General features: G+C 37.8%; 3 protein-coding genes, 1 long non-coding RNA gene and 1 other non-coding gene across 8 annotated transcripts; 3 read left to right on the forward strand and 2 right to left on the reverse strand.

The window, feature by feature from the left end:
- Nucleotides 1-26,907: 26,907 nt before the first annotated feature.
- Nucleotides 26,908-29,117, reverse strand: LOC122282123 (zinc transporter 1-like). Its single transcript, XM_043094082.1, has 4 exons — nucleotides 28,527-29,117; nucleotides 27,800-27,961; nucleotides 27,544-27,693; nucleotides 26,908-27,252 (listed from the first exon to the last, which is right to left on the reverse strand). Exons 1-4 carry the CDS (start codon nucleotides 28,995-28,997, stop codon nucleotides 26,947-26,949), a joined length of 1,089 nt encoding a protein of 362 aa, XP_042950016.1. The 5' UTR covers nucleotides 28,998-29,117; the 3' UTR covers nucleotides 26,908-26,946.
- A 2,096-nt stretch (nucleotides 29,118-31,213) lies between these two features.
- LOC122280394 lies at nucleotides 31,214-32,499 on the forward strand. Its single transcript, XR_006229895.1, has 2 exons — nucleotides 31,214-31,268; nucleotides 32,182-32,499. It is a non-coding gene; the product is annotated as an uncharacterized LOC122280394 (long non-coding RNA).
- A 22,135-nt stretch (nucleotides 32,500-54,634) lies between these two features.
- TRNAI-AAU lies at nucleotides 54,635-54,708 on the forward strand. The gene has a single exon. It is a non-coding gene; the product is annotated as a tRNA-Ile (tRNA).
- Nucleotides 54,709-54,779: 71 nt separating this feature from the next.
- LOC122281627 (putative cyclin-B3-1) lies at nucleotides 54,780-66,705 on the forward strand. Of its 4 annotated transcripts, none has more exons than XR_006230270.1 (25): nucleotides 54,780-54,960; nucleotides 55,378-55,579; nucleotides 55,666-55,723; nucleotides 55,843-55,906; nucleotides 56,824-56,875; nucleotides 57,076-57,124; nucleotides 57,211-57,304; nucleotides 57,583-57,618; nucleotides 58,661-58,718; nucleotides 59,641-59,698; nucleotides 59,813-59,870; nucleotides 60,040-60,069; nucleotides 60,177-60,231; nucleotides 60,420-60,468; nucleotides 60,753-60,843; nucleotides 61,480-61,528; nucleotides 62,577-62,870; nucleotides 62,948-63,070; nucleotides 64,373-64,462; nucleotides 64,691-64,852; nucleotides 64,959-65,018; nucleotides 65,642-65,740; nucleotides 65,874-66,052; nucleotides 66,132-66,321; nucleotides 66,426-66,705. XR_006230270.1 is itself a non-coding variant. In XM_043093311.1 (24 exons), exons 2-24 carry the CDS (start codon nucleotides 55,568-55,570, stop codon nucleotides 66,265-66,267), a joined length of 1,956 nt encoding a protein of 651 aa, XP_042949245.1. In that variant the 5' UTR covers nucleotides 54,780-54,960; nucleotides 55,520-55,567; the 3' UTR covers nucleotides 66,268-66,322. The 4 variants fall into 4 exon arrangements, 1 of the variants encoding a protein (XP_042949245.1); XR_006230271.1 differs by having other exon boundaries at nucleotides 55,384-55,579; XR_006230269.1 differs by having other exon boundaries at nucleotides 55,520-55,579.
- Nucleotides 66,706-67,707: 1,002 nt separating this feature from the next.
- On the reverse strand, nucleotides 67,708-69,050 carry LOC122281628. Its single transcript, XM_043093312.1, has 2 exons — nucleotides 68,598-69,050; nucleotides 67,708-68,470 (listed from the first exon to the last, which is right to left on the reverse strand). Exons 1-2 carry the CDS (start codon nucleotides 68,927-68,929, stop codon nucleotides 67,984-67,986), a joined length of 819 nt encoding a protein of 272 aa, XP_042949246.1. The 5' UTR covers nucleotides 68,930-69,050; the 3' UTR covers nucleotides 67,708-67,983.
- Nucleotides 69,051-72,089: the final 3,039 nt, after the last annotated feature.

Here is a 72,089-nt window from a genome sequence, read left to right on the forward strand (position 1 = left end):
TAAAAGGAAGAAAAAAGAATAATAATAAATACAGTAATATTAAATATAATTATAAATTGTCTTTAAAACAGAATAGAATTTATTGTTAAAAATTCATTTTTATATAAATATTTTATTTAATCATTTTAAAAAAAAAAGGTGCGACTTTGTTCTAAATATTATTTCTTTCTTTAATTTAATAAATAAAGAGGGTCAGAGTAGGTTTCACCGCCACCCTCGAGAAAAGGACATGAAAAAGCAATCGAAGAGAAGGTGTAGACATAATGTTGTCATGCAAATGCCTTTTCCAAAGTAATTTGGCTTAGATTGTATCGGTACAGTGTTTAGTTAAGCAGATGTCAATCCGAGAATGTCGTTATGATGTCTGTCTCTCCTTTTATAATTAATTAAATAAATAGACACTTTTCTTTAATTCTCGACGAGAGTCGTGGCAGGAGGGTTCACATCTTTTCAGCATTTTCGTCGAAGAAACACGTCACTCTATGGAACAGTACTCTGACCTAAAATGTATCAAAGTAGTATATATTTTCCCATCCTAACTGGAATGAATTGAGTTATTAAAATGGTATGCATTTTCCCTCCGATAATGGTAAATATTATTTTTTTGGTTTCGATTGCAAAGTGTTGAAATACTGTTAATTAGAGAGTAAAATGTATTTTTTTATATATTATTTTTAATAAAATAGCTTAGATGTTCTCACTTTATAACTATTAATCATGTTGTGAACATGTTTCGCACTCTTGTGAGTTCCCGTAGAAAAACCGTATCAGAAGAACCAAAAAATGCTTGAAGGGTATTTAAACGTCTCTGAAAGCTAAGTCAATTAGTTGGTATAGTCTCTCTAATAACTCAAGAATTAGATCAAATTACCTCTATTGTGAATTTCTTCTAATATATGTAGATTAGGGTAGAGCTCGATGGGATTCGTATGACAACCCAATCTCTTTATTCAAATTAGGTCCAAGTTAGTTGTTATTTGAATTTCCCATCATTTGGTTCGAGGTGGTTTATTGGGGGAGAATTTGAGTTCCCATGTTATTCAAGAATGGCTTTGTGATTATCCTATATGTTGGTTATGCCAAGTGGTTTGATCGGCCCGGGGTAATTCCTTAACCCCAACAGTTGTGGGTTGGCTCCATTGGGCCTTGTGACGCCCTCAACCTTTGCTTAGGATGGAACAAACACTTGAAGTGTCAGGATATACAACACAATGTTACATATCTCTGTTCATGACAGTTAATATGCAATATATCCTAGTATGCAACTAGTAGTATGCAATAATCGCAGCAGAATAAGGATGATTAGTTATAACCCATGATAGAATGAACTAAAACATCCCAATAGCATTAATAATCCATATAAGTTCAAACTTAAGGATAGCATTTCCTTAACACAAAATATTTAATCCAAGTTCAACGATTAGATCAATCATTTCATACACTTTGAAATATGAAGAGTCAATGCTTATGAGCATCCAAATTATATCTAGTCTTCATTCAAGGTCCGACTCCTCTTCAACCATCTTAATCCAGTAGTCCTTCCTGTTCTTCCTCTACTGGTCCTAAAGAACTTCTATTATTTAGGAAAAAAATTGATAGTGGGTCCACAAGGGTGAGATTTACTTGAAATCTCAATAAGTAAAATAACCAAATTGCACAAAGATAAAATATGCATAATTATTTATAAATATGAGAGGCATGAAATGATATGCAAATAAATAAATAAATAAAATCTGTATTTGTCTCCCATCCAGGTTTCTTAACATTTTCAGAAAAAACTTTGATGCACTTTCTCTTTCAGAGAACATTTTTATTTTCTCATTTAAAAAACATGGCATTTCGAAAGAGAAAATTCCATACCTTATTGCTTTCAAAACTATAATATTAAAGCCATCATTAACATAACATAACATATGGTATCATCACATCTCCCCATTATGCACTGTAAGTACCTACCGGTGACCATAGTACAACTCATGCTGACACTATGTCTTTGTCTACCGACATCGTAACCCAATGAATTGATCATAACTTTTTATCATAACATATGCACCCACTAGCATTAAGTGCCATAAATGACTGTGCTCCAACATTTCTTAAAAAGAATCCATTCAAAACCCGTTGATGGTTCTTTGTCAGCCTAGGGGTTACCACTCCATTTTTACTCACTCTAGAGTAGACAAAGAAGTTCCATTAGAATAATTCTTCATCCTAACCTTTGAGATCGTGACAAAATTTGTTCTCATACTATACTTGAAAAATGTATTTCATGACATGTGCATATGTAGTCATGTGAAATTGACATTTAGATGCAATATGCTAAAAATGGTGAAAATTTTACATGTCATGTAAACAAGTAATTAAATGCTCAATGGTGTATCATATGATATTTCATACTCAAAATGACATTTAATATGCATATGGCATATACACAATAAATAAATTATCTATAACCCTCATCTTAATTAAAAAGTCTCCTATCTAGTACTCTCCATGTTACTAGAGAACACGATGGTCGAGCTCATAGTCAGCTTTACCAAGTGGGATGGATGACCTTGAAGACCTCTGGGTCACCTTACATTAACAAAGGAAAAGGAAGTGGGTGTAGTCAACCCGAAGAGGTGCGATGAGGAAGTAACTAGAAAAGGGGGACTGAGTCTCATTGGAAGAATCTGTTGTGACTGTGTTGTTGGAAGGGAAGTGGTGCCAAAAACCATGGAGAAGATATGGCGAATCAGTAAACGAGCCTCGTTCCAGGCAGTTAAACGTAATGTCTTCATAATCACTTTCGCTACTCATGGGGATAAGGACCGAATTCTAGAGGGGAAGCCAAAGCTCTTTGATAACATGTTGTTTGTGCTTTTGCCCTATGAGGGCTCTTTGCAACCTGGTCACATTTCTTTCCAATCTGAAGTCTTCTAGCTTCGCCTGCATAATATGCCCTTTGGCACTATGACTAAGGATTGAGAGGTCCAGATAGGGGCATCAGTAGGGAGAGTGTTGGAAGTAGATGTTGCGGCGAATGGGATAGGTTGGGGAAATTTTCTGAGGGTCCAAATGGAAGTCATGCTAAAAAAAGGCTTTGGCTCGAGGGAGATTCATTAATGTTGACGGGAAAAAAATATAGATTCCATTCACATACCAGAAGCTTCCTCGCTTCTACGTTTCGTGTGGATGGCTGCTGCATGGGCCTCAGGGGTGTACCATGGAACCAAACAATCTGAACGCAAAAAACACGACCAATGCACAGTTTGGTCTTAGTTGAGGGCCGATGACGTGTTATGCTGGAAATCCCCATTCCAGGCAACCCATGGGAGCTCTGGAGATAGCGACAAGTCTGAAGGCAACACCGAGCATTGGGATTCCCAGAAGGGCTCTAAACTGGGACACCTTGTCAGTAGCAGAAGTAGCAACATCCTTGGGCAGTGTGATCTTAGGATGCCGCTAGTTGCAAGTTTTCAGGGGGTCACCACTACAGATGGAACTGAAAAGGAGCCCCACATAGTAGGTGGCATAAAACAGGGGAGAAGGCAGCTTCCCGCCAACTCCAAACTAAAAGCTTTTGAGCCCTCCTTGGTGGGTGGGTCTAGCATAGGATTGAACCTTCATGGGCCTAATGTTCCTGAGATACATGGGCTTCCTGAGGACGTGCCGTCTAGGTCGTCTGCTTCTAAGTCACATACAAATCGAGATGGTGTTTAGACTCGTCACGAAGCATAAGTAACTTATGTAAGTTTAGTTTTTTTATTTGTATTGTCTAATAATATTTTTTTTATTTATACTATCTATAATTATTTTTTTTATTGGACAAGATGATATCACTTTGGGAAAATGCTATGGCTCCATCTGATGATTCATCAATGAATAATGTTCAGATCTTTTCTCAGGTTCTTGGACCATGTTCTGGATATTTAAGGGGCATAGGACGTTGCGTGAAGCCTTTGTCAACATCATTCTCTTCTCAAGTCAAATCGAATGACAATTTTCGGTAATTAGGGGAAGCAGGGCTCGAGATTGAACATTTAAAATCCAAGCAACAAAAGTTGCAGACTCAATTAGATCAGGAGCGGATATAGAGGCGAGATTAGAACAAAACATACAGAAGAAGCTAGAAATTTAATCCCAGAAAATGTTCAAATAATGGCAATTAATGATGTCCCAAAACTCTAGGGTTACAACTCTAGAGTTCCATTCTGATTAAAATTTCTTAAACTCATTTTTGATATATATATTCAGTCCCATGCATTGTGGGTGGATCTTATTCTTCTTCAAACCCAAGTTTAGTCTCTGGTTACCATCGACATGCCATAACCACATCCAATTGTCCACCCTACATGCACGTATGTTCACAGCATGCATACACCTCCCTCCCATGGACGTGAAAAGTAAAAACAAGAAGACCTACACGTTAAACCTCTCTCTCCACCTTAGGAAACTCTTCTTCACCAGAAGTCATCGCAAGTTCCTCATTGTTTTTACACCACTAAGCTCTCTTCTATTGGCATCTCACCCTCCCCATGACCACCTCAAATAGGCCCTCAATTTTCTATTATAATGGTTGCTTGGCGCACCCACGAGCCACCATATTCCAGCGTGTATACCCCACAACAACCTTAGCCCTTGTGGAATCTCCTTCTGAACCATAACAACCACTACCCCACGTTCAACCATGATTGCAACACACAAAACCTAAATGCCCCTATTTTAGCCCCATAAAAACAAAGCACAGCTCCTTCCTCCACATGACAACTACTCACTTGTACCACCACTACCAACCCTCTGTAAAATTATTGTAAACCTTTATTTTCCCTACAATGAACAAAGCAGTTTTCACTCCTCCAACTCACCTCCCCTTAAGCCACCACCCATGCCGAAAACTCCATAAAAACTAATGACAACCCCACAATAGTCACAGTTCAAACACTTAGGTGAGTTGTAAGCCTCTGTACTCTGTCCTTGAGACGCCACCCACTAGTACCTACACTCCCATGCAAATATGATTGAATAAAGGCCAACACAACCCTTCTACCTCACAGACAATCCCTCCTCAACCTAGCTCCACCAAAGGTGCCACTTGAAGAGATCAAACCACCGAGAACACCACATGGGAAGCTACCGTCTATTCAATTCAGCCTCGCCACGCAAGACTAAGCCACTACACCATGTCTCTCTCTCTCTCTCTCTCTCTCTCTCTCTCTCTCTCTCTCTCTCTCTCTCTCTCACACACACACACAGAGCTGTGAGTAACAGTTTTCTCTCTCTCTCCCTTTCCTAGTGCTCGACCATCACTCCCAGCCACTTTTTCGCTGCTCATTGCTGCTACTCTGGTGAGTTTTCTATTTCTTCACAAAGATGGGGTGCCTTTTTCACCTTTCCATAGTATAACCATAGGTGTAGTGTTATTTACAAAACCAATGCCATCAAGACCTTTTGTCATGTGATTGTCATGTGATTACCTATTAGTGCCCTCAATAGGTAAGCCTTGGCAGAATACTTATTGACTTAGGATGAGCTTGACTTTTTAAAAATTGGAACATATATTTTAAGTTGGGCTTGCTTTAAAATAGATGTGTGATTGAGTTGGAATTATGTTGCGTGAATATTAGGTGGACATTGATGAAATTGGGAAGTGATATTTTTTAAGATTATGACAATTTTAAACTTTTAGGAAAATATGTTATTTTAGTATTTCAGGCTTAAATATCAAAATACATGTTTAATTATAGATTTAAGTAAGTTACATGTCTATTTATAGGGGACAAGTGATATCATTCAGCATGTTGTAGAAAAAATCAGAAAAGTTAAAAAGTCCAGATAAGCATGGTTCATATGTTAGACTTTGCATAGAAAGAAATGGACTGAGGTTTATTTGTGAAAAATATGCATGTTTTGTTTTGAAAAGAAACTTAAAATAACCTCAGTTATTTGTTTTTTGTTACTCATGAAATATGTATAAAAGTTAAAAGTGTTTTTGTCATGATTAGTGTAAACATGAGCTACTTTTTACATTTTGTTTCTAAATTGTGCAAAAAGAGTGAGTATGAAATCTAAAAATTTGCGCATGATTATGTGAAGATGATATGATTCTATTCAGTACTCTGTTTTGATATGATGCTGCATCTAGAAACCTTTGGCATGACCATTCTGATTGTATATCTAGTTTTATTTCTGCTATGCTCTACTACAACCTTACCATAGGTATAAAATAGTTGCCTCTGTTATATGATTTGTACCAATATTTCTAATTTGCACCGATTATGGCCCTACCAAGGGACATAATATTGGCCTCTAGCCCCACCGCGGGGCATAATAGTGGCCTATAGCCCTACAACTGGACATAATAATGGCCTCCAACCCTACCACGGGATATAATAATCGCCTCTAGCCCCACTACAAGATATAATAGTGGTCTTTATTCTAAGTGCATCACCTAGGTGACGAACAGTGATAGGGTCTACTTGGTTAACTGCAGACATTCCCAACCCTACCACAAAGGTTAAACATGGCGTCCGTTCTAATATGATGTGACATGTTGATGATGCTCAATTATGCTATGCCAAAAGATTTTTGAATATGAGTGTTTCAAATATTGCTTTGACATTTTGATAACACATTTTGGTTATGCATTCTGAAACTAAAAATATTTTTGTTCTGCATTCTAAACTCTGTAAATGCTCATGTTTACATACTAGTATATGTTCTCTGCTAACTGAGTTGTTCATAACTCACCCCCTATCTCCAGAATATTTTCAAATGTTTTGGAAGTTTTAGTTGATGATCAAGAATAGGAAGCATGGGTAAATCTATGTGAGCATAGTGGATTTAGTACAATGAGGGTACTTGGATTATTGGAGAATTGTATTTAGTAGATTTGTTTTGTTCTATTGACTTGGTTTATTGGGATGTTTTGAGTCTTTGTGGTATCTTAGATTTATTATATTGGAGTAGTTGATTTGAAATGTTAAGTTTTATATTTTTTAGAGAATTTGGAGTATATATATAATGTTGTTAGGAGATGATTTCAGGCTACAAGAGCTAACTCCTTATACCTCTAGGACCGGGTCATTACATTTACAACTTGCCAAGACTAGCAAAGGGCAAGTCTTGTCGTGGTCTCACGCTTAATGACCCTTATAATTATCCTTACTCACAAAAGGCAAACTTTTTAAGGTCTTATCCTCAAAGAACGTTATGAATATCCAAATGACCCTAACCCTTTTGGTAATAGGAATGAGCCCCTTAGGTTGGGCTGTAAAACTTTCGGTTCGGATCGGTAAAATCGATCAGACCTAATGGTTCGGTCTGGACTAGGGTTTTTGTTTGTTTGGTCGGTTTTGGTCCTCCATTTGTGGGATTGAAGGGGTTTTCTTCTGGTCTTGAGGTCTGTGATTTTTTGACTGAACCGAACTGAAACCGATTGAACAATATATATTTTTTTAAAATATTCTATATATATAATATACTATTTTATACAGTAATTGTATAAGTTAATTATGTAATTTTCATATAATCTATTATCATTTACCATATAAAATGTTAAATAATATATGTTATTAATTAATAATAACATAAATCAAATGATAATTTATGTCATTATATGCGGATACATCATACCTTAAGACATATTCCACTATTTACACTTAATTAAAGTAATTAGATAATTTTTTTAAATTACCTAAGTTTCAAGCAAACATTAATAATATATACTATCAATTAATAATATATCATAAATCATATGGATAATTTTTATTTATATCATAAATTAATTATTGATAACCATTTTTTTATGGATATGAATAATTTTTATTTATATTTTTTCCTTTTTTTGATATTTTTCTTTTATTTTAAGTTTGGATGTTATTGGCATATTGCGTCTTTTTCAAGTTTTTTTTTTCTATTTTTTGTATAAAAATAATTTTATGTTGAAAATGAGATAAAATATCAGGAGTAGGTCGAAATCTTATCAGACATGTGAGTTGGGCCAAAAAATATAAAATTGGCCTTGGGTGTTGGGTCAGACCAAACGGACCAGTCTGTTCCATAAGGAAACTCAATTCGGTCCAGGCTGGGATAAGGGTGCATGGACCGAAGTAGGCCGGTCCAATCCCAAAAACACCCTATGAACCAACCGAATCAGACTAACTTAAACCCTACCCTTAAGTCTTGTCCTTAGGTACACTTTGCAACTCAAAATAATTACCGCAAATGCTACATCCCAATGACTCACTAGAATCTCCAAAGCCGAAGAGGTATGCTCCCCTGTACTGTATTTCAAGTGCAAATGACGCATCAAGCAGGTATCGAGTACCGATAATGAAACAAAGCTACAAATCTTGGCAATAAGATTGACGACATCTTTACATGGCAAACAACATCAAAGATTCAAAATGCAAAAACAACAATTGTGAGCAATATTTTAGATTCTTAATAATCTCCTAGCAAGATAAGTCAACCATAAAAATCAATTACCATGTGAAACATAATCTGATATGAACCCCACACAAATAAAAGTTTTGATGGGACAAGACATTTGATATTTGATAGAGAGAAGCAGAGTCTTCCTCCCTAGACATTATCTAATTCTTCTTATCCTCTTCCCATTCTTCTTGCACCAGAGACAAAAAATGGTGGTTGAGTGATTACAATCGACACACACTTCATAGTGGATTTTCTCTACCTAACTCTATAGATATGGGCCTTGGTGCTAAACTACATAAAATCCTCATATTCTTTACTTTCGGCTCATTTTCTGTATTTTCCCATGTGTATGGAAATTCATCTCCACCATTTGCATTACATGTGATTCATCCAACCAATTATTTACTGTAGTAGCCAAGAAGCCTATAGGTACCTTGCCTCCAATGGGCAAACACTATAGCTCACTTGAGGTCACAAGCTTGGAGGGCATTTCACTCTTAATGCTCGAAACACCATGGTGAGCATTGGAGCAAGCCACTGAACACAAAGCACTCACTCAATTAGCAAGCATCACGAGTTCTCAACCTACCAAATTCATGATTGAGCAATGGACCTCGCCCTGAGCACCATATATGTCGAGCATATAGCTCGCTCGCACCTGGAACATCATGTGGCCAGCAATGATGCTCACCCTCAAGAAGTTGATAGACAATCAACCAACAACAATTACGGCGTCCTAGGCTCAATAATGAGTCCCAATACATGCAAGCGATAAAAAAGACAAACAATCTCCATCAAACAAAAAAACTCAAAGATGAACAATCTCCATCAGGCAAACAATCACTCAAGGAGGGACAACCTCCATCAACCAAAAATCACTCAACAACGAACAATCTCTATCAAGTAAAAATTGAAAGCATCAACTAAATGGCCTAAGTTTGCCTCCCTCGAATTCACAATTTGGATTTTCTTCTCACTAACAAATTTAGTTTCTGGAGGGTTTTCCCTCAAAATTCCTCAGGATTCCATAAGAGTCCCAAGGGATAAATAAGTAGGAACATACTTTGCTCACTGGTCTTAACCAAAAACAAGTTTAGGCAAACCATATCCCAAACCTTGTCAGGGCACCTCTAGACCCCATTGCACTCTAGCAAAAAAAAAAAAAAAAGAAAAAGAGAAGGGAAAATCTAAAAAATTGATCATCTCCAAGCCAAACTTGAACACCCAAGAAATCAGACTCTCACCAAACGTCAAGCCATTTGGCTTAGGTTTGCAAGTCGCAAACTCGTGATTTGCATTATTTACACTAACCAGTTTGGTTTTTTATATAACTTCTCAAAATAGCCAAGCCTAGCACCATGAAGGTGTTCAGCTTCAGCAATCAAGAGACCCCTTCACACGGGCATGGTGATATGGAAGATGAGGCACTGTGTAGAAAGCCTAGCAGACACGATTCAGCAATGGGCAACCACGGATGGTTCGTTCGATAGCAAGCAATGAAGAGGCAATTGGACAAACCATGTACGGCCAAACAAATAGTAAGGTGAGCAACATGTTGTGGAAATCTTGGCGGACACATTTCAACACTAGGTGATAAATGACTTTTCACCCTATAACCAATGAGCAAGAATTGTGTTGATCATGCTAAGGCAAGAACGAATAGCTGAAGAGGTTGATAAATCTGGAAAAGGATGATCCGTAGCAAAAGACAAGCTACGAGCAAGGGCAAGTAAAGGTCAAAGGATGAGTACTTGTCAAGGATAAAACTGATATGAACGTAAGGCCGTGACATGATAATGAGAAGCAGCCCAAGAGGCAATAGGTGTCATACATAGAGGCCTATACTCTATCTGAGACTTCATGTCTAGAGTAAGCCTACAGAGGAAAGATTATGGACCTGCAGGCCATATCGTCTGACCTCAGATGTATAATTCAGTGCCCTATAGGAGACCCTTACTAGGAGAAAAATAGTGGGGTTGTAGCCAAAGCAAGCTGTAGGAATGTATGTGTTTGTCCCATCAGTCACTCAGTTTCTACAATTCTTCAAGTCCAGAGAGCAAATGGATGGTCAAGATCAAATGGCTCATATTCAAGCATATCAATAGTTAGAAGAACGTCAAAAGAACAATGACGGTCCTGCCCTATAAAAAAAAGTTGGACAAGGGAGAAAATCTCACAACCATAAAATATGTGATCTTCTTTGGAGTTAGAGTCTTCAAAGAGAGCAAGAGACTTCAAAGGGAGCGATGAGAGGAGCAATGCCAGTGCCATCGAAGTATTTTAAATTTTATTCAGGTAGGTTAGCTCCTAAGATAGTACTAGAAATATGGGGTAAATATTTTTGAGTATGTTATAAGGTTAGGCTTTTCATATTCTGTAACTCTCCCCCTCTTCTACATGAAAAATAATATATATTTTCTTCATTATGTTTATTGATTATCTTTACACTGTGATTTTGAGATGATGAGTCTGAATGATGTGGTTTGGTGGTGATTGTGATTTTTGAGTACATAAGTCTTACCATGTGTCGATCATCATGGACGAGTTGAGGAGTCCCCACGTTATTCCTACGGCACATTGCCATGAGTTTCATATATGTAAAGAGAGTTTCCGTGATGATCGGGGTGAAACGTTTTCGTATTGGCCTCACTTGATCAAAGGGTAGAGGAATTCCCTGGGTGTATAATGTGCGGTGTCTTTGAGTCGATCGATCAGGTAGAATGATTCCCTAGCTTGATCATATGTGTTGTCTTCGGGTTGAGTGATTCCTCTTGTCGAATGATTTGAAACTGGTAATCAACTTGCATGTTGACCTAGTAGAGTGATTCCCAACGTCGAATAGTAGAGTGATTCCTTGCTTGGTATTTATATAATGAGATATGATGATTTTTATATGTTTTGATAAGAGGGTATCTCCTTGCCTTGATGATAATTACATATACTTGAGATTTGCTTAGAGGGTAATTTCTCGTCATGCATATATACTTATATTTTATTTAGAGTGTAGTTCATCACCATAAATATGAATACATGTATTTATGTTCAGAGGGTGATTCCTCGCCACGTATAAATATGCGTGTTCACATATCATTTACATGAAACAATACATGTGTCTTCACTTGCATTATCTCTCATTAACAGTGTTATCATAGATGTTTAACCTACCTATCGAAACCATAGACCTTGATGCAGACTTGGCCTAAGAGGAGTTCTTGAGTAAGAGAAACAGAAGTCTTTCTCCGCTATTAGTTATTCGTATTTTATGAAGACGTACCTTTTAGTCAGGCGATAAATCATTTTCAGTTTGTCATAAGTAGATATAAGTGATGAATAGGTGGTACTGTATAACATTATTTAGGGAGTAACAATGACATATGGATATTATTATTCTCAATGGATGAACATTTTATCGGCATAAACCTCTGATACAAGTAACTTAGCCCTTGACCAAATCTTTAGTTATTCCACTGTGATTTATTCACTTATCACGTATTCAATTCATGATTACTCGCCTAGATCAAATAGTAAAATCAGGATGTTGCCAACCAGCTGGCATCCCTAGCACTATAGATCCTTGCCATGCTCTTTACTAAGGAACGAGGCACCACAACGTTGGTGAACAAATCTATCATTACTTTGGTGACCATCTTTCAGCGACCAAGGCTATCAAAACCTTGACGACCAAGTTTTGGCGATCAATGGTATTGAGAGACAATGCAAGTGTTTTGGAGATCAATAGTATTAAGACTGTTTATGAATGTCACGACCTTGGCGACCATGTTTCAGAAACCGAGGCTATCATGACCTTGGTGAACATGTTTCAACCGTATCCAATGGGTCACCTCCAGGAACAAGCCTCTAAGCTCCGTAACCATCTCATGCAAGTTGCGTTTGGGAACGAGTCAACAAGTTCAGAAACTACCAAAGATGGACCAAGGGGTCAACAGGCTCCCTAACCACTGGTTACAACCAATTAGCACTGGTTACAACCAAAAAACTCAAACTTTAATTCCAAAACGACAATACCAACATGAAATTGCCTCAAGGGGGCAAGAAATCCACTTGCACCAACAAAAACAAAAATGATCACGAAGAAAGAAATATGTGCTCTTCACTAATGATAAACAGTTATACACGAGCATCAACACGCTCGATTATCACACAAACAAATTTCCTAGAGACCCATCCTCAGATACCCTTAACAGGATTTACATGTCTCCTCAAGGTTTGCCCTTAGAGATCTACATTACATTACACAACAACAGAAAACTAGTGACAATTTCCTAGAGTTTATTTTTATACTGTTTTCACAGACTATCTCTATCATAGTTGAATTGAAAATTCTAAAAGCCTTCTTGTTGCACAAATTGACCTTAAGAATCACGAGCGTCTGTTAAATATAAAATGAACTGGGTTCAACCTATTAGAAGCCAATTACCAAGAATAAAGGAAAAGATAAAGCCAAAAGAGATTGACTCAGATACAAAAATGTGAAAATGACATATGGCAAGTAGGACTTAAATACTCCAAAGAAGGAAATAGACATCTACAGAAGGAGGGAATCTCTATAAATCAGGGGAGATTATTAGCTTTCTTGACAAATTTCTATAGCGAAAGCGTCTTCTTCAACCTCATGGGAATCCTATTCTTCCTCCATTGTATTGAGAGTCACGAGAACCCATGAGAGATTATAAAATCACCGCATATAGTGGATTTCTTCTTCCTTCCCCCCCCCCCCCCCCCCCAAAAAAAAAATCCGTAGACATAGGTTTTTATACCAAACTAGTAAATATATTTATTTAAAATTTATATGCTTTATTTATCATTTACTGCATGTATGAGCATTTGACAATCGTACAAACCATGAGTGTAGGCTATTCAACCGTATTGTGGCTCTGGCCATGCCAAAATATGCATCAACAGGGTCCAATATGAATTCCTACATATAGGAAATTTAACTACTTAGAGGTTACAATGTGATTTTTTAAACAACTATTTTCATTTGGCTGGAAAGAGGGAGGGTAAGTTAAATTGAAGAAGAATGGGATAGAGACATATTCAAGTGAATTAATGCCATAGAATTTATCTTTATACTTTTACCGTAATAAATGAGAGAATAAATAAATAAGACTTTAAGGGTACATTTGGTATGCGAGATAGACTCATGTGAATTTTTCTAAACATCCTCATTTTTCAAAACTAGTTAGGCCATGTTTGGTTACGAGGAATTTGGAGATTTTTTTGAGATTAGATTTTAAAAAATGAGAAAGAAAGAATTTAAATAGTTTTTTTAATAAGTGAGTTTTATATTGAAGTTTGTAGAAGTGGATAAATAGAGTTGAAAATTTATTTGAATATAATTTCTTAAGAGTATTTTTGTTTTTTGTTTTTTTTTTATTTTGAATTTGTAAAAGTTGTATTAATTTTTATTTTTAGGAAATGAATAAATAATTATTGGTGGAAATTTAAAATAGAAAAAAAAACTATTTAAAAATGTTGGGTTTGATTTAAGAAAATGAGAAATTAAAAAAAAAAAATTGTATAACCAAGCATGGTCATAATTTCTGGAATTACATATCTACTTCATGAGCTGGCTGGGCAACCCCATCACGATGGCTGCCAATGTGGAAAGACCGTACCACTCCCATAAAATCCCATTTGCCACCCTTGAGGCCGCTGAAGTGATTGCACCACTCACAAAATCTTGCCCCAGGCCCCAAGGTGTTCAGACCATCCCCTTGGCTTTTTGTGGTGCTTAGCCACCATCTCTTCTTTGACTTTTTTTTTTTTTTTTTTGGTGAACGCGCAAGATGCCCATTATTCAGATTCCTTATTATTATTCCTCCACATGCAAAAAGCATATGAAATGTTTATGAACAAAAATAAATTAATAGCTAGTGAGCGAGAGATTAAAGAAGAAAATAGCAGTACTATTCAATAACTAAAATCAAATAATGAAACTGAAGTTACAAAAGCTGTATTTTTAGGAGTAAATTTTAAAAATAGAAATATAAAAGAAATGGGTTTGCAGTCTCGACAAAATGCACCATTATAACAAATCTAGTGCATAAAAATAAAAATAAAGAATGATTGTAAAGCAAATAATGTTTGGTTTTGGCTCATTTTTAGGTAATCACCTAAAAATTGTATCATTTGATGTTTATCAATCAGGCCGGTCATGTACAACTTGTCATGCACTCATCTTTTACATCTTCGGAAAAGGAAGAGAGAGAGAATCCTTTTTTCCACAATAGAGATATATGGCATTGGCATTTCGTTCAAGAAGATGGGAAAAAATCCTATGAACGGTAGGACATAGTGGGGCCATGTTGGTTGTGTGGAATGGTAGGACATAGTCGATGATTGGTAAAATCCTATGAACGATTTTTGGTATACGGATACCCTAGTTTTATGGGTATTGAAGGACCCGTAGGGGCCAATAAGTGGTTACTTGATTTCAAAAGTACATTCGAGATCAGCGGCTACACTAAGGAACAAAAGATGCAATTTGCTGGGTACTTGCTATAAGGAGAAGCTAGTATCTGGTGTAAAGGTCCTCTCTCTGGGAGTTGAGGTTTTTCTCTCTATGCTCTTTAGAACATAGAGTTTGTCTCTTGGATCTCGTTGATCCATAGAGTGTCAGTTTAGTGCTCGTTCGTTGGTAGTATTCTCCTTTTAAAGGTTTAGTTCTACAATGGAGGAAGAACTTTCTTATCTCTGCAAGGGTTTAAGACTCACGGAGGAGGAACAACAAGAAATATTCCTTCCAAAGGAAGAACTTTTAATTGCACAGGATTTCAGTAACGTGTGTCTTGCTGCACTGGTGATATCGGAAAGGGAAGTAAATAAAGGTGCTTTCAAAGCAACTATGACCAGGATATGGAATGCCGAAGGGGGTCTATCTTTCAAAGAATTTGGCAGAAACAAATTCATCATTGAATTTCACAACCTCTCTGTGAAAAAAAAGGTGCTGGCTGGCCGACCATGGTCTTTTGATAGAAGCTTAATCTGTCTTCAAGAATGCAAAGGAAAGCAAACCTTGAAAGACATCCAGTTCGAGTTAGAACCTTTCTGGATCCAACTACATGACCTCCCCTTTGCAGGTCTAAACAGAACTATGGGTGAAAAATTGGGAGGAAGTGCTGGCAAGGTCCTTACTGTAGAGGTGGACGAAAAAGGAAGAGCATGGGGGGGAGTCCTGCGGGTAAAGGTTCTTATCAACATTTCCAAACCTCTGGCAAGGGGAAGACTAGTAACAGTTGAGAATAACAGGATCTGGATACCCTTCAAATACGAAAGACTCCCATCTTTATGCTACCTTTGTGGAACAATTTTGCATTCCCATTCCGGCTGTTCAAGGCAGGCTTTAGATGAAAGTCAACCCTCCACAACACAAGCACAATATGGATCCTGGCTCAGAGCCACTGCACCTTTTAAAACTTCAAGCCACAAACCTCAGGCAGGTAGTCTAGTGGGGAGGGCCTCAGGCAAGGGGCGGTATGATAGCTCAGAAGAACAAAGTGCAGATTTTGGCGGGAACAATTGCTCTAGAAAGTCAAATGATGTCAGGGAAACAGTACCTATTGACCCTGCGCTATCAGAGGGTGATGTGGAGGAGGTAAGGGGAGCTGGTACCTCTCAGACTCAAAAGTACAATGAAAGCCTTCAAAGGTCAGAAAAGGAAGCTTCTCACAGTCTCGAGGTGTCTAATGCAGCAGCTGTCACAACCATCCCTCCCAAGGACCAAACAGTCTACCTGGCAGCAGATACCAACATGACTAATGCAGTGGAAAATCTACAAGTAAGTTCCTCTCTCCTTAATACCCAGATAGGCCCAAAACCTCAGCTTCCTAACCCTCCTTTGACAAACTGGAAAAGGAGAGCCCGTGGCAAACTAAACCCAAGTGATAGCCCACCCATGTCTCTTTCCACCTCCCACCATGTCATTAGTAAAAACAAAAAGAGAAGCTCATCCCTGTTTTCAAAGCCCACGAGATCCTCAAAAAGACTCAAACATAGTAACAAGGCAGAGGCTGTTAGACAGCCCTGCCCATCCCCATGAATGCCCTGTGCTGGAACTGCCGAGGGCTTGGGAACCCTCGGACAGTTAGGGAACTCCACAGTTTAGTGAGAGATAAGTCCCCATCTTTGGTGTTCCTTATGGAAACCAAATGCAGGAGAGAGAAAGTAGAAACCATCAGAAATAAGCTAGGCTTTGACTGTAGTTTTGTTGTGGACTGCATTGGTCGAAGTGGAGGATTAGCATTCTTTTGGAAACATCAAACACAAGCTAATCTGGTCTCCTACTCCCTCAGGCATATATCCCTTCAAGTTCAATTCTCTAATTTCCCAAATCTCTTCATGGTTACTGGTTTTTATGGTCACCCTATAGCAGCAAAAAGAAAGGAAAGTTGGGCCCTTCTTAGACATCTTAAACCTGACCAATTCACCCCCTGGATGTGTATGGGAGACTTTAATGAGATTACTTCCCATGGTGATAAGTGGGGTGGCCTGCCCAGATCCTTTAGACAGATGGAAGAATTCAGACAGTCCCTTGCTTTTTGCAATCTTGATGACATTGGTTATGTGGGCTCTCATTATACTTGGTGCAACAACCGTGAGGGGACCAGTTTTACTAAGGAAAGATTGGACAGGGGACTAGTAAACTGTGCATGGCATGATTATTTTGATTTAAACTTAGTCACCATTCTACCTTCAATATGCTCTGATCACAACCCTCTCCATATCTCAAGCAGGGTCACAGACCCTACCCCTCGCACCCATAGGAAAGTATTCAGGTATGAGGCCTCTTGGGCTAAGCAAGATGAGTGCCTGGCAGTGATTAAGAGGGCCTAGCAGGGATCCCTACAAATAGGTTCAAGGGTAGATGTCACTAGAAGAAGTCTTGAGAGATGCAGATTCCAATTAAGAGAGTGGAGTAACATCACCAAGAAAGCTCACTAGCAGGAACTGACCCATAAGAATGAACTTTTGAGAACCCTGCAAGCTGCCAATACTGGCCTGGATAATGATCAAATCAAATCCTTACAAAAGGAGTTGAACTCCTCACTAGAGCAGACTGACCTGAAGTGGAGGCAAAGAGCCAAACAAAGGTGGCTCCAAGATGGTGACAGGAATACCAAATACTTTCACAAGTGTGCCTCGGTTAGAAAACAGAAGAATATAATTCATAAACTTCACACAGAGGAGGGCCAGGTTTTGACATCCCCTGAGGACATAGGGTCTGAATTCCAAGCTGTGTTTATGGACCTTTTCACATCCTCCAACCCCAATGTTTCCAACTCCATTTTGGATGTCCTCAATCCCACGGTCACCTCTGAAATGAACCTGTCTCTCACTAAGGCATACACCAGGGAGGAGATCGAGCTGGCTATACATAATATGAATCCACTGGGCTCACCTGGTCCAGATGGATTTCCAGCAATTTTCTTTCAAAGCCACTGGATCACGGTAGGCAAAGATGTAACAGATGCAGTATTAGAGCACCTTAACACAAAGGCTGGCTTTCAAGCTATCAATCACACCTTTATAACCCTCATTCCAAAGAAGAATTCCCCTATGAAGGTCAGTGACTACAGGCCAATTAGCCTCTGTAATGTGTATTACAAGATCATAGCAAAGGTTCTTGCAAACAGGTTGAAGACCATCTTGCCAAAGATAATATCTGACACACAAAGTGCATTTGTTCCAGGAAGAATGATCTCAGACAATACTATAGTTGCTTATGAACTCCTACACTCAATGCAAAACAGAAGGAAGAATGGTAGGGAAACTTACATGGCCCTCAAGCTTGATATGAGCAAGGCCTATGATAGGCTAGAGTGGCCTTTCATTCACAAAGTGCTCCAGCATATGGGTTTTGACAGAGAGTGGACTGATCTGATCATGCAATGTATAGGAACAGTGTCTTACTCAATCCTGGTTAATGGCATCCCTCAACCCTCTTTCAAACCATCAAGAGGAATACGACAAGGAGACCCCCTTTCCCCATATTTGTTTATACTGTGCTCAGAAGTTCTCTCATTGGCTCTGAATTTGGCTGAACAGTAAGGCTCTATCTCGGGTTTCCCTCTTTCAAGAGGCTCTATAACAGTCAACCACTTATTTTTTGCAGACGATAGTATGGTCTTCTACAAGGCACATCAGCAGGAATGGACCCAACTTCAGCTCATACTCAATTCTTATGAAGCAAGCTCTGGTCAGAGGCTCAACCTGGAGAAGTCTTCAATCTACTTCAGCAAGAACAGAAGCCAAGAGGCCCAATCTTCCATTCTAAACATGGCTGGTATGAGGGCATCGGGTCCCTTTGAGAAGTACTTAGGCCTACCCTCTTCTATTGGAAAAAACAAGAGCAGAGCTTTTAATCCTATATTGGACAGAATCAGAACTCAGATGAGCAATTGGAAAACAAATCTCTTGTCCTCAGCAGGGAAAGAAGTCTTGCTAAAGTCAGTCATTCAATCCATTCCCACATATTGCATGGGAATCTTCCTAATTCCCAAACGAATCCTGAGAAACATAAATAAGCTGATGCAATCCTTCTGGTGGGGGATTAACAACCAAAAGTCCAAAATGCACTGGCTTAGTTGGAAAGGAATTGGTAAGGGCAAGCAAGTTGGGGGCTTGGGTTTTAGAGATTTTGAAGACTTCAATAAAGCCATGCTAGCCAAGCAAGGGTGGAGGCTTCTCACCAACACCCAATCCCTTGCCTCAAAGGTTCTCAAAGCCAAATACTTTCACTCTGGTGACTTTCTATCGGCTAAAGTTAGAGGGAGTGATTCCTTTGTATGGAAAAGCATAGTAGCAGCCAGGCCTTTGTTGGATGAAGGTCTCATCTGGAAGGTTGGAAATGGCAATTCAGTGAGGATTTGGTCAGACCGATGGCTGCCTACCCCTACCTCTTTCAAGGTCCAATCTCCTCTCAAGATCCTCAATTCAGGAGCTACTGTAAACTCTCTAATAGATCAAGATACTCACTCCTGGAATCTGGCTCTCATACAAGAGGTCTTCACTCCTGAGGAAGCAGCAGTCATATCCAAGCTACATGTCAGCCCTTGCAGTAGCAGTGATAAACTAACCTGGAGATGCACCACAAATGGCTTGTTCTCAGTAAAATCAGCATACCACCTCCAGGTTTCCATGAATGAAAGTAGGCATGGGCAGGGCTCACAACCACCTAATCAGGGGGCCCTATGGAAGCAATTGTGGAAGCTTAAAGTGCCAAATAAAGTCAAAGTGTTTTTGTGGAGAGCAACAAAGGACATCCTTCCCACCAAAGCAAACTTGTTTAGAAGGAAGATTGTTAAATCTCCTTTATGTCCCATATGTCACTCCTTTCCAGAGACCACAGCTCATGCTCTGTGGTCATGCGCGGCAGCCCAGGATGTTTGGAGCTATGGCTCGAGAAGAATCCAAAAGTGCAGATCAGAGGAACTACCATACCATGAACTACTTGCAGGCCAGCTCTCTCTTCTCCCTGCTGAGGAACATATGGAGCTGGCTCTCACAGCATCTAAATTGTGGCACAGGAGAAATAAGTTTGTTTTTGAATCTAGCTTCAGCTCCCCTCTGCAGGTCTCCAAGTCTGTCACCTCGAGAAGGAGTGAACTGGAAGAGTTCAACAGTCAAACAAAGGAGCAATTGCCTTTCCCAACTCGGGGACCAGTCGAGTGGTGCAGGCCTCCTACAGGTTCCTACAAAGTAAACTGTGATGCAGTCATTGACAAGGTGAAATGCATGGTGGGAATTGGTGTGGCAGTTAGAGATTGGAATGGTCTAGTCACAGCCACACTTAGAAGTCCTAAAAACTCCTTCCCTGATCCTCTGCTGGGAGAGGCTTTGGCTGCACTAGCTGTGCAGTTGGGTATAAAGATTGGCCTCCATAATGTCATTTTTGAGGGGGACTCTAAGCTAGTGGTCAGTGGGATTAACAGTGGTGCTGAGGATTGGAGCACTGCAGGCATGATCTTCCTTGATATTAAGAAAATTTTGCTTTCCTACCAATCTTGGTCTTTTAGGCATGTACCTAGGCAGGCCAATGTGGTAGCTCACTCCCTAGCTAAAAGCTCTTTGGAGCTTGGTGAGGAGTCTATTCTGATAGAGGATTATCCTCAATATATTTGTAACCTTCTTCACTCATAGTCTTAATATGAAGCTCCCATCTTCTCAAAAAAAAAAAGCTAGTATCTGGTGGCCGGATACCATAAGACAATTACTGATAAGGGAACTAGCTAACATAGCTATCTTAAGCTGTGAGAGATTTAAAGAAGAGTTTGATAATTGGTTAACATAGCTATCTCCTCCATGCCCCAAGCCACCATGAGACACCTAGCCCAGCTTCACTGCACCAGTGCCACCCCTCCACGCTGGTCTCTTCCCTCACAGCCTCTCCCTTCTCTTCGCAGCATGCATGAGACCAATACGAGTTTCTCCTCCATGCGCCACCATGGTGTAGCCCCACGCTATCACACCACCTCCCAACAACCTCCGGCAACCCCAGCCACCCATAGCCCCGATCCACCCGTCACGAATGCCCTCTCTCTCACAGGATCTCTCTCACATACGGTCAAGTTTGCCACCAATAGCCACTATATTGCCTCCCTAACGCCACCACTTGCCTCCACAACACCTCCCTCAGCCTTACATGGCTAGCCAGCAGCCCCTGTAGCTTCCCCCTCTATTTCCCTATCTTGAGACCAACAACGCAGTCCCTTGAACGCATGGTACCACTGTGCTCTGACTCACACCGCCACCAAAGGACCACCAAGAGCATCCCCATGGCCACCACTTCCAGATCCACCAACCCACACCCCCAAATAGCCCCTAACCACCATGGACAACCACTGTACGTGGCTAACCGCCACTGTACACTGCTTTAGCCATCACATATGGCCCTTCCTCTACCACCCACGAACTACCCATCGTGTCAGCCACCTTAGCACAACCTAGATCCACACGCTAGAACCCTAGATCTGGTCCCCAAGATGGTCTCGTTCTGAGGTCACAATAGTGACCACTACTGCCCAAGCTAGTGGTTTCCGATGCCACTGGTCGTGCAGGGCGGCAAGCAACACACAGGTTAACCTCGATGATATTATAACCCTAACCCTCTCTCACTTTCCTTGTTATTTATGTGAAGTTGTGTAGTTGGATGTTGTGGACTATGTTATTGGTATTGTGAATTGTGGTTGTGTACATGAAGTGTTGGGCGTAGTTGTGTAGTGTGCTATGTAGTGTTGTTGGACGGGTAGCATGAAGAGTCATGCTAGCCGGGTTTAAAAAAAGTTGGTATCGAAGTATGGAGCTTGTTTACACAAGCGAGCATTTAACAGATTCTATGTTGATCTTAGGTGATAAACGGGAGTAAGGTACATGTGTAATCTGGTTAAACACATGTGCTGGACGGATTTTCCATATGTAATGGGTAATCTATCCTAAGCATGAGTACACGATGTTTGAGCCTCAAACTTGGCTTAAATTTGTGTGGCATGCATGGATAGGGATGAGGATAAAGTATGTGCTAGGATTCATGAAGGAAGTGACATGTGTATGGACTAGGATTGGGATGCATGACTTGGTCGTTTCAAGTTATGCATCGGGATGTGGTTGATAAAGAGAGTAAGATAAGGTCTTAGTGTCTTGACCCTAAGGTGAATCATGGAGATTCGCTTTAAAGGATAAGACCTCGAAGTACTAGAACTTTGAGTTTGGAAAATGTAACCCAAGTGGGTTCCAAAAAGAGAAAATGTGATAAGGAATACATGTAAGATGGGATAGAATGAGAGTGTGTCTAAGTAAAGTGTAGTCTATGTATTCTAGTTTAGTTGCTTATGCACTAGATGAAGAATGAAATTGAGGTTGTGTATGCATGTAGGTTGCCATCTGACACACACCTGAATGGACTGCATGAAATAAGTATAGTATGGAGTCTTGGTAAGTATTACGTTCATAAGCTTCTAGAGTTTTCTAAAAATATATGAAATGACAATGAAATGTTTTTCCCTTAGGATGCTTTACGAAATGACATGAACGTTTTACGAAAGTATGCCAAGTATAACATTTAAAAGTATATGTATGTAATGGCCCTTCTTGGCAGCCCCCTTTTTATGTATCCCAAGTATTTAATTGTATGCATATGATGGATGACTATACGTATTAAGTATTATATGTATTTTCATGAAAAGAAATGTGAGGCTTACGCCTTAAGCTTTAAGCGATGCTTTAAATGACACAAAGAAAATGTTTTAAATATCCCTATGAACTGCTGCTTTGAGGATGCCATGAACTGATATTTTTAAATGATGCCTTGAAAGATGATGTTTAAGTTCATGCTTTTAAATGAGGTTCATGAATGAACGGACTTAAAAGAATGAAGGAAAAGAAAATGAGCTGTAGGAATGATGGTAAGTAGGAACGGTGGTAAGTCCTACCTGTGATTCTCGCCTAAAGTGACTGAATGAATGAAAGTTTTAATATATAAAAATATGTAATGGCCATATGAATGACAGGGTACCAAATGAATGGGCAGATTGTAATGCTGGGTAATAATACTGACGGTGCACCTAGTGCTGCCCCCTGATTGAAAGGGATTTCCAACCTGCGGCCGCGGGCAGAGTCTAGGTCCAAAGGAATACCACCCTCACACACGGGGCGTAACAATGTGTATCGGCCAAAGGAAAGTGAAAAGAGAATGTCTGTATGCTTAGACTCTTTAAGAAATGAATGCACGAGGTGTGGGGGAGATGTTTTATGAAAGAAAACCCTTTTTAAGAAAAACCTCACCTCATAATGTTTTAAATGAACAAATGTCTTATGTATAGTATGTATGGAGTAACGAATGCATGATTGAAAACCTATGTTAGTATATTTTGACTATATGAAGTAATGCTTACGAGTCATCGACTCATTTTAGTTTTTATGTATGCCCATCCCCAGAGCAAAATGAGCAGAAGGCATTAGGATGAACATGGCCCAAAAGGGAAGAGCACAGAAGCCTAGGCGTGATGTTTTGTATAGAGGAATTTTACATTTTAAAGTTTAATGTCTTCTGCTATAACTCTCTTTAAATTAATAAGCATGTTTTATTTTTAAACATAGAGTCTTTTCTATCTTGGGTAGGTGGAAAAGTTTTTAAATGAACGGTAATTCCCGTCTCTTTCTTAAAATCATTTTGTAAAAGTCCCACCACATGGACGAGAGTTACAGTAACCTTCTGACAGAATCTCTACCTTAGATCGTTGTAGTAACAATTCCAAATGGAAGTGCAATTAGGTCTACCTGGGTGATTAGAGATTGTCCTATAAGTTTGGAAGGGAAGACTATGAGAGCAAATCTTATTGTATTTTGTCTGTTGGGGTTTGATTTAATATTGAGAATGGACTGGTTATCCAAACATTATGCCAGGATGGATTGTCGGAAGAAGGAGGTTGTGTTTGACTCACCTGATGTTGGTAGAACTTGTTACGTGGGAGGGATTGTAAAGAGTGTTCCCTCCATAATCTTGGCTTTGCAAGTTAGAAATTGCATTGCCAATGGTGATGTAGTATATTAGGCTTTGATAGTGGAAGAGTCCAGAAGGAATAAGGAAATTTAGTGAATAATTATGGTTGAGGGTTTTTTAGAGGTATTCATAGAAAATTTACTAGGATTACCCCTAATAGGGAAACATAGTTTATTATAAAGTTGGAACCTGCCACAACTCACATTCATTGAGCATTGTACTGTATCGCTCCATCCAAGTTAAAGGAATTGAAAATGCAAATTGAGGAACTATTAGAAAAATGATGTATTGGTCCAAGTTCGTCTTGGGGTACACTAGTGTTATTTGTAAAAAATATGGCAAGGATAAACAACAAGTATCTGTTACCACGTATCAATGATCTAATAGATCAGTTGCAAGGAGCATTGATATTCTCAAAAAAAAATTTAGAAGTCAACATCTTTCTTTTGTGATCATTAGGGGTGTAACCAGTCCGGTTCAGTCAGGTTTTAGACAAAATTTAGGACCGAACCGGTATGCACCGGTTTTACATTTTTCAAAACCGATTACTAACCTGTTACCCTCCTAAACCGGTACTCCGGTTTTATCGATTTTCCATCCGGTTCGGTCTAGTTTTACCGGTTTTAATGTACTATATTATATAATATAGTATATTGTAATATATATTATAATTGTATTATAGACTATAATGATATATTATAATATATAGTGATATAATATTAGTATAACTATTAATATGCACTATATAATATTAATATAACTATTAATATAATAAACATAATGATATAAGATTTTAAAAATTAATATTATATTAATTAGTACAAAACTATTTTATATATAGTTATATATTATATATAAATATTATATACAATATAAAAAATTAAAAAATATATATAAACCGGTCTGGTCTGGTTTTAGAAAAAAAAAAATCGGAACCAGATCGATTTTGACCGATTTTAAGAAAAATAAAACCGATACCAAACCGAACCAAACTCGGGACCGGACTGATCCCACCTATTTGGTCCGGTCCGGTTCGGTCCGGTTTACCGGTTTATTGATTTTTTTTTTTTACACCCCTAGTGATCATTGCATATTGCTAAATACATGCTAGGTTGAACTGTATATTATTTGTCATGAACGGGGGTATGTAACCTTGTGTTGTATATCCCAACACTCCAAGTGTCTGTTCCATCCCAAACGGAAGTTGGGGACGTCACAAGCCAGAAGCGGTTTGAGTTCAGGCACAGCCCCACCTCACCCCACACCCCCTGGCCCACCTATACCAACCCATCCAAAAATTATAATTATATATATTGTTCATAAAATGTCACTTTTCCCAAAATAACATCGTTTTATCATATGTTTTATTTTTTAAAAAACAAAAAGAACGATGAAACGACGTCGTTTTGGGATTAGGTTTATGTTAGACCTAACTGCTCCTCCCCTCTAGCAATCTTTGTTTCCCCTCTCTCTCTTTACTCTTTGCCCTCTGGTTCTTCACTCTTCTCTTAGACTCTCTCTCCCTCTCACCATGTTCCTCTTCCTCTTCTTCTCATCCTCATCCTCAACTCCTCCTCTACTTCTTTTTCTCCTACTTGAAGCACTCGATGCTTGTGGTCATGCCACAGTGGAAACCCAAGGTCATTTGTGGTCGTGGGTTTGTGAAGGGAACCACACAAACCCACGACCACAAGTAGCTACCGTTGTGGTTCAAAGGTTCTTTGTTTGGTCAAATCTATTTTACTCATTTTATTTTAGGATTTTAGTTTTTATTGTTTTCAAATTTGTTGTGTAATTTGTCATTTGTTGCGGATTTTAGCTTCTTCTTTTTTTTGTGTGTGTTTTACGATTGTCTACGCTGTAGATGGGCAGTGGACAAAAGGCTCTGCCCCTAATATGCAGTGACAGATTCCAGGAGCAAACCACCACCTCCCCCCACCCCACCCCCAATGTAGGGGCGGGGTGCAGATAGCACAGTAGAACAATTTTCTACATTTCTTAGATGAGGTAGAGAGAGTGGGAGAGTTTCATTTTCAAAATTGGAGAGTGAGAAATTAGGTAGATTTACAAAAGTTATTTAACTGTTATCTTTTATTATGACATTAATTAAATGAAAATTTGTTATTTATCATCAACTAAAATATAGAAATAAAACACTTTATTTCTGAACAACAATTTTCTTCGTTTAATATAAATAAAACTCATATATTGTAAAAAAAAAGTATTATTGTAAAAATTAAAATAATCCCCCTTCCCCTTTTCCCTTAGTTTTGTCATAAAATTACAAAAACTTCATTCTTGTCCCACCAAAACTAATCTAAATCAATGCTTATAAAATAAAATAATCATAATTTCAGAAAAATTTAAGAAATAAGTATATTTAAAAGTAACTTAAGTTTTAGAAAATCTTATGTGGTTTCATGCTCTTAAGTTAGATATACTAATTTATAGTCAAATTAACTTTATAATCTGATGTATCAAATAAAGCAACATTAATTTTTGAGTATATTTTAATTAAATTCATTTGTGGTTAAAACATTTATCTTAAATTTATAATAAAATTCATAATCTAACCCAAATTTTTTTAATTAATTTATGACATTATTTTTCATACCATATAAAATACATATACATTATGCAATTTTTTTTTATATAATTATTATTATATTCCGTAGCCACTCTAAAATAAATTCTTATTATAATTTTTACACAAATCCCCTCGAACTATAACTTATTTTGTAATTCTTCCTGGCTAGCTATTTCCCCACACCTTGGTGTCCAATTGTGTAAGTTTGGATAGTAAAAGTGTTTCATCTCATATCATCTTATCATTATAATTTTTTCAAATTCCTATACAAATTTAATAAACAATTCAACTTTTTCAAATATCAAAATAATAATAATAATAATATGAAAAAATAACATTATAACAATATTTTATTCAACTTTTAACTTTTATTTAAAATTATCTCATCTTATCTCACTTTCCAAACCGCACGTAAAACACCTCAAGCCCATTTGGCCAAGAGAGACATACATCCAGCCCCTAGAAGAAGTGAGAAATTTACTCCTATTTGAATCCTTACATTTTGTTTCACTCTTGGGTTCATGAAATCTGCTGCTAATAGATCAACAAGTGCCATATAAATCAGAATCCCAGCTGCAAGAGCATTGAAACTCCCTTCAACAATCAGAGCAGTTTGGCTATTGTCTTTGTAAGTGCTTGATATTCCAATGCCAATTGCAATCCCTAATGGGGTTGTCACTGAGAAAAATGTTGCCATTATTGCTGCAGACCTACTCTTGAATTTTGCCTAGACAAAAAATATATATATATGTGGATGTATAGTCTGATAATAAATTGATAATTTTGAATCAAATGACTAAAATATTCAACCTTAATAACAACCATCAAAGAAATGATCGAAACATGATATTTGATCAGAAACTCTTTGACAACAGTTTCGAAACACAATTTGCTTTTAGGATATAATTTAAATAATTGAATTTAATTATTTCCATCTAATTTATAATTTTTAGATAGAGAACAAGTTTACATGATATCAGAGCAGAGACTATGAACGAACGAAAATCGTGTGTTATACCTGAGAGATGCAGCCACCAAGACCTATACCCTCAAAAAATTGATGGAAAGACAAGGCCACAAGGAGAGGCTTTATTGTCCCAACGCTTTGAGAAGCACCCATATCTACTCCAATAATCACTGAATGGAATACAATTCCTAACTCCAATACCTTAAAAATAGAAAAAAGAAAAACCCATCCAAATAAAAAGTCATATTCCTTCCATTAATGGGCCTGGGAAGGATTAGCAAATAATAATTAAAATCAGCCACTTTACTTGTGCAATAATACGATGACGTATTAGCTCCGACGAATTGGCCGTTCCATGTTGGGAAGGGGTACTGATTGATGAGCCATGAGCATGCCCATGTGTGGCGTGTGTGTGAACATGTACGTGACCCGCGTGCTCGCTGCCCGACCTCTCTTCATCTGCATTTACCTACATTTTTAATTTAGTAACGACCAGCTCAATTAATTATATTTGTAAAAGAGAGCGGAAATACAGTTACTAGTTGTATATATAATTTGCATAGTTCACTATATCAATAATATATCAGAAATGATACAAATACAACCTCTAATTTAATAAAAAATAAATAAATACATCAAAGTCAAAGCAAATTTCTAAAAAAAATTAATATTTTATTAGGTAGTTATGCAAAAATTGTGCCTATTTATAATGTCAATAGGTATTAGACAATATAGAATGTTATTAGTCCATACATAAATAATATTTAAAGTCTTAAAATGTGCAAGCCTTGTATGCTCTCTTTGAAAAAAAAAATGTATAAATAAATCTGAAACCCACATGAAAAAATTATTGTTTTAATAATAGATCTAATTTTTTTTCAAATAAAGTGTGCCAGATTTACACATTCTAAAACTGTATCTAGCATTACTCTAGTCCATAACACGAGTACTTCTTACTATTTCATCAATGAAAGAATGTCACATTTAAAAAACTCTATATAGCTCTCATTAATACAAGAGTTCAAGCATTTCACCTGTTTATTGAAGTGAGAGCGCTCGTAATAGTTGGTGGCATAGGTATCCACCATCAACGTTCCAATTGCTGAAACCATGGTAAAGAAACCTGTGAAGGGGAAATTCCCCCATGGATTTTGATCGAGGCATGGTGAAGTCAATTTGTCGAATGCATCTGGCAGGATATGAATGAACCCGGTTGCCAGAATCACACCGGCGGCAAAGGCCTTGATCATGAAAAAGATATCATTTTCCGGGCTAAGAGCTGGGAACTTCTTTCCTAGCAATGGGATGCATACCCCAATAGCACTTGCAACAAGAATGCAAGCTATTGAACCCAGTTTGTATTTAAGTGCTGTGCTGCTATTGTGTGTTTCTGTGGCCTCAGCATCACAAGTACAATCACCAGATATGGTGGGGAGGAGAAGAGTAACAAAGAATAATATGCAGCTCAAAATTTTAAAAGAACAAGATTGAAGATTAATAACCATGGTGAGTGCAAATTAATGAAGAAAAAAGCTTTAGGAATTGTGTTTGTTTCATTCAGAGATCAAGGCCAAGTTTCCTTCTTATACTAAAAGGAAAAAGAATGCACTGGTTGCAGTATTGAATCTTTGATCAGTTGGGTATCTTAGAAACAAATAAAATAATGAAGAGATGAGCACTCATAATGAGGCCATCTTATAAGGTCAAAAGTAAGATAAATATATATAAAATGTAGATGGAAAAAAGAGGACTTTTATAAGAGTGCATATGTGTGCGGTTCATCTATCACATCTGGTCTCTTAAGAGCACCAGCATCAGCTTGGGGACCTAATTAGTCAAAGTTTCTTTAATATCACACTTTTCTCTATTGGATTATTCATATAAATTTTATATAATAATAAAATATTATTTACTTTCTAATTTTTTTATCTAATTTTTTCGTCATATTTTACATATTTATGGGTCATATTTTATTTTTTAATCAAATAAATATATTTTTTACCTAATTTTTGAATAATCTTATTTTTCAAAATTTAGAATAATATTTGTAATTTTATCTAACATAACAAAATAGCATAACGAAAATAAAATTATTATATTCGTTGCTTATAGCTACAGTTCTATTGCTCATTCCAATGCAAGTCCAAATCATAATGGGTTAGCTAAACATCACGAAAGTTTCGTTTGGTTATACAATTTAGATTAGATGAGATGAAATTATATGTTTTGTTAAAAGTTAAATAAAATATTATTATAATATAATTTTTTAATATTAATTTTGTTTTTAAAATTTGAAAATATTGAATTATTTACTATATTTTATATAAAAATTTAAAAAAATTATAATAATTAAATAAAATCAGATAATTTAATATTTAGTATCCAAACTAAGCCGTACATAAAGTACAAACTGTAAGACTGAAAACTAAGACTTTTTCTAATATCTTTAACCGAATTAGATGGTTCAATATGAAGAGATAGACACTACATATATTAAATGATCGTTTGATATGCACTATGCACGAAAAATCTTATATGGACAGTATTAAACACGGTAAAATAAATGAAAATGATATTTAAATATATATCGACAAGCAATTTATTAAGGGTTTTTCGTATTTGTTCTTGGGCCGTGATGTTTAAGTAGATGTTCTACCCTTTTTTTATTTGTTTGCTCATCACTTGAGTCGGTTCTAAATAATGCATGTGTGGCATGCGGCATGCATGCATGCGTGATAGTTATGTTGAGACAAGACAACTGACCAACTGAGAGGTCTCCTTATTAACCAGCCAGGTTAAGAAAATGTCGACATTTTGTTGTCATGCAATGCAAAGTACACTTTAATCAAAGATGCTTTGCATATATATATATATATATATAAGTCAACCTTGAAAGTATTTATTTTTTATTGCTTAGTGCTTGTGATTAACGAATTATACACATGTCACGTTGATGACACTGTCATTAAAAATATTGCATATATATATATTTATATATAATTTGTCACAAGATTTTACTCACCACTCAGGTTATAGGTTATAGTCTTGTTGGGCATAACTTATATTTTTTTTAGTAATGCTATATACAATTGTAGAATGTGTAAATGTTGTGCAATCGTTTTGAAAAAGAGTATGGTCTACGATTAAAAAAGTTAATTTTTTTTATGTAGGTTCCGTATTAATTTACTTTTTTCAAAGAAACTGCATAGCGCTTGCACAATCACGATTGTAAATATTATTTCTCTATTTTTTTTAAAAGTAAACGCGAGTTGTAGGTGTCAGTTTTAAATTCAGTAACCACTTCATGTACCTGGACCCGTCCTTAGAATATAATAGGGGTGTGCAGATTTCCAAAATTTTCGATTCCAGCCGACCTTCGCTCTGACTCCGACTATATCGGAGGCGGAGTTTCGGAAATCGGAATCGGAAATCGGAGTGGATTCGACAAGTTGATCAGAGCTCGGAGTCGGAATTGGAGTCAAACATGGCTCTGAACTCCGATTAATTTTTAATAATTTACACAGATGCAAAACGACGTCATTTTGCTCCGTGAGGGCCAAACCGCTTGAGCCCTTTCTTCTTCTCTCGGTCTCGGACCACTCACAGTCTCACCTCACTCAATTACTCGACTCACTCTCTTCGTCTCTCGTACGCACCACCGCAAACTCACACGGCTCACGGCGCACCGTCGCAGACTCGCACGCCTCACGGCCCAACCAGCCACCACGTTGCCGTCGTCACGCTGTCGTGTTCACAATTCACGCCGCCATCAATCGGTAATTTTTGGGATTTAAATTTATGCCTTTTAGTAAAGATTGTAGAATTATATTCTGTATAACTATATGGCTATTGATTTTGGATTGTGTAGATTGTAGGAAATTAGGAATATGTTTGTATTTAGCAACTGGTTGTGAATATGTGATAAATTTTATCATGGTGTTTGTGGTTGGACAGTGAACGGAATGTGTTTGTGAAAATGTCCCTGAGAAAAAATATTTATTTCATTTTCTTCATAATTTTACTCCCTCTGTAAAACACGAGTAATACCTGAATATTAGGTTTAATATATATAAATATGTATATCACCTAGGTTTAAAAACCAATGATTCTTCCGTACGGAATCACTCCTAGCTAATATTATCCACCTTCTTCGATCATTCACGACAGCATTGGTATATATATTGTCGTGAAAATAGAAATAATTAAAGGCATACATATATATATATTGAGATATATTATTTATATATATGACGATGAATCATTATGTCGATTTCTAAATACTTGTCATTTTGGTAAATATTAATGCTGGATGATATCTTTTGGTGGATGGATGATTCAGTGGAATATTACTTTCGAACCGACTAATCCTTATCAAGTATTCTATTATTTCAAGGAGAAATCATGATGAAGTTTGGCTTCTAAGTACTGTTGCAGACGATGAGGTTGTACCTGGATTTGATCTGGATTTGATCATGAGATAGAGGTTGCTGATGCGCCAACCTCTATCTCTGTCCTAATGTTTATCTGGATTTTAATTGGCCCTATCTTGTAAAATCACAAACAAATAATAGAACCCCATCAACTTGCTAAAGTGGGACTTACTTCACATACACAGGCCACAACCCACCCACACAATACTGAGTACTGCATTATGTCTTTAACTTTCTAATGCATTTTTTTCTGGAGCAGGATGGTAGGCTGTTTCTTCATCTCAAGTATTTGTTAATTTTGATACAATTAACAATAGCCTTGACTCGCTTTCTAGCATATGCTCCAAATTGGATGGAAAGAACTGCTGCTACACAACAGGATATAAGTGGGCATTTCAAAATGGCACCTGACCAGAACTTTGTTGTACTGAGTTGCTTGTATTGTCCTAATAGAGGCCCAGCATATTGACTTTTGATCTTGTCGTGTACTCAATAGTTCACAAGACTTTCTGTAAAGTGGACGAAAATTGAACATTTTGAAGCACCATTGCCGGGCTGTTTTAATTTGTAGGTGAAATAGTCTTGCACTACTTTACTATTATTTATAAATAGTTTATATTTATTACTTTTTTACTACTTTTTATGGATGCTTTCTGAGATTACCTCAGCAAGCATCCAAACATAACTTTATTATGTTGTGGTTAGGCTGCTCCTTCATGTGTTAGCAAGTTGTCAGCTTTACTGTTGCTGTCGGAGTGGTTCTGGTCCAAATGTCCATAACTAAGTTGAATAGAATGCCAAAACCAACATTTGCCTCATCATATTCCTCTCATTTGGTTCAGTTTTTCGTATAGATACTGGCTAGTCTCTGCTCCTCTATGTATATATTCTCTTGCTCAAAAAAAAAAAAAGGGCAGAAAGAGAAAAAGATTATCAGTGTGGTTGATAGTGTGTTGGTTGTTTCCATTTTTGGATAAATTCGTCTATTGGTTGATTCTTCTCTTCTATTTTAGCACTTCCACAATGCCAAGCAGTTCCAATCTTAAAAGCTGAATGGCCTGGAAAAACTTTATGTTTCTGTTCATTTCTTTAAAAAGGATATAGGGAACCATTTATCTTGTAAATCATATACTTGTGATTAATTAAATCCTACATGATCTGATCTCTTTCTCCTACACACACACTCTCTCTCCTCCCATGAATCTTCCTAGTTCCTTATCATTTCTCTTGGGTTGACCCACCACACCCACATCCTCATATCTCCAACACGCCCTAACTATTATAATGAATACAAACATCAATTTCTAAATATTTTACATTCACTTGCCAAAACTTCCTATATATATTTTCCCTTAACTCATTTCTTTTTGAAGTTTTGGCTACCTAGCACTTTGTTTGCATTATATTAGATGTCTGGAAGGGACCTCACGGCCCTACTTTTGGACCATATAAAATTATTCAATATTAGTTATTTGCTTAAAGAAACCAACAATACATTTAATTAAGAGCATATACTTACTTGCTCTAATTTTATTTTATTTACAGTATTTACATTTTTTATTTTAGCAACTAACTTCCTGTTTTTAATTTAGTTTTTCAGGTTCTTTGATTTCAAATAGTATGGATTCTAGTGCTAGTGGAAGTAGAGATTGTGGAGACAAGGCCAGTGCTCCTACACTGGCGGGGGCTTCCACCACCACGACAGCGTGTACTTCCACCCCTAGAGCCCCATCTAGGGCCGCATCTAGACCAGCATCTAGAGCAGCTACTTTCTGTGCAAGTAGTCGACTCCCAATAGATATAGGAGGAGAAGATGAAGATATGTTCAATAAAAAGGAGGAGATGGCAGATGTGCCCATTGAGCATGATTGACCACCACGGCCTTCTAAAATTCCTGGTGATCGTGTGAACCCTCAGGCAAGATGTAACCACTGTGAGCAACTTTGTGGTTGCCATTCGAAGAAGCAAGGCACCAGTGTATTAATAGCACATCTTACTGGTTTCTAGAGGTATAAGATCGCAAAGGGATTGGCTGCCACTGGCACTGATCAAACCAAGCTGAGTTATGAAACTCAAATGGCAACTGATGCTGGCAGATCACATGTTAAGAAGCTTATAATCCCTCAATATGGTGAGAAGATGTTGCGGGAATTACTTGCAAAGATGATCATTACTGATGAGATACTTTTTACCACAGTTGACAAGAAAGGCTTCAACAAATTTGTGCGCTGTCTTGAGCCACATTTTCCCATGCCTTCACGGTATACGGTTATGCCAGATTGTTTAAAGAGGCATTTGAAGGAGAAGACGAAAATGAAGGAGATGTTTTCTCGAACTGGCCAGAGAGTGTCATTCACCACTGATATATGGACGTCCATATAAAATGTGGGCTACATGTGTATCACAACCCACTTTATTGACAGTGAGTGGCGCTGCATAAATGGATAATTGGATTTAAAGAGATTGTTGATCACAATGGTGCATCCATTGGTGCAATGATGGATGATTGTATTCAGGATTGGGGTATTAAAAAAGTCATTAGTATCACAGTTGACAATATCAGTGCCAATGATACTGCAATTGAGTGGTTCAAAAGGAATACAACGGTAAAAGATGATATCATTCGTGGACACAAGTTTATACATGTTCGATGTTGTACTCATATCATCAACCTCATTGTTTCTGAGGGGTTGAAAGAGGTTGATGATTCAATTACCAAAGTCTGCAACATTGTGAGATGTGTGAGGGCTTCCTCCCAAAGGCTTGGCAAGTTTAAGGCGATAACAGAATAGCTTCAGATTCCATGTTCTGCCATGTTGTGCTTGGACGTTCCGACTCGATGGAACTCGACATATATGATGTTGGTGGTGGTGCAGAAGTACGAAAGAGCATTCCAGCGAATGGAAGTCGAGGATGGGGGTCTGAGGTATGCTTTGATGGAATCTACTAGGGGGAGAAGGGGGCTCGGTGCGCCAAATGCAGTTGATTGGGATCGTGTGAAGTCTTTTGTTGATTTTTTGAAGTTGGTTTATGATGCAACTATGCGGATATCTGGATCCAAATATTGTGCTGCAAACTTATACTTCAACGAGCTTTCGAGGATTCATGAACACTTGCAACAAAGTTATGCTAATAGTGAGGGATTGTTATTTCCTACGGCTATGAGGATGAAATCAAAATATGATAAATATTGGGGGGATATTGTGAAGATAAATAGATTATTACTTGTGGCTGCAATCCTTGACCCCCGATATAAGTTGGAAATTATACAATTTTTCTTTATTAACATCCTTGGGGAAGAGAAGGCTGAAAAGTTTATTAGAGAGCTAAGAAAGGATATTGATGACTTATATGGCCACTACAACAATAATAGTCATTCTACTCCAGCAAGTGGTAGCTGTAGCTCCTCACACCCTACCAGTTCGACATCTTCTAGTGATTACACTGCTTCTGCTGCAGCTCTTTCATCACCATTGGTGCAGCAATATCATCAAAGGCGTGCATCGAGGAATATTATGCAGTGTAGGTCTGAGGTTGAACGCTATTTGATGGAAGATGTCGAGACACCTAGTGTTGCATTTCAGTTATTAACTTGGTGGAAGGTTCATTCCACCAAGTTTCCTATTCTTTCTCGAATAGCCCGAAATCTGTTGGCTATTCCTATCACTACGGTTGTCTCTGAGTCGGCATTTAGCACTGGAGGTCGTGTGTTGGATGCTTATCGAAGTTCATTGTCAGCTTCAACTGTGGAGACCCTTATTTGCACACAGAACTGGCTATGTGAAATGCCCATTGGAATATATATCATTAATCCCGAGAGTTATAAGCTTGAATCAGGTAACTTTATAGTTTATATGCTTTTAAATGATAATTTAAATATTTGTAATGTTTTAATTATTCAACTTCTAATTTTTATGATTTTGTAGACCTACTTGTGAACCCTAGCATAGTTGTAGATGAGTGATAATTGCGGATGAGTTACAAGTTACATGGATGAAGAGTTGTGTTCGTGTGTTGTAGTGATGCTATTAAGGTACTATATTAGTATTTTTAAATCATTTAAAAATTATTGACCATTTCATAATTCATACTATATTTTTTTTAAATATTTTCATATGTATTATTTTGCAGATAAAACATTATGAGAACGAATGCCGAATGGTAGTGGCTACTGGCTTCAACTTCAAGAATCAAGACTTTTTTCCTTTCTCGATGTTTAAGAATCAAGACTTTGTCAATGTTCAATTACTAATTTACTACTCTTTGGTTGTGTAATGTATGACTATTTAATCAATGTCATTTGTATTTATGTTATTTAGGTAGTTGGGCCTTGGATTGCGCATGGACCTTCAGAGTCGGAGATGGGCCTTTGGAGTTAGAGGTGGGCCAAAGCCCAAATATACTCTGATCGGAATATCAAACTCCGATCAGAGTCGGAGTTGGAAAAAAATTTTCCTCCGACTCTTGCGGAATTGCCCACTCCGACTCCGACGGAGTCAGAGCCCACCCCTAGAATATAAGCAAGTGGGTAATAGTTATCGGTCCGGGTAAAACCCAGACCCATAATTGCCTCCGGACTGGGCAAAAATAAAAACAACCTGGATGAACAGTGATATCCAAATAAACAACCACTATGGATGCCACCCATGCCCATCTAGCCTATGTAGGCTTTCAACAAAGACTTGCGAATGGCCAACACGAAGGTGATATCACAAGCCACTGGGCGGTGGCCTATAACGTCCAGAAACAATGAGAGAGAATAATGAACAAGAAGATAAAAGTTTCTATTAGTTTTTGGACAGAATCATGAGAGCCCTGCTCGTTTCTTTCAACTGTGCTGATCCTTACATGAGACCAGGTTAACCGAAACTAACATCACCGTAGAGAAGGAAATAAAACTAAGGCCCATGGCCTTACATGACATACTGGATTGAAATAAAATGAAAGAGAGTCGAAAGACTAATGAATTTAAACTGGCCCATGGCCCAACAACATATGAACTCAAGCCGAGTGACTGAGGCCCGGTAATTTGTTCTTGAACTGTGAAATAATAATCATAGGTGGCTCTTGCACAGTTTTTTCTTTTTGTTTTATTTTTGTTTTGCTTTCATTTGATTTTTTTTTTTTAATTTGTAAAACCAACGCTTCTTCTTATTTTATTTTTTTAATATTTCAACTTTTTATTACCGGTTTATACTTTTAAAGGTTATGTATATTTTGCATTATTTAATTTTTCATATTATGTTATATGCTACATTGTATGCCACCACATAAGTAAAATTGCTAGACAGAGAGATCAGTTTTATCATTCTTACCGCTAGAAGAAAATAAAAATCTCAATTTAAAAATACAAGAAGCAATGGTAGTGAATAGTAGTGAATTTAAAACGGGCCGAAAGCCCGATCGAGAGCCACGTTCAAAATCTCAAAAGTTTGTTTTAATTATGAAAAATGATAATTGCAATTGTAAGTATGCAAGCGCCGTATAATCATTTTGAAAAAAGTGAATAAATACGAGATTCACATGAAAAGAAATTAATTTTTAAATAGTAAACTCTACTCATTTTTAAAATGACTATACGATACTTACGCACTTTACAATTATATATGAATTTCTCTTTGAGACAACAAAGTGTAGTGCCCAAACCTCTAGAGTGATAAAGACGATTAATTTAAAACTATCTCATTCTCGTGTATCGGGTATAGAAAACTTCATAAAATGAAAATAAGACATGCTTTAAAATTAAAAAACAGCATACGAAAACACAAGCACTTATAGATTTAATTCACTAAAAATTGTAAGTTTACAAATTTATGTAAATGGGCCTAAGCCTTTGTCTCTTATTTTTGTGCCAAGCCGATGACTATCTAAAATTTCCAACTCCTCCAACCAATTCATTACCATATGAGCATAGTACAAAATAAGAATCCCTTTAGGTATTAAAAATATTTTCGAATACTTATAAATAATAGTAAAATAGTGTGTGAATAATATTAAAATAGTATGATAATAATAATGAAATAGTCTGAGAATATCTAAAAATAATTGTGTTCCCAATCGTAGCCTAAAACTCATCCTTACTTCCAACTTCGACTCGCTAACTCTTGATCATAACTCTAAACTTAAACGTATTCCATAACATCACCAAATATCAACCATATATACAATTAACCCAATTAATTAACACAAAACATATCAATTATTCACAACACAAACGCGCTCATATTTAAAGCTAAAACCATTATTCCAAAATATGTCACAAAATTTAGCAAACTACTACCACACAACACATATCAACCTAACCTTCATTCATTTTCTTATATTCAATTAAATAAACACAGTTCAAGATCCCCAATTTTAACAAGCAGAAAATTACAACCTTGCTAACCTTAGCACTTAAAAGCCATGTAAATACATGAAAGTAGCTTCTGCCCTAAACTATAAAACATAGCCTATCCGACCTGTGGGCTATATTGTTTCATGCATAGAGAGTAACAAGAGTGAAACCCTAGTAGACAGAAGGTTCTTGTTAGTTATGGAAAATTGAAGAAGTATTATTTTCGAATGTGTGTAAAAATGAATAATGAAAATTACAAAGTATTTATACTATGAACAAATAAATAAAACTAGTGTATTAACAATACATTTGACACGTGGAAAATATACTTGATACCCCCTTCAAGATGGAGAGTAAACGGCTCAGAGGTTTAGTGAGAACATTAGCAAGTTGATGTTGAGAAGCAAGATGAAAAGTCTTAATGATTCCAATCTGAATTTTGTCACTGATGAAGTGGCAGTGCAACTCAATGTATTTTATCTTTTTATAAAAAATTGGGTTGGCAACAATATGCAAAGCAGCCTAACTATCACAAAACAATTGAGCACTTTGAGTATGAGTTACACCAAAATCAGATAAGAGAGTAAGAAGCCAAACAATTTCATAAGTGGTAGAAGCCATTTAACGATATTTAGCTTCGGCTGAATACTGAGAGATAGTAGTCTATTTCTTTGATTTCCAAGATACTAAAGAATCCATAAGAAAAACACAATATCCACTTGTAAACTGACAACTACAGGCAAAAAGCCCAATCTGAATCTGCAAAAGCTTTAATTGTTAGGGAATTTGCAGTAGGAAATAAAAGACCATGACCATCAGTATCCTTCACATATTGTAAAATGCAATAAGCTGCTATTAAATGATGGGTTGGGCCATATACTGATTAAGTCTATGCACTAAGTAAGACAGATTAGGCCTTGTAAGTGTAAGGTAGAGAAGCATACCAATAAACCTACAAAAAACAGTAGGATCTGGTAGCAATTCACCATCATCTTTAGTTCAGCACATTCTGCTCCATGGGAAAAGAAACAAATTAATGACTAAAATCCAGTGGGTTCCGAATCAGAGAACGATTCATTCCAAAGCACTTGATGGAGAGGGAACAAGAGCAGAGGGTGCAGGGGAGAAAAGAGAGAAAGGGAAAAGGGGAGAGGAGAAAAGAAGAGAATCGGGAGGAGTAAAGAAAATAAGAGAACCGAAAGGAGAGAGTAGAATGGGGAGGGGGAGAGCATAGGAAAGGAATAGAGCTAATTCAATAAGATAGGACCCACTGTAAGATAAATAAATCTCATATATGTTGAGATTCTATTGGCCAGTGTAAAAATGGGTATGACACTTAACCGGTTCTGAGCTTTTCTCTTATTGAAATGGAATTCAAAATTTTGGTAAGAATACCTTGTAATTTATTTATTCTCCCAATACATGACTTATCCAACATTCTCGAAACCATACACCAATACAAACTTGTATCGAAATATTTCATTTAAGTGCCTTAATCGAAATGAAATTCAAAACTTTAGTAAGAATACCTTGTAATTTATTTTTTCTCCCAATACATGACTTATCCAACATTCTTCAATTGTCACCCTACCGAGGTTGTCATATCCTTGAGATCACTAGCTAGCACCCCCATAAAGTTATTGCTATCACCTTAGTCAGCCCATCGTCCCCTTGCCAGACCCATCTCGCCCCACGTTACTGTTAAAGATTTTTCATCCTCATCTTGGATCGATGCCACAAGTGGAAGGCACAACAAAGTCTACTATTTTGTTTGGCTCCTAGTGAAAGGCATCACTCTTCTTGATTAAAAGTATGGAATCAAGATATCATCTTCATTTTAGTTGTTTCTGGTGAGAGGATTTTAAAGTTTGATTTTCTAGGGTTTATACACATATATATTGGTTGTTGAGCAATTATTTAACTTTATTTTCTATGATCATTGAGCGATTAGACTTTGATTTTCTAGTGTTGATACCTACTGCAAAAAATGTCCAATTTTTATATTAGGAAGGTGCAGAAATGCAGTACTGTATATGGAAACTCATATTTCGATCTTATTCAAAATGTGGTGTCAAACAAAAATTTTGTAAGATGCATTTCTTAACACTCATTTTCGTTTAATTGTATTCATATGTAAATAACAAAACATGCTCACTATCAAAGAGCAGAGTAAATCTTAACTTGTATTGCTTATTAAACACCCTTGCATGGCATGTATATAACTCGTGTCTAGTTTGGTCTCCCAAACAAATATTGAGAATTATGAGTTCAGCAAGTGACTATTGCATGGTTCATGGCAGTACATAAATGAGATCCTGTCTATCCATTCTTCCAATATTATGACCAGTTCAAATGACTCCAATTCAAGTTCTTAGGCTACAATTAGTGATGAAGATAGCCACTTTGAATTGACCATTATGCTACTATGAGATCCCATCCACATGAGGATTTTCGGAAAGGCAAATAGATTTGATAAATGGTTTTACAACTGTTTAAAAAATCATTCAGAGTTTTGGATGGGTTGATCCTGAGATGGAAAATAGAGTTTGTAGTAAAATGACATTGTAGTTAGCTCAACAAAAGAACAAGAGGACAAATGATAAACGAATAAAGGTTGAACAAGCCAATTTTAAAAGAATGGAGAAGAAATATAAGGGAAGCTTTGGTTGTCATGATTCCTTTTATTGTAATTTTTATTGGAATTACTATATATTCTAGCAATAATAATGCATGTCTCTTGATGGTAAATTAATATAATTTTTTACTACTGGCACCGAGTATTTGGAAACAGCTCCTCGACTAATTCTGGGGGTGTATACGCTCTCAGTAAGGAGTTTTCCGTAAGTACACAGTGGATAATTAAAACATGGAATGATATGTTGAATTAGGCCATGTTTGAACCCTATTAGTGGCACAAATTGTCTAATTAGGCCATTTTAAACACTATTTGGGGTGTGCAATTTTAATATTCTATTTAAAATGAAGAGTATATAGTTATATAAAATTGAAATTATTTTTTAATGAAGTGTCACAATTACAACATTTGATTTTAAATGAGTTGTAAAAAAAATTGCAAGGGTATTATTACCCAGTTTGAAATATTGACCAAAGTGTGGCCCACTTGCAACATATTGTTGGATAATTTTGAACAGTGTTACGATGTTGGAATGCTAATTGAAATGTTTGGACAACAACAATATTTGTTAATTTAGATGTTTGTATTGGCATGTTGAACACGTATACAACAATTGAAATGGGTAAGTAAGAGCAATTAAACATGTATATAATAGAAAAATGATAGTTACAGTCGTGAGTGCACAAGGGCCGTACAATCACTTTGAAAAAATTGAATAAATATAGGGTCCACATAAAAAATTAATTAATTATTTTAATAGTGAACCATACTCTTTTTTAAAGAGATTGCACGATACTTGCACACTTTATAACTGTATGTAGCATTACTCAACCTTCCCCCATACAACAACTAAAAACAAGCTTTTATACCAAAATGCTCCATCATAGGAACCCATGCATTGCAACAACTCTCCTAATATGCCCCCATTCTAAATTTCTAACATCTTGCAGCATGAATGACAAGTTTGATAAATCATGACTAAATAACATAGAGATATTGGTTTCCATGTTTTCCATATCACTACTTAGCAGTTTTCTTGTAGTTAATGTAAAAAGAATTTGAGTAAATAATATTGTAAGGGAGTAAAAATCCATGTGTGTACATGTTTATTCTTTCGGAAATTAAAGTTTCTGTTATAAAAAGGAAGACACATTTTGATTGATAAGAGGAGTTGTTAATTGCGATAAAGACCAATTAAGTAGTGAATTAACTGCATTTGTAAATGGATGTTATAAACGTCGTGTTTCGTATGCCCTTGGGCTGGGTTGCTTAGCCAGACCAGGTTTCCACTCGAGCTGGATCTTGAGGCAAGAGAGAGGTGGTCCTGTGATGGCCCGGGGAACTTCCGACGCCAAAGTTAGTATAAAGATCAAAATGTTTTAAAGAAGAAGACAACAAATGAGTATATTCACAATAGACTTGAGTTCAACCGCTTTACCATGCAGTTTTGGCCGACTTTTATACTTGGTCTTTTAGGTCAGGTGGGCCATGCTTTGTGTTCTGGGGCAGAGGGATGCTTCCCCCTGGAGTCTCCACCGCCATACTGCATTTAATGCGGCCTAGTTTTATTGGTGTCAGGTATTTAATGTGGCGTGGGTCTCCGGCAGAGTTGCTTGGAGCCGTCTTTCCCCTTTTCCCCGATCATGGTTTCCCGTGTCCTTCTACAACGTCCTTTCTTAATGTTGATGATTACCTCCGATTCGCACAAGTCTGGAGCCCGCCCGACTTACATGGGTCTAGGACCCACCCCGAGCTACCAAGGGGGGGCCCTTCAGGGCTTTGGCCGGCATTCCTGGAGATTATGGGGCCTGGCAAAGTTTTAGCCACCTTATTCTTTCAAGTCTACTCCACATTTGAAAAATATATTGAGCTGATTTTTATAGATATTATTAGATAGAATATTTTGAGATAATCTTTTATAGATATTTTGGGTAGGAGAAAACCACACTCAACTCTCAACTCCAGCCTTATCATCTCCCTTATCTCGTCCATAAGTATCTCCAGCCAGCACCCACGAACTTATCTTCAATTACACCTTCCAATAAAAGATTATCAAACACTCTCTCTCGGACAGCTTTTAGGAGTTCTTTTGCACGCCTATTTCGAAGCTTTTGTAAGTGTTTTATCATAAAGTCTCCTTCATATAAGTTATTCCTTTTTGAGTCTAGTTTACATCGATATCTTATTTTCCCCATTTGAAAATCATTTGGTCAGTCAAATATTGTATAAACTATAGAAAGGTCATTCTGGGAGATAAACTGGAGAATATGTTATAGTTTGGAGTTTTTGACCAAGCTAATGGATAGATATTGGTCCGAAATTTTTATGGAGTATTGTTAACATGTATATATGACTATTGGTTGAGGATTTTTGCATGATTAAAGGTTTTGATGAAATATTTTCTTAGATTTAGAAACTTAGAAACTGGAAGAGGAAAAACAGTTTCTGTTTTGAGAAAGTTTAACTCTTTGGTGGTCTAAACCTATTCTAATGACTTTGATAATTTTATTGGAGGATCCTAAGCATCTTATATACATGTTATATTATTATTTTGAAGATATTTTATGTTAGTTTCAAAAATATGAAATTTTATGTAAAGAGATATTCAGATAAGCCAAAGTGTGGATGTTCTTGGCTAAATTTATGTTTTGGTTAATTTTTAACCATGTGATCTTGAATTAGAAGCTTATATATGTTTTAGGATATATTTTTAAACCATGTGATTGTTTGGTTTGAAGATCACATATTTATAAGTCATAGATCAAAAGGTTGATCAAAATAAGTTGGAAACAAAAATCAATAGAAATAGCATATGAGAATTTCGGCCCTATGGAGTTTTAATAGTTGTGATTAGTTTTAAATTTTTCTAAATTGATATTTGAATTGAGGATAAAATTTATATGAGGCATGTAAATTTTGGTGACTTTTGGAGTTAGTATGCAAAATCCTTAAGTTATGGGTAAAACGGTCATTTTCCTACATGCAGAGAGTAAAATAGAAATTTTACTTTTTAAGTTAGTATTTTCCATATTTCAATTTATTAGTGATTTAGTGTTAACTTTTAGAATCACTAATTACAGTTCCTTGTGATCGCGCTTAAGGTTTTGTAAGAAACGCGGAGATCGAGGTAAGTTAGCTTTTAACTTACTAGCAGTCTACTGTGTATGTGTGCTAAGTAAAATAACTACGGTGTATGTATGTATGTTATCATATATGTCATGCCATGTCAAGTTATCACGTAATTGTCTATTATACAGAATTTATTATGTCATAAATTTTTATCTGTTACATAATATATTCTATCATGTATTAATGTACATTACAAGTATGTCATGTTAAATATGTGGTCTATTATATGTTATGCCATGTTACGAAATGTTTTTATCTCAAGTTGGTCATGTATTTCAAGTTATGTTCAAGTCACGTTATGTTACGTCAGGGCTTCAGTCCTTTCATATTCCAGTCACGTTTCATCTTGAGTACATTCAGTTTGTGTAGAATACATGGGGCCACAACAACTGTAGAGTATGTATTTAACTACATTGTAATGTGTAGAATACATGGGGCCACAACAACTGTGGAGTATGTATTTACACGTAGAATACATGGGGCCACAACAATTGTGGAGTATGTATTTTTCATGTTAAGTCAAGTTTGCGTAGAATACATGGGGCCACAACAACTGTGGAGTATGTATTTACACGTAGAATACATGGGGCCACAACAACTGTGGAGTATGTATTTTTCATGTTAATTCAAGTTTCAGAGCAAGTTCATGCTAAGTCAAGTTTCAGATCAAGTTCATGTCAATTAAGTTCAATTCATGTTTCAATTTAAGTTATGTCAATTATGCTATGTTGTACGCTAAGTTATGCTTTAATTACTTATGAAATTGATTATGCATTTATGCTTTTACTATCATCCATGCATCATTAGACTGTGTGGAAGTTTTTTGTTAACTTGCTGAGATTTGTAATCAAATCTCACTGTGGTAATCCCAACTACCATTCCCTCCGAATGGTAGATCTTGTTACAGGACCTGAAGGAGGATCAGGAGCTGACCAACTAGACACAGTCGACTGAACGACGGTGCGTCGTTAATGTTAATATAGTAGTTAAATTACTACTCGTACGATGGAGTTGCATCTCCAGTACTTTTGGATCATAACTATTTTGGACTAGTGCTGTGATCTTAGTTATTCAATGGATCTTTATATATGAAGTATGTTTTAAGTATTTGGGATATTTTCAGTTTGGTGCATAGTATTGCTAAAGAAAAAAAAAATTATCCGCTGCGAATATTGCATAATGTTAGATGCATGTTAGGAATATTGCATCTTATATGTCATGAACGGGGGCATGTAACCTTGTGTAGCATGTCTCGACGCTTCAAATGTCCGTTCGTTCCCAAACGGAATTTGGGGACATCACAAGTGGAGCCTGAGTTGGTTGTGCTAGAGTCGAGATACTGCAAAGTCTTAGACTAGACCAACAAATTCTTCTTCATGGGTGGCCGAGAATGGAATTCCCGGTGGGACAAATTTCTCGGGCTGAGTTCCCAATAAAGGCAGCCTAAGGAGTTGTGTTAAACAACAAGGCGGTGCACCTTGTGGCCACATCGGATGATTTGCGTCGCATTACAATTGCGCGAGATTGGGTAGCCCGACATCCGCTCCTGGTTCACTCGAGGTCCTCCTCGGGTGCCTGAACCTTTGCCGCGCTCTTCGAGGAAACGGGCCATTGAATCATTTCCCAAAGATAAAGGAAAAAGGATCTATCTAGAGCGAAGGGGCGTCCAAACATCTCTGAAGGCGTTGGCTCCCCAGATGATTAGTGTGGCTCGTCTCGTCTTCTTGGAGATGGTTGGGCCTCCTCCTTCTTCTACAATGCCCTGCCGACACCAGCGGGTTGGGGCATTGCCGGGCCTGAGTGCAACTTCTAAGTCCCTTCCTCTTGTTGTCTCTGTGAGGGATCTTGGCCGTACAAACCCTTGTATCTCGATGGATGCAACCGACACTTTGTGAAGGGCGGAAGTGGTCAACATGCACTTCTGGAGTGCTCTTTTGGATAGGGCACCACGGCAAACCTGGGTGATTGAACCCCCTCTGGAGTTGAATGCCGAGATGTCTCCTTCTCCATCATCTAATGCTCGATCCGCTGCTCCGCGAGGAAGAGACACTGGCCGATCTAGCTACTGCCAGTGAGAGGATTACTGGTCAGGAGGTGGTTATTCGGGATCTGCGTAGCGACCTATTGCAAGTGCAATAGGTAGCCACGCGATCAATTAAGCAGCTGGGAAAGGTTCTTTCTATCCGCGATGACGTGTGGTCTCACGGGTACCTAGAAGGCTTGCACAGGATGCATGACTATGACATTCTCAACCCTCAATGTAGTTCCAAGCCGCTTGAGGTGCACCTGCGGGCTCTGGACTTTAGGACCCTTGAGCTTGATGTCGCCGCCCTTAATCATGCTGGCGAGCTGGGGCTGGAGGTGATCTCAGATGCGTTCTTGCAGGAAGATGATGACCTTGGCGACTTCCTCTTTACGAGCACTTCCGCGGTTGGCACAAGGTGAGGGGATTTTGAAGATCCCACGGTTAGCTCCAAATGAGAGTAAAACACTGCCAAGACGGGCTTTTGTGATCTGCGGAAGGGCCTAGAGCTTGCTGGTCCTAATCCTCCTCCACGGCTGTAGCTCTTCTTTTCCTTGTCGTGTACTTTCTTAGGGCTGCATCAGTAGTAAATGCCACATGGTCCCTTTGTAAATTGTAGTCAGATTAATCAATAAAGATGCATATTTTCTTTCCTGACTTCTTTCCCATGCTTTGACTTATCCTCTTGCACTGTTTGGCTGTCGTTTACCTGTAGCATTTTTCTTTTCGAGATGATGCTTTGAATTCTACTCTCTTGTCATTAATGTTGTACCTACCCTTAGCCTTCCCGAGGGAGTGAGTTAATGGCTAGCATTTCTCTTGCGGATTCGGAGGGATTTCTAATAGTCAGTCATTTATTGATCATCCGTTAGTTATCCTTTCTTTATTGCATGGATGCCGTTTTCCCATGCATGCTACGAAATCTGCGCTGGCAGTTTCTACGAGATTCGCATCTGATCTGATGGAGCCATTCGATGTGCATAAACCTTGAATCTCGGGATGTGAACCTTCATTCCGAACCTATATATAGGTCCTCTCCCTTCTTTGCTTCTTTCTCAAGCGTTCTGAAATTCTGCCTTCTCTCTTTCCCCCCTTGCACTAATATTGGTTGCTCTTAACTTCGATGGGTACCCTAATTCAGGGTTGGCTTTACGACACCGAATCCTGTGATGAGTTCTTATGGAGGCATGTGCATGGGGGCCTCCTTGAAGCTCTCGCAGATGCCCCTCCAAAGGTTATGCTATTTTTCATTACTGGGAGATGTTTTGAAAAGATGGTATATCTGTAGCTTTGCGAGACAATCGTTCAATAGATTTCCCTGCCTTAGAACTCCTCGTGTAGTTTACGATTCTTCCTTACATCTTGGGTTGCCCCGCATTTTGGACAAGTAGGGCTTTCTTCCCTAGCCGGGTTAACGAAGGGGATTTCTGGTGTCCCGGGCTTGCTCAGGCCCGGACGCTTCCTCTCCGGCCTAGGGAGGAGTAGGAGTAGGAGAAGGGTCCACGATGGCGTAGGATCTCTCCTTCAACTTGAGCTCTTTGGGGAATCCATAGAGCTCGAGTTGACAGCACCCCCTCCCTCTCGAGGCAATTCGTCTCTTGCTTTCCCTCCTTGCCTCGGTACTTGTTGGATGGTGCCTCTCTGGAGTTGCTGTTTGAATCCTGGGAGCCGCCATTCCCTTTTTTGTAGGTGGTACCGTATCCCGCCAAGACCGACTCGAGCCTTCGAGCTATTCTTTCTTTTTTGTATCTCTTTGCATGGTTTCTCACTGTTGTATCACATTCCTCTGGTTGTAATTGTCTTGGCAGTTGATGAATTCAATTTTCTTCTTTACGTCTTCCTATTCAGTTTCCTTTACTTCCGATGCTTTTACTTGCGATGCCTCTTATTGCGCACGCCTTTACAGACAGCTAAGTACCATCCATTTTCTCGCATCACAGTGAGTGGATAATTATCTTGCCAGTACCCTACCAAGCATTACTGAGCTTTTACTCTTGTTGACCCTTGAGGCTTTTTGTAGCATAATGTCCCCATCTCGCTTGAATTATGCCGCATAGCTAAAGCCATGATGGAAATTCTCTTGATGTGCTGTTATGCAAACTTGGCATATTTTCAATAAATGGCCGAGCAGCGCGTAAGCCAAACCTGACCAAATTCACTGCAAAAGTCAATGCGCATGTCTATATATGTAAATTTAACTTGACCATTACCAACATGTCTTGCCAATTCTGCATGGCGGGACTTCAGGGCCTCTGTGGGCTTGAGCTGATCTCCAGACTTCACGCGTTCCTCCGAGGGAGTGGCATGTTTGCTCCCTTGGGGAACTTTCACTCGTCGGGGAGCCTTAGTTCATTCCCTTACGGGGGCTTTCTCGCGCTCAAGAGCATTCCCCCTTAAGAGAGGATCGTCATCCTCTCAGGGGAGCTTTCCTTGATAGGAGCTTTCTTGCACTTGAGAGCATTCTCGTGCGAGGAGTATTTCTTCGGGGAAGGTTCATTCATTCTCTCAAAGGAGCCTTGGTTTATTCCCTCAGGGGAGCTTTCCCGCCCGAGATGCGTGGCCTCGGGGGAGGTTCGTCATTCCCTTAGGGGAGCTTTCCCGCAAGAGGTGCGTGGCCTCAGGGGAGATTCAACATTCTCTCAGGGGAGCATTCCCTTGCGGGGGCTTTTCAGCGTGAGGTGGAGCCTCGTGGGAGCCTTCATTCATTCCCTTACAGGAGCTTTCCCGCATGAGGTGCTTTCCTCTGGAGAGATATGTCGTTCCCTTAGGGGAGCCTTCATTCATTCCCTTTCGGGAGTTTTCCCATGCCCAGGAGCATTCCCCACGAAGGAGGATTGTCATCCTCTCAAGGGAGCATTCCATCATAGGGGCTTTCCTGCGCCCGGGAGCTTTCCTGCTCGAGGTGGAGCATTGGGGTAGCCTTCAATCATTCCCTTACGAGAGCTTTCCCGCGCGTCGGGGGATCCTTCATTCATTCCCTCGAGAAAGCTTTCCCGAGTGAGATGGTTCATCGGGGGAGGTTCAACATTCCCTCAATGGAGCATTCCCTTGCGGAAGCTTTCCTGCACGAGGTGGAATTTCGGGAGAGCCTTCATTCATTCCCTCGAGGGAGCTTTCCTCTAGGGAGGTTTGATATTCCCTCAAGGGAGCTTTCCTACGTGAGGTGATTCCTCGGGGAAGCCTTCAATCATTTCCTCAGAGGAACTTTCCCGCACAATTTGGTTCCTTGGGGGAGGTTCGACATTTCCTCAGGGGGGCCTTGGTTCATTCCCTCAGGGGAGCTTTCCCGCATTAGATGCGTGGCCTTGGGGGAGGTTCAACATTCCTTCATGGAAGCCTTGTTTCATTGACTGAGAATCGTAGTTATATGTAGTTTGGTGAGTTCCTGAAAGAGATCTAGCATTTTCTTTAATCTACCACAAGTTCATATTTACAAAGTATGTAGATAAAAAATTAAAGCAAAAATGTGAGAAAACGGTGATGGCCCCTATTGTCCTTTCTTCTTGGCATGCGCCCCTCCTCCTCCCTCCTAGTCGAGACGACTTGCATCCTGATGGGAGCTTGTCACGACTTCAAGATTGGTGCATGCCCGTGTGTTGCCTCCTCCTTGGTGGACTTTAGCTCTTGCATATAACATTCCCGCGCTGAGATCTGCTTTCCTTGGATTTCACTGATTCCTTGAACCGTAGAAAACTTGAGTTTTAGGTGGTAGGTGGAGGTGATGGCTCGTAGCTGGTTGAGTATCGGACGGCCGATGATGGCGTTGTAAAAGGAATGAGTCTTTACTACCAAAAAGTATATCATAACCGAGGCGATGCAAGGTGAGTAGCTTACCAAGACTGATAGGGTGATGGTCCCCATCGGCTAGACTGTTTCTCCCAAAAAGCCTTTGAGCAGCATTGGAGGTGGTTGGAGCTGAGCTGCGTCTATCCCCATGAGAGTGAATGCATCCAAGAACAAGGTGTCCGTCGAATTGCCGTTGTTGAGTGAAGTTGGCGACTTGCTTGGTGACCACTAATGTGTCGTCATGCAGATAGAATACGGGTACTCTCGTCAGCTTCCCCGAAGGAGATTACAGGAGTGGGCTCGGTTCGGGGGAGCTTTGCAGGTCGGTAGGAGGTTGAGCAAACTTCTCGGTATTAGGCCTCTTTGCCGTGGGCCTTTCTCCTAGATGAAGTTGCCCCTCCAGTGATGAATCCTCCAGTGATGGTGCAAATCTCCCTTACAGGGGATTTGTCTGGTACGCCTGTTGAGAGTGTGGGGGCAGTTGGTGTTGTATGTCTCCTCTTCTTGGGCTCTCTCGCCTTCTCTGTTGGTATTCCTAGTCAGGACTCCTCTCCCTGGAATGACCCCTCCAAGGCTGCTCTCTCCTTTGGGAGGGTGGATACCTTGGTGGACGGTAGCCTGTTTGAGGTGATCGACACTCCCCAATATGGTGAGAAGTGGTTCGATGGTGGGTGTAGTAACGATGTTCCCTCGAGGTGTGCTGCTTCTCCTCCTATGCGATAGTGAATGTCAAACGGTCAGACCTATGTTGCATACCTCTTATAGCGGGCTCCTCCTTTCTCGACTCCCTCTGTTTACATTCCATCTTCTCCCAGGTGGGGCCCTTGGTCAAGGCATTTTCCTTCTTACGTGTTCCCTCTAACTCCTTTTACCGGGGCTCAATCAGAGCGAGGAGGGTATATCTGCATTGATGAAGTTATTGGCTTGGTCCATGAACTCGAAGGGTGGTAGAGGTCTTTTTGGCCAGCTCAGCCATGAACATCGATTGGGGCCAGACCCCTCTGAACAATGCTGCTATCGTGATCTTCTCATCTTAGTCTTCCGCGGTCATCCGCTTCTTGCTGAACTTGGCCAGGTAAGCCTTCAGGCTCTCATCTTCCTTCTGCTTGATGGTGAGGAGGTAAGTGGTCGAGCGTCTTTGTCTTCGGCTGGCCATAAAGTGAGTGAGGAGCAGGCAGGCCAGCTCATCAAAGTTCTTGATGGATCTAGATCCCAAGGATCCAAACCACGCTCTTGCATGTCCCTTCAGGGTCAGTGGGAAGGCCAACCTTGCTTGAATGATGTTTGTTTACACTAGGCTCATCGTGGTGTACCAAGTCACGGAAGGTATCCTTAAGGGCTTGGTTTTCCTCTCGAAGGTCCTTCACCTCGTCATTGAGTCTTTTAATGAGTTGCTCCATAACGGCCAACCTTACTTTCGTGGCCCTTGCCATGCCTTTGTTCTGCTCCCGTGCCAACTGAGAACGGGTCCTCGCAGGCATATGAATGTCCACTTTCATGGTCTATAGTCATTTATATATTCATTTTTCTTTACTCTCTTTTCATATCTAGACCTGACTTGAAACTTGACAAGAAATCGAGCTTGAGCATCGACTCCACTTGACTCATTTATCAATTTTTATTTTAAGAAAGATATATAATAATATAATTTTGTTACTCAGTCAACGAAAACTTGCATGGAAATGCAAATTTGTCCTTAATTACAAAGACAACTGTAAAGGGGTATTTTTGTCAGGGCCTAAAGCCCAAGATATTGTTCCAAACCCATTACATCGCCAGGCCCCATGAGCTCCAGAAATACCGGCCCGAGCTCGGAAGGGCCCCCCTTGGTAGCTCGGGCCGGGTCCTAGACCCATGCGGGTCGGGCGGGCTCCAAACCCGTGCAAGTCGAAAGTAATCATCAATATTGAGATGGAACGTGACAGAAGGACGCGAGAAACCATGATCGAGGAAAAGGGAAAAGACGGCACCAGGCAACTCTGCCAAAGACCCACGTCATATTAAATGCTGGCACCAAGAAAACTATGCCGCATTAAATGCAGCATGATGGTGAAGACTCTAGGGATAGGCATCCCTCTGCCCCAAAACACAGGGCATGACCCACCTGACCTAAAAGATCAAGTATAAAGGTTGCCCAAAACTGCAAGGTAAAGAGGTTGAACTCAAGTCTGTTGTAAATATACTCCATTATTGTCTTCTTCTTTAAAGTATTTTGATCTCTATACTAACTTTGGGATCGGAGGTTCCTTGAGCCACCGTAGGGCCACCCCTCTTTTACCCCTTAGAATCCGGCTCAAGTAAAGACCCAATTCGGCTGAGCGACTCAGCCCAAGGGCGTACGAAACACGACGTTATCATTTGGTGCCGTCTGTGGGATTCAACTAATCTTGCGGTCAAGCGTGTCCGGCTGCGTTTGGTATATCAACTCCTCTCAACTAATCTCAACTCATCCATTTAATCTTTATAACTTTCCTAACTTCCAACACAAAATATAATAAACAATTCAACTTTTTCAAATCTCAAATTAATAATAATATTAAAAAATAATATTTAAAGATTATTTTATTTAATTTTTAACTTTCATCTCAACTCAACATTCAGTTTTATACTGAATCTGCTGACATGCTAAGATTGCCTGGCGGGACTGGTATTTGAGAGGGCATGTTAACAGAGGCAATCACTGTTCTGTTTACATGTGAGGATGCATGGTGAGATTTGTGTCATGGAACTAGACTTTTTTTTATTTTTATTTTTCTAATCAAGCTTATAATATATACAAAAGGAGGGTTACAAAAGAGGGGGTGGATCCTTTCCACTGTCCAGATACAGAAAGTATTGAGGAATAGAAAAAAGGGATAGGTTACCAAACACATGGTTTGTAGCTGCCCACTGCGCCACCAAGTGCTCACATCGGTTCTGTGATCGATGAATTTTGGTAAATTTCCAATATGGATGTCTTCTGCATATGATCTAATGTCTTCTATAATGGGAGAGATTGACCAAAAAAGGGTAGAATCTTTATACTTTTCATAGCAAAAATCAGCTAACAGAAATCAGCAGAAATCAGAAATCAGCTAACTTTTCATACTTAAAAGCAATCCAAACTTCTTTGTTTCCGAAACGCTTGAGAGGGAAGCCTTTTTTCAAAGGGTTTGTTACATCAATGGCCACTTTTATGAGGATGAACTTGTGAAAAGCCAAGCCATAGATCGGGTCAACTTCTACTTTTATAAGATTTCCTATCACTTTTCCAATGTCCACTGAATTTTTCAGGTTGAAATGGTCTAGGGGTAATCCGTGTAACTGAACGTTAAAGATGGCCTTGTTTAAACTTATTTCTTCTACAGTTGCCCCAGGTGACCATTATTTTAAGATCATCAGGTGACCCTTAAAGTTCCAAGGGCCTTGATTTAGAACTCTAAGTTTGTCTTGAGGAGTTCTAAACGTGAATATAAATTTGTTTACATCCATGTCTTCAATCAAAAAGTTTTGAACAAATTTCCATGAGGCTTTTGTGCATGAATGTATGGCAAATTTATTTAGGGGTCTATTGGCAACTAACCTTCCAACCAGTATTTTTTCAGATGATGACTTTGCTGCTTTTGGAGATGTTTTAAGATAAAGGTCCTGCCACGATAGCGCTTCTGTCTGAGAGATGAGTGCTTTGATGTCCATTTTTCATGTTGTTGAAAACAGAGGAGAACAACTTTAACGCCAACTTTAGAGAGTAGCTAGTAGTGTAGATGGGACGAGTACACGATCAATAAGAGCAGCAAGGAGTGCAGATGGGAAGAGAGTATCTCCTATGAAGGAAAACTCAAGAAACAGTCATCTGGAGGAGATAAAGGGAGGAGGTGTTTGAACAGTTTAGAGAGATGAGCGCCATGGAACGAGACGCAGAGGTACAAAAAGTTGGATTACTGAAAAAAAGTCATGAAACTAGACTTGAAAGGTGACAACATTATTTTTGTTTTGAGTAGGTAAAACCAAAACAAATGGGTAATGAATAACAACCAAGATGCAGTAAGATTTCGTTTGAATCATGTTGAGATAAGATGAGATGAAATAAAAAATCTGTAAATTGAAGTGAAACAATTTATGAATAATAATGAAATGGTTTGAGTTAAGATATATTAGATTTTTGAGAAAAGAGAGGAAAAAAATTGAATAAAAAATTATAAAGTTAAAATATTATTAGAATATAATTTTTTAATATTATTATTAGTTGTGAAATTTAAAAAAGTTGACTTGCTTTTTATGTTTTGTTTAGAAGTTTAGAAAATTTGTAATGATTAAATGAAAAAGTTAAAAATTTGCAATTAAAGAACGTTTGAGTTTGAATAATATTTAAATATTGAGATGAGATAAGATAAATTGAGATCATCTCAACATCCAAATAGCGTCTAAGGCCTATTTTAGATACACAGTTCATTTGATATGCGATATTTTGAATATTAGTAAAATTTTTAAGTTAAAATGAGATGAAATAGTTTATAAAAAAAATTTTTGTTTGGATAATAAGATGAGATATATAATTTTTAATTTTTGAGATTCGAAAAAGATATGGGTCTTACTATTTTAATTCTTAGCCGAATTGTTCAGTGTTTACATATTGTTCACGCACTGTTTATTATTATTTATTTAAGTGAATATTTTTAAAATTTAGAGATGAAATAGAGTGTGTTTGGATAGGCTAGAGTTGAGATATTTGTCTTAGTACAACGAAGTTGAACTGTTGTAGGCTAATCGTCGAGTTGACAGCACTTGGTTAGACTCTAACTTTGTATCAACATAAGCAAGACGGCCTATTAGCTCAGTTGGTTAGAGCGTCGTGCTAATAACGCGAAGGTCGCAGGTTCGAGACCTGCATGGGCCAGTTATCTATTGTTTTCAAATTACCTATAAAAATGAGGGTATTAATGTAAAAACGATTGTTATTCAAAAACAAAACCAAAAGAGCGCGACTGTAGGATTCAAGCATTCAGCGTTTGCTGCGTTCTCTCTCTCCCTCTCTCTCTCTCTATCTGTCCGTGTCTGTCACTCTAAACTTCGCTCTTTTCTTTTCGAAGTCTGAGATTTCGAAGTGGCTGTAGATATCTCAAAGCCGAGATCCAAGTTTCTTCCCAGTGTAAGTACTAATTTTTATGCATAAATATATCTGTACCTATATGTAAGTGTGCTATATCCCTTCAGTTTTAGATTGAAGAAACGGAAAGATCTACTGTTAGGTATCGAAATGATATGCTTGTAATTCTTTTCTCTGCAAACTCTTCATAATGTGATTAAACTCTTCTCTATTTGTTTAATTTTTTCTTTTTTTTTGAGGGGAAAATCGGGAGAGAATATTTCATGTGATCATTGTTGTTGAAAAATAAAGGGGAAAAAACTAATAGCGTTGTTATGGGGGAAATGAAAAGCTTTTAGAGGAGTTTACGGTTTAATTGAGTGGGCAAGAATTTGGGAATTCGGTATTCCATTGACTAGGAGATAAGGGTTTTATTTCAGGGTTTTTTTTTTGGTTCTTTGATTATGTCTTTTGATTTAGGTACAGAACGCTAGAGATTCTGAGGGATCCTTACAAAAAGAAACGAAAAGGAAGAAAAAAGGAGCCATCCTTGTTACAGTAGTCCTGCTCTGTTTTTTTTCCCTTTTTTATTTTCATCAAAGCCTCTACTATTTTTATTCAGGCATTCAATCAGCCACAGAACGCTATAACGAACCAGACTAGACAAACGATGGCTGCCAAGGTACACTAAACAGCTTCTCAAATCTTGGTAAATTCATGTTCCGTCTCGATGAAACACTTACGAACATTTCTTCTGGAGAATGTTAGGGAAAGTACGGTGCAGATTTGAATCGTGGAATTGAAAATAGTCACACTTGCAAGACTGGTACATTTTCATTATATACTGTTGTCTTTGTGTGTGTGTGGGCGCGATCTTGAAGTGAAGCTTTCGAAATACCGCATAGAAGCTCATTAAGAGCTTCATTTTTCTCCCTTTTGATACAGGGGGTGTCAGAAATTTTAAGGTTTACCTGGAAAGTGAAGCGGTTAAAGTTGATGCAGATAGCATGTAAGTGTAATCGTATTACCTGGGAAAGTTTTTTGCATGTTATTATGAATAAAACTTTTTGATTACCTATTACAAAAAAAATTGTGAAAACTTCCCCTTCTTTGTATTAATAAGCAGATGAATCAGCTGTTCATGTCATTTTTCCTTAGGAAATAGTGATTGTGCAATTATTAATTTATTAGTTCCACAATAGCTGCGTCATTGGCCATTGTGCAAATAAAAAAATTGCTGTGATGTTTAAAGTGAGGAGAGAAATGAAAACAAAATGATGCATTATTATGCTATATTTTGCTTTGGTTTCCATAAAACAAGACAGTTACCTTTAAGAACACATATCAGCTGCGACATAGGATGTACTAGGGACAACCTGTTTATGTGCATTTGGGATATGCTTAGGGTTTATAGTTTTAGAAGAAAAAACCAGGTTGGTATAAATCATTAAATGACGGTTTGAAAAAGACTTGATTTTGATGTATGGAGTTGGAAACTGGCGAAGCAAAGACTTTTATGGTAGCAAAAAAGGTACGGTTTAAAGGATGTTCAGAGGGACGATTTGCAATCTGAAAGGTTGGAAAGTTTTAGGGTTTCATGGTTTCAAAAGGGCATAGGAAATGGGATTTGGTTGGACTTGTAAAGAGAGAATTTTGTAGCCATTCAGGGGCTGATATGAATAACACCTGTGTGCAGTACTAGTTGCACTAAATGGCCAATGTGCCTCAATACCCAGCTATTCCCTATTTCAATAATCAAAGGCACACTATGCTCCATATATATTGGATACTGTTGTAGATATGATTTGGTTTTCCCACTCTAGGTTAAGTCGATGTATTTTACTTAGCCTTTAGCTGAACAAGCTGGGGGTGATGGGGGAAATTTATTTTCTTCATTTTTATTTCTTTACTCTTTTGTTTTCTCAGTGGAAAGAAATCTGCAGCTGTTAACAAAAGGACTAATTTGACTACTGCTCAGGTATTACTACTCCATTCCTTACCTTAATTCATGGTGATATTTATTGTGATTGGTGCCAAGTTAGCCTTTTTAAGTGTTTAATGAAGTTTATCACTTGTCAAAAAAACAAATCGTGATTGGTGTAAGGCATATATAAATTGGACAATGCCAAAGCATTTTTGAATATTGAATTTTAATTTATCTTTGTTTTTTTCATGAAGAGTGCTTTCAATAACATGGAGAAGTGCAAAGGAAAACTTATCGGTACCGGTAAGGATTAACTAGAATAAATTTGTTAACAGGCCTTGGGTTATGCTTTGAGAAGTTTTTTAAGTTTTAGATTGGCCTTTCTCCAGAAAAAACAATGGTCAGAAGAAAAGCATTGGCTGACGTTAGCAATGTCAAGAGAAACTCTCCGAGCAATGCAATGTGTGATGGCCCCAAACTGATGTATGTTGTCATTTTAACTTCGTCACGCTCTTTATTTTCTATTACTTTTCTTTTATGTTGGGGGGCTATAGAAGAGTTTCTTATTTTACATTTTCTTATAAATTAGGAGTTCAGAATCATTTTATCATGTGAGTCTGGATTATTTTCTGCCCCTTGAAATAATTTCTGATACTCAATCTTTTCTTGTGAAGAAAAGATGATAAATGAGATGATCCTTTTTTAGCCCTTTTGGCCCTGGGAGTAGTGCCTCTAAACCTACATGCTCTATTTTATTTCAGGAAAGGTATAAGCAAGACAACTACATCTTTGCAACGGTATGCACTCTGAACCATGAGTGTCAGTGCCATTATCAATCATTTTCTTCTACATGCTTGTCAAAATGATGCCTTTCTACTTTCAGGATTCAAATACTCTTGCAGTTTTGATTTTGAAAGTGGGTTTGGTAATACAAGTGCTTGTTTAGGATTGCTGTAGGTAATAGGGCTTTTAATTATAGAGTTTTGTTAAAAAGTTCTACTGTTGAAATGCTCTTTACTGTTTGGTAAATTTATGCGTAAAGTGCTTTTAGTTATGGTGGTTTTCAAAATTATCTGCATGAGCTTTTCAACAAAAGCTTTAATTTGGTGCTTATTTAAAAAAGTGGATTTTCAGCTGTTTCTGGTGCTTAAAGCACTTTTTATAAATTTACCATACATACTGTTTTTTAAGAAAGAGCTTTTAACTGTTAAAAGTACCTTTAAAGCCCCCAAACTCAAAACCAAACAGGCAATAAAAATGTTGCCCGTTCTTGTTTTTTGGTTTGTTTTCATAGCCTAAGCGGTTGCTGCCTTCCTTTGGTTGAATTTCTTGTTTGATAAACTTTTCAAAGATAACATGTTTTTATGTGTATTTGTAACATTCCCCATATCCATTTAAGAAAGAGACAACTTTTTTTCGTTGTTGTGCCAGTTGTGGTTAGTGCAAACCACAACTTTGATTCTTTCCACTAACATATGTTTGCTAGATGAATTGTGGATACCTATCTCTCTTGCACTGACCTTCTCTATCTCTCAACTCTCTTCATTTTGCATAAAAGAACTTTGATAGTCATCTAATGAACCCCATATTTGATATGGAAAATAAAATGAATAGAATCAATATTTGTGTTTTCTTTATTTTCTTTTTTGGTTTGACAGTTTTTGGCTTTCAAAATCTTCATTGTTTCTTTCAGAAATTCATATTAAAGGAGTTGATTTATCTATCATTCCTTTTCTTTTCAGGACATGTTCCAAGAATGAATTTTCATACATGGGCTAGGATATAGATTGTCTGTATTTTTCCATATATCTTAAATAACATCTACTATGTGCTGTCTAGGGTTTCACTGCGTCCAGCCGGAAAGATTTTGAATGTCTCATCAAGGAAATCCATTATGGTATAAAATTGGGACCGATATACATGTCTATATTTTCCTACTGCTTGTTTGCTTTCTTTTGAGTTCCATTGCATTGTTCTTCTGTTTCTATTGTTTTTTAGTGTAATTCACTCTTTTTGATTTGTAACAAAATTTTATTTTTTTGACCAGAGAAGTATAAAACATCCTAAATGATTGTCATTTATCTTGAAGTAGCTCTACTTAATTGATGTTTCCAACTTCTGTCTGAATTTGTTTTTAATGCATAACACAACAAAAGATGAAGGGAATGGTCAGTTTAAAATCTTGCATTTGTTAATTATCTCTAAAATGTTATTGAAATGGTTTTAAAACTACGCCAAGTGTTCTTCAAAGATTTTAAGTATATTGGAATGATAGACATAGTGAAGGTAAATCATATAATAACATCGGATTAGTGCAGCTGATCATGACCTATTTAAATAATAAGTTACTAGGAAAATTTATTTAAGTAATAATCAATGAATCTGAGTCAAGAAAAAAGCAACGCATTTCATAATTGGTAAGGAGAAAGTAACAACCACCAAGGAGTGATGTATTGTAGTGTTTGGAATTGCCAGATTGTGGGTTTGAGCTTCAGATTCTAAGACCTATTGTATATTTTCAAAGATGAGCAGGGTCTTGAAATCAATGTGATAGATTGGGTAAAATCAGTTGTTTTTCTGTTTCTAACACAACATGTAGGTAAATTTTAGAATAATGTATCTGATGGTGTAAAAAATTCCATTTTTTCCTTTGTTAATCAATCTTAATGTGTGTCAGCATCAGAGGTTTTGTTGTCAAGGCTAGCAAACATTAATAACCATCATTCTGTCTTATAAAAGTTTTTGCCGGCTAGAAATATTGAAATCTTTTTTTTTTTTGATAAGTTAGAAATATTGAAATCTTTATTGTTCAAATATAGGGAAAAGTGCAGGAAAGCACAAGTCAAGGTGTTGGTAACTTGAATACTTCCAAGAGAGGTTATTTGGTTTCCTACATAAGTTTTCAGATTGTTATTTCTCTGATTCGGTATTACAATAGGCAGATACTTGTTTGAGAAATATTGTTTTCTAAAGATTTGAATGCCTCTTCAGATGGTTATAGGAACAAGACCATGAGTCAAAGCCATGATTCAGTTCATACAAATGGCAGGTATGAGAAACCCTGTTCTTTTATTTTTCCTGTTAGAACAAGCAGTCTGATTTCAAGCCAGGGTTCTGTTGATACTAATGATATTTTTTGAAACTCTCGTGTTGCTAATTTCTTATACAACTTAAAAGTTTGTAGATGACTCCTACATAATAATTTTTGTTTTTACCAGGACTACAAGGAATTCTCTTTTATCAAATAGGTATGTGAATTTCCAAAATAACGTGGTCTATCCAACATAAATAAAATATGCATGTGCTATTGGTGCAATTTTTTTATTTTATTTAATATTATCCCACTCTGCTGAAGGAACTCTTTGCCAGTGCTAAAAAGGGGGAACCAGGCAGATACAAGTATCCCAAAGGTTGCCATAATACATAGTCTTTTTTTGAATTTTAGTTGGAGAGCTTGATTGTGGAGATTTCTTTTCCTTCCTTTTCTAATGAGTTTTTTCCTTCTTCAGTTCTAGTGTGTTTGGTGGCAGGATTTTTATTCTTTTTTCCCCTTTCTTTTCCATTACTTCTTGATATCTTTTTCTGTTTTGCTTGGAAGGAAAATGCTGAAATTTCTGACATGGGCAAGGAAAAAAGTGGATATCTCGGTAAACTATGGTGACTTTTTCAGTCTTTCACATGTGCAAGGGCAAAGAGCTATACTATCCAATGTGTTTTCACTTTATTTATGTTAAGTGCTATAGTTAGCAAGAACCAGTAGAAATAATGCAATATACTATACATAATGTGCGCACACTCTTAAATAAATCACAATGTTAATTTTAATAAATTATTCTTAATTGGGCCTGCTGTGTTCGTTTCTGCATTATCCTCAGCATATGCTGCATTGGTTATGTTTCTCAATTGTTGATGATTTTGTTGCTTGGTTCAGTTGGTAAAGCTGGCAGGAAAGTAGCACCCCTGGTAAGAAATGCTAGGAGTCATCTTTGGAAGAATCGAGTGAGTGATGGCTTCATAATAATGTGAGTAATGATGAGATATGCCAGTTTTATTTTCTATCCAGTCCATTGAACTTAAAATTCATGCTAGTTTATTCAATTCCTCTTCTGTGTAAATGATATGGCTGTATACTTTCCAGTCTGTAAGGTTTGCACATGGCATGGGTTGTATTTTATAGTCTAACACTGTCAACTAAGCACATATCAATTAAGTTGTGTTCATCTTTTGACAGCATACAAGCAAATGTAGCGTTTACTTAATTTTAAAGCTGTTAAATATTCTAATGTGTATGATCCATTGCAAGGGTTTCTTGAGAATCAGGTATTTTAGTACATGATTATCTGCTCACATAACATTGCAGACATAAACTGATTCACATTATGCAAGCTACATAATGCACATTTTCGAGAGTGGACCACTCGATTCTCCCCCACCAAGCTAACTTGATATAATTTATCAAATTTAGTAGTCTCATTTGTCTCACTTTAAAATTGAGATAGATTTATTTAACACCACTTGGTTGGATTATTACTTTATCTATTTTTTTTCATTAGTTTTATGGAATGGCAAACTATATAAGACTGAGATTCCTATATATTAATTTTATGTTTTCGTATATGATTACTAATCAAAGAAAATTTTTTCATGTATGATTACAGGGGTCAAACTAATGTAGAGGCCCGAGCATTACAAAGAAAAAATACCAGGGTATGTGACATGTTTTATGTGTTTTGGGCTTGCTATGTTAAATTGTTCATGTTGTTGTGATTCTTCTACTCTAGTTGAGCTTGCTACAATTTCCTTCAAGAGAGTAGTAGAGTCCAGATGGAAGGACCATTCTAAAACTTGACCATAACCATTAGGCGTTAGATCTAAACTTTTTAAACTATAGGTACTAGTTTTGAAAGAGTGCAAATCTTAGGGACCAGAACAGTAATTTTCCCCCGTCCTATGCAGTACAGAGGTTTAAGACCCTGTATTTTTTTTAAAAAAAATAACCCTTGCAGTATGAATTAATTACAAAAAGGACCCTCCATAAATTTTCTGTGCAGTTAATTGAAAACAAAAAAATGGTAGTAAAAGAAAAATCTTCGATAGCATAGTCAAATTAAAGTACTGGGTTGTATTGAAAATATACCGGAAAGGCCATGATAAAAAAATGCAAGAATTGTAGGTATTGACCTCTATGCTAACACAATCAAATACCAATTCATCTAGAAAGCCAACTTGGAATATTATATTGAGTTTAAAGCATATACATAATAACATAAGAAAACATGTAGCGCCATGGTACGTAAATGATCTTCAGTATCAACTAAATACTTAAGAATATTTGTTTACATCATTTTATTGGTCTTGACATGATATTTTTAATTTCTATTTTTTAAATTACAAAAGCACACTTTTTTGCGCTTTAAGCTCACACAAAAAGCCCCAAAAAGTGTGCTTAAAGCTGGCTTTTGTAAACGTGCTTCATTTTGCTTCGGCCTTGGCACTTAGTGCTTAAGAGCACTTACATCAACACTGGTTTTGACTAGTTAGCTGGACGTGCTTTCGAAGTTTAATGTGTTTCTCTGGTGTATTTTTCACATAATTAAGCAGTTACAATGCTTCATCATGTTAATGAAATTAGGTTGTGCATGAAGCCTAGTTTTGTTTTTTAAATATAATCGATTTGCAATCAGCATATTGACACAATTTTGTGTCTAATGAGTTTTAGCAATCCGAATAACTTTTAATTTCATTAATGATATAGCCAATTATGAAGACCACCCTCAAGGCTACCCATGCTCAAAGGACTTTAAAATCCAATAACATTTCAAATGTTAACAAACGGACATCTGTTGCTGCAATCTCATCCAAGAAAAGGGAGGAAGCAGTGACATCATCTCTTCCAGCGAATATTGCATTAGTGGATCCACAAGAAGCCACAGAAGGACAGCCTCCATCTGATGCTGATGGCAATCCAAGGGTTGTACCAGATATCATTGCTACAAAAAAATCAGCTCGGAGGAGATCTTATACATCTTCCTTAATGGCAAGATCAAAGGTTGAGGCACACTATACTCTGGTAATGCATTGGCCCTGTGCTTGTGAATATCAATTACAATGGTTATTATGTTGCAGTTAATAGAGAAGTGTGGTGAAGCAATGAAGTTGCAAGAGCTACCAAGTATTGATGACATTTGCAATCAACTGGAAGTGGCTGAATATGTTGATGAGATCTATCAGTACTATTGGGTTACAGAGGTGATGTTTAATATTATTGTCTCCATTCCCATATTTTTACACCATTCTGTTGTTTCTGTTTTATTCTGGGTTAATGACTTTTAACTTATGTTTCTCAAATATGTAGTTATATCTTATAGTTCAGCTACCCATCAGCCACTGTTTATCTAACACCCACACTTGACGTGGCCTTTTTTTTTTTTACCTTACCAATCGAAACGTGTGTTTTAGTCTTCCCCCATTTCAATTTCAAAATTTCCCCCACCGATTTTGGCCAGCTTCTCCCCGCAAGGTGCAAACGACCCATTAGCAGCTCAAAGTTTCTTCCTTTTCGTCTCTCCCTGCTTGCACTGCTACAGCTTGGTGAAGTTTTGTTCTTCTTCTTCTCTCCCTGCTGGCGCAAACTTCTTCCACTTTGTCACAGCAACATGATCAGACGAATCACAGCAAGAAGAATCACAGCAAAATGATCAGACAAGCTTGCACTCCCCTTACACTGTGTGCATGTGTGCTTCACATTCTCGATCTTTATTAATGATTTTTCTATAGGCTCAGGAAAACAAAGCAACCGTTCAGTGAGGAGCATCAATTTGGGGTCTAAATTTTTGTGGACAATTTTGGGAAACCAATATGTCATTGCTTTCTTTTTTAAATCAATTTCAAGACAATGGGCTTATGGCTAGCAAGAGCAATTTGCTGCGTAAATTTGCTACTGGGTTTGACTCCCAGTATCTTCAGAACAATAAATCTTGCTGGAAAGAAAAACCAGAACAGCAATTATCCTTACCTCGCTAGATGCAGATCTGTGTTTGTGTTGGCCCTCAAATCTTCATTTCCTCTTCTATCTTCCAAAAAGAAGATTTCCATACTGAACAAGGGACGTGTGCTAGACTTCCCAAATGCTTGTGTTTGCCTAAATCACAGAAAAATGAAGAGACGTGTTTGCCCTAGAACCACAGACAGAAAAATAGACGAACTAAAGAAGGAAAGAGGAGCACGGATTTTACCCTAGAATGATGGAGAGAAATGACTAACTCGGTGAGAGAGGAACATGGGGGAAGAGCCTGCACTGCATGAAGAGGGGAGAAGAGGTGAGGAGAGGTGAAATTCAGGCAAAAGGGCACTGGGTGAGAGAGAAGAGCCGGTTCTTTTTTGTTAGTGAACCCGGTCTGTCACATAGGGTGTGGGGTGTAAAAAGACTAAACCAGCTGATGAGAAGAATATTTCTAAATCTTATTATCTGAATTTAGCATTCTGGCATTGCTCTCTAAACCAATTTAGTTTGATGTTATTGCCTAATGCTAAATTGACCTTTGACTGCAGGTACAGAATCAGTCCTTGGAAAATTATATGTCAGTTCAGACAGACATTACAGCTCATATGCGTGGTATTCTTATAAACTGGTTAATTGAGGTATTTATCTTTCTTCCCATGCGTTCTGCTAAAATCTTCTCTCTCTCTCTCTCTCTCTCTCTCTCTCTCTCTCTCTCTCGTGTCTTTTCCCTTTCTGGTTATAAGGCAATCTGATCATCTGGTCGATCAGAAAAGCATTTTGATGAAAGTTTTCCAATATTGATTGTCTATGCATTCATTTTACTGAGCTCATTTTCTTTGCTGGATTTTTTGCAACTCCCGTTACAGGTACACTTCAAATTTGATTTAATGCAAGAAACTCTATATCTCATGGTGACCTTGTTAGATGGATTTCTTTCACAAGCTACCATAAAGAAGAATGAACTGCAGTTGGTTGGTCTTACTGCACTCTTACTGGCATCAAAATATGAAGACTTTTGGCATCCCAGGGTAAAGATCAATATGTTCAAATCACATGCCCACAAATTTTGTTTCAATGCTATCAATGTTTTCCAGAGTACATGGTTATCTGAGTTTTATCCTCCCTATAATACAGGTCAAGGACTTAATTAGTATATCAGCGGAATCGTATAGAAGAGATGAAATGCTTGCAATGGTATGCCTGCCCCCACTTCTAAGCTTTGCTTTTTTGGTTCATTTTTCTGTTCTTTTGATTGCTGCCACCCGAAAGCAGCAGGGTGGATGGGTTGGAATGTACTTATTCATTCCAGGCCAATCGTTTAAGGTATGAGGTAGAGGACCCAGTTAGTGCACAAGCCCATTCCAAAGCTAACCACTGTAAGGTTTTCCAACACTCCAGCCCTCCCCTGAACACGTCCTAAATATTTGGAGCAAACAGTTTTGACACATTGTCCAATAAACAATAAATCAGACTTTGATATCAAGTAACAGCTCCTAACACAAACGTTTAAGCTATTGAGAGGCTTAAGCATATAAAACCCATACCAAATTTCACACCTAATGTGGTACACATAAGGCAAATAAGTGACTTGTGGAAAATATATTCTAAATGACCTTGCTTACATTTACTTTTCCCTGGGATGTATTAAACTGTTTATCTTTGCCGTTTAGGAGCCTGCAAAAGAAGAAGAATCCTTATAACTGTTTAAATTTTGTATTTTCTACACAAATCTTTGGTCTGATGACCTCTCAAAATTTGATTGCAATGGTTAGTGTACTTGCATGATGCTAATGATACACATTGGCTTTGCCATACAGGAGAGGCTTATTCTTAAGAAATTGAAGTTTCGTCTTAATGTTGCTACTCCTTATGTGTTTATGTTGAGATTTCTCAAGGCTGCTCAGTCAGACACAAAGGTATGTGGTAACTTACAATAGCCATGCTATTAATTGTTAGTTGCTAGAGGCAGACTATATTCAATGCAGACCAGATGATTTTGTAATCATCAATTGCTGATTGTCTCTGCTCCCTTGTGGAAATTACTCCCAGCTTGAACGCTTGGCGTTCTACCTCATTGAACTTTGCTTAGTTCAATATGAAGCTTTAAAGTTCAAGCCCTCTTTGCTATGTGCATCTGCTATCTATGTTGCAAGGTGTACCCTGAACATGACTCCAGCTTGGACCCCCCTGCTTTGCAAACATGCACGCTATGAAGAATCCCAACTCAGGTACTTTTCAAGATTCAGTTTCTTAATGACTTTTAGCCTCCCGGAGTATCTAAATCATTTTTCAATTTGGTCACCATAGGGATTGTGCCGAGATGATCCTAAGATTCCATAAAGATGCTGGAACAGGACAGTTGAGAGTCACATACGAAAAATATCTGAAGCCTGATCTCAGTGGTGTTGCAGCAATAACAATTTTAGATAGGCTTCCTCTTTGACTACACTTGGTGTGTATAGCCTCTGTAATTGGCATCATAATGGAAAGTGTGCAGGTGAGATTTCAGTTTTATTTGGTTCTTTTGTATGATGCCGTGCTGTGTTTCTTCTGCACTTCTTAAAACCACCTTTTCCTTTTCTTTTTCTCAAAACCTTGCAGGAAATACCTACTCAAATTGTATCTTTGGGATTGTAGCTCAATAGTAATTCGACAAAATTGAGGAATTACACCTCCGCTGGTTGTTAATCTTGGACATTCTCCATATTATTTGTTGGAGTCGCCTTGATTTTCCAGCTGCTGCCTGATATATTTGTATTTTGCGGTGTGATGATAGTAAAAGTGACGATGTGATCTCACATGTCAAGATGCTTAAAACTTCCTTATGTTGTGCCCTAGCATTATAGCCACATTTCAAACAATATCATACTTTTCCCTGCCATTCGAAGTTGAAAGTGGATCTCTCTAGGAAAACATCCTTTCACACCTCAAGCAATAAGCATTAGTTATGTTTCATGTCCTTTTCACTTTCATCCCCTCGAGAATGTTTGTAAAAGTACAGGATAGTCGATAAAATAATACTAAAAAAGATATTAGAACCTTAGGAACCTCGATTCTAGGACAGTATCAATGGGAAACTAGGTTTCTCACGTGTTCATCACTCCATCATAGAGAATGGGAGACAATGAACCCACTCTGCTTATTTTTCACTACCGATTAGATAACAGAAACATGAAACCCTTTGTCCAGAGGATGCAAGGGCCTGCCTTGAACATACTTGCACATGCTCAAATGGCACCTTTTCCTTCCTCCAGGTTACAAACTTGCAACCAATCATTATGGAGCCCCTTCCACATCACTATGGTTCTTCCACAATAATCAAATGCGCTCCATAATTATCAGAAGAACACTTATTATAACACAAATCATCCAGTCGTCAATTATCAAGCAAATGGGTGATATTCATGAATTACTACAACACCAAGACAAGTTTTGAAAGCGGGAGAGAAGATATTTCAACAATTTCATCAAGGTTTGGATGACTGGGCCGAAACAAGAGAAGATGCTGCCTCTTCGGGATTTGAGAAAAATAAAGGTGATATGATATAAATTTAACCTAGCCAGTTAATGCACAGCCATTTTCTTTGGTAATGTTCCCGACTTAGACGTCGGAATTTCCTTGTTTTTAGATTGCTGTCTTTTATACTCACTCTAGTTAATCCAAAACAAAGTTTAGGAAAGAACAACTGTAGGTGATGAAAGTGATCAGTGCAGATAGCATGAAAGATTCAACTAATCACTATATGCAGAACCCTAAAAATTAAGATGATGAGCAAGATATAGGAAGACGGGTTGTGTAAAGACGAAAAATGGTACAGCAGGGGAGCCAGGGTAGCGTATTCTTGATGCAAGAAACACAAAAATGCAATAGTAGAAGCCAATCAGAATAAATGAAGAACTAGATTCACAAAAAAAAAAAAAAGTAAATCAATAGTTTGTATACATACATATCTGAACCCTGTTAGCTCAACATATATAATTATATTCATTCATTCCCAAGCTTCTCTTCCACCACCAACATACCTGCCTATCTAAATATACACCCTAGTCCTTCAACAAAAACCATTATTTTCTATTGACCAATATAATATATCATACAAATTACATATATGTTGAATTCTGATGTATGAAGTGATTGGTGTATGGAGTTGCTCGCTATCTATGAACAAGTAATCAAACCATCTTGGGAAAGCAAGTACCCTTCCCGCTTCAATGTCTCCCTTACTGCCCGATAAAACTCCACCCATGAAGATGAATAAACATCCACCGGCGCGAACAAAAATGTTGGATTGGGGCTTGAAGGGAATGCACCCACCAAATCCAATACTGAAGCAGCCGGCTTCAGCGTCTGCGGGAAATTAAACGCTAAATTGTCAACTTTGTGTTCGTAAATTTTGCCATTTCGGTCCAATTTATACCTAGACGTGCCCTGAAATTGCCCTTTGGCCTCCCATGGAACCCGAGGGACACCCTTCAAGTTCCACCTTATCAAAATCAGATTCTCTGAAGGTTGCCAAATCCGATATACCTCAAGCGAAATGTCTCGGAACAGGATTTTACCATGAAATCTCAATGCCCAGAAGATCAATTTGTAGTTTTCAATACCAGTAAATGTATTCAACGGGTCTGAAAATGTAATATCATCCCTGAAAACATTAAATGAAATCAAACAAAAATAGCAACTGTTTCAGGAACCAAGCATTAACCCTAGAAAATATAACAAACCCAGAAAATTAAAACAAAGAATATGAAATACCCAGACGAGAAAATCACCTGTAAATATCATAATTGAGGTCATTGGTGAATAGCAAAGGGAGGTCTTCTCGGAGCGTCCGCACAGCAAGGCCAAGGTTGACATAGAAGTCGTCCTTTTGGTGCTTATCCTCCTCACCGGGGGGAGTGTTAACCTGAGCCACGTCCTGGAGTGGAGGAGGGGATTGGAGGCTGGTGAAGGAAGCAGTAGAAGTGAGGGAGAGAGGAGGCAGAAAGTGAGAATGAGAATTGGGATTTGAGTTGGGGAAGAATGATGGGTGACTGAAAGATTTTTCTCTCGATTTGTGATGGAGAAGAAGAGAGGGAGAGAGGTTGAGTAGAAGAAAAGCCATGGCCTTTATTGTTCTTCAATTTGGGTCTCTCAAGTACTTAGCTTTTCATGTGTGGGGGAGAGAGAGAGAGAGAGATTTGTGTGTCGTGGAAACAAAATGAGGTTTGTGATTTTGATATTTGAGTGGTTTTGATTTGAACAAGCCATTAAAATGGACCAAAGCAATAACTTTGTTAATTTTGCACATACGACCCTATATTTGCGGCATATTACTTCTTGATGTTGTGTTCTTTGTCATCATTATTATCAATTTTATGCGTAATCACTTTTACATACTTATTTATTTATAAATCAACGTAATTGATTACATCGTTTTTTTTAATATAAAATAACTACTGAGTTCTACCAAATTAATAGTGTGAAAATAATAAACTTAATTGATTGTACATAGCAAAATTGATTTATAAAATGAATTTTAAAGATAGTAGTAAATGATTTTATAAAAACTATGAGACTTCAATTCATACGTTTTAAACAAACACATGAGCGATGTTTTTTATTTTCTCCTTCCATTGAAAAAGAAAAATCCATCATATTTTTTTTTGTGGTGAGTGACTTTAGTTTCCAATGAATTGTGGTTTGGATGAGAGTTGGAGGGCGGCCCGGCGAGAACTTTCCACAATTGTGGGAGGTCATGTTTGAAACTTTTTTGGAGTCACCAAAAGAGAGGGAGGGAGCTTTGGAATTTTGACTTGGAATAGTAGCATTACTATTATTATTATTATTATCCATTCTTTGTTCAAAGAGGAGGTTTGAGATGGAACTTAAAAATGTATTATGGGTTCGTATTTGAAAAAGACCAACTGATAGGATGAGAAAGGAAGTTCCATGTACATCATCAAGTTACCATTAAATACTAAATAGTCACTTTCACTTTTATTTATTTATTTATTTTTTCTTTTGGTAAAATGACTTGCTGCCTTGCAAACAATTATATGGTCACCTATATAAATTTAACTTTAATTAATATGTAGTGAAATTCCTCTGTTAATTATCAAATAAAAGAATGACACCTTTTAACTTCTAATAAATGATATAATCCACATATCGGCACTAGACTACACATTAAAATTTAACATAATTAAATTTAGAAAAATACTTTAATCATGAAGTTGAAATATGTCATATATAAAAATAAATATACAAATTGATGTGGCTTGATGTAATACGTCATATTATAAAATAATTTTTATTATAAAATAGATCTAATAGATCTCATAAAATTATAGTAATTTATGTGTTTATTTTTGTATAATCTCTTTATATCTATAATAGTTCTCTTAAATTTATTTGATAAGAAATTTGTTTTATTGCTCATTACTATTCATGCCCTCGTTTTCTCTCGTGTTCCAATCATTTGCTTTCTCATATTATATATGTGAAAGCATTAATGTAATTTGTAGCACATTAGCATTATAAAAATATATATTTATTCTCTCATTTATTGGATAAATGAGTATGAGATGCTGAGTATTTTGAAAACTTAATAGTTTAAATAGAAAATGTGAGACTTTTCTTTCAGAGTATGAGATGTTTAAACGTTGGATATTGCACTCTAGTTCCAAATGTAAGATTGAGATAAATATGTTTTATGTTTTTGATTTAGTATCGTACGAAAACAAATCGAAGGTCTCTCTCTCTCTCTAAACTCTCCGTTCTCTCTCTCAAGATTAACCCAAACTTTCAGAGCGATCGACGGGGGTTTGGCTCCCCCCCTCCTCCTTTCCCCCTCATTTTCTATTTAATTTTTGTTTCCTGTGTTCGTTTTTTCGTTAGCTTTTGTGTTTTCAGGCAAATAAAGGGAAGTACCGACCGGGTCGCTTCCAGCCATCGACCGCCAACACGCACCCCACCAGGACATTGGCCAACCGTCAATCTTCAAGACCTCTGAACATGGCGCCAAAGGAGGGGAGCGTAGCCTGCACGCGCGGGATGGAGTCTCAGACTACACCAGAGCGTAATGGTCACGCGCCACCGGGGAGCCACCTGCCGATTCAAAAGCTGGTTTTTATGGGACCTAAGACTTCAAAAGATCATCGACCAACCGTAGGCTCTCTCCTAAGAGAGGTTTTGCTCTGCAAGCACCACTGTTTTTGTGTTTTTTTTTTTCGTCTGTTTCAGTGTTTTTTTCTTGGTTTTGTTCTGTTATCAATGTTCAAACTGAGCGGGGTGATAAGTTCTTTTGTTCAGACACAACATGAGGCTGGTGCTAGTGGAGTATGGTGGACGATGTTACGGCCGGTGGACGTACGACCGACCTCTATAGTGGAGGTTGTGTGGTCTGTACGCGAGCTGGGTACTCGTGCTGTTCTTGGGCTCCTGATGCTGACGCCTGGGGTGGGTGTGTTGTGACGCCCCCAAATCCCATGTACGGATATGTGAAAATCGAGACGTCGGGATGATGACAACACGGGTCACCACCCTATCGCCAAGTGCCAAGTGTGTGTACATGTAACAAGTGTGCAAATAAAAACACGCAGCGGATAACAAAAGTCTTATAACTAAGTACCAAAATTTTTGTTTAATACAAACCCGATTAAAACATACATAATAAAATATTACAAGCCACAAATATCGTTCCAAAACCAAACTAAAAGGCATAAAACTCCAAATCAAAACTCTGGCGGAGCCGCCTCCTCGGGCTCAGCCTTCTCCTCCTCCTCGATAACTACATCAAAATCTACGGTACCAAAATGGTACCGCAGGTAAGTAAAAATCCAAACGCCACAAGATAAAACTATATTATACTCAACAATATGCATGAAAGAATGCCAAATGCACATATCCCATAAAACCTCAGTTTTCCACGCATGCCAAAATCCCATTTTGGCCCAAAAGATATCCTTTAAACAAATCCTTGCCAATATCCTAGATAATGGCCCAAATCGAAAAACCACCATTTTTCCAGAAAATGGATCACAAGTCTCAAACATAACCTCGCCATTTTCCCAGAAAATGGCCCATATCCAATATCCAAAAACCCGATCCAATTATTGTATGCACCATGATCTCTCATAGGGATCATCCGCACACTCTGGCTCCTGTGCCACACCGCAGGTAATGACTACGTGTGTGACATCTAAACGAGCGATGTCTAGTTCTCGTGCCCAGCGCGTACCTAGACCAGGCCATCCTCTAGTCCCCACCACCCTAGAGACCAC

The sequence above is a fragment of the Carya illinoinensis genome, chromosome 11 (genome assembly GCF_018687715.1).
Source record: "Carya illinoinensis cultivar Pawnee chromosome 11, C.illinoinensisPawnee_v1, whole genome shotgun sequence".
NCBI classification, from domain to species: domain Eukaryota; kingdom Viridiplantae; phylum Streptophyta; class Magnoliopsida; order Fagales; family Juglandaceae; genus Carya; species Carya illinoinensis.

Coding starts and splice junctions, on each gene's coding strand:
- LOC122282123 (XM_043094082.1), bottom strand. CDS start 28,997: ATGGTTATTAATCTTCAATCTTGTTCTTTTAAAATTTTGAGCTGCATA. Junction 27,694..27,799: donor GTCATCGTATTATTGCACAA/GTAAAGTGGCTG, acceptor TCTATTTTTAAG/GTATTGGAGTTAGGAATTGT. Junction 27,253..27,543: donor TTGGTGGCTGCATCTCTCAG/GTATAACACACG, acceptor TTTTTTGTCTAG/GCAAAATTCAAGAGTAGGTC.
- LOC122281627 (XM_043093311.1), top strand. Junction 57,125..57,210: donor AGGAAAACTTATCGGTACCG/GTAAGGATTAAC, acceptor GCCTTTCTCCAG/AAAAAACAATGGTCAGAAGA. Junction 57,619..58,660: donor ACAACTACATCTTTGCAACG/GTATGCACTCTG, acceptor TGTGCTGTCTAG/GGTTTCACTGCGTCCAGCCG.
- LOC122281628 (XM_043093312.1), bottom strand. CDS start 68,929: ATGGCTTTTCTTCTACTCAACCTCTCTCCCTCTCTTCTTCTCCATCAC. Junction 68,471..68,597: donor CTCAATTATGATATTTACAG/GTGATTTTCTCG, acceptor TAATGTTTTCAG/GGATGATATTACATTTTCAG.